Source organism: Rana temporaria, chromosome 4 (assembly GCF_905171775.1).
Source record: "Rana temporaria chromosome 4, aRanTem1.1, whole genome shotgun sequence".
NCBI lineage: Eukaryota > Metazoa > Chordata > Amphibia > Anura > Ranidae > Rana > Rana temporaria.
Window position 1 is genome coordinate 49,229,207 of NC_053492.1, and position 72,089 is coordinate 49,301,295.

Consider the following 72,089-nt stretch of genomic DNA (forward strand, 5'->3'; position numbering starts at 1 on the left):
AGTCTGAAAACATGACCTGTTGGTGTGCCTTGAGGACTGGAGTTGGGAAACACTACGCTAGACTAATTCGCCTCTCAGCCCAGTCTTCCCCATAAGACTGGTGCTACACTAAAAGTGTAGCGCAAGCTGGCGGAGACTCTTTCCATGCTGCCCCCCTTCAAAGTGCTGCCCTAGGCCTGGGCCTTGTTGGCCTAAGCCAGAATACAGCATTTGGCCCACCTCGCTAATTCAGTCTCCTACCTGGTACGTGAAAAGTATGTGCATTCGCAATAGCATTTAATGCCAAGTGCATATTCGGGCTTGCCTGCCATCAGCACTGGTACCAATAAGACTAATAATGACCAGTAATCATTCTTTTTGAATTGACCCAACCTGCCCCGTGCATGTAGATGATCTGCTGTTACTCACCTGTCTTTGGTCCTGACCTGCTCCTAAAACCTCCTATTCTGTTACTAAACTCCAATCTCGCCTTCCCAATACTGATCTGGCTTGACTCTTTGACTCTGATTCTGTCTCTGATTTGGTACCTCACTACCTGCCAACAGGGCCGGTGCAAGGATTTTTGCTAACTCAGGCGAAGGTGCATTTTGACGCACGCACGCACACGCGCACACACACCATACATCTGTTCCCCATTAAGCTTTAATGGTTATAATGCTTAAAGTGATCGTTTAACTTATTTATCTTTTACAGAGAAAGATAGCAAACAAACTATCAAACTATTTGTGGTTTTGTAAAGTACATTTTTTTTTTAAACAGGAAACTTTAAAAACCTGTTTCTGAACACCAATCTGTACACTGGGCGGCTCCCGTCCCGAGTCCCTCAACAGGTCATCGTAGTCTCCAGGATGACGCTGCAGGCTGCACTGCCTGCTGGTGCGGGTCCGGTCCATCCGTTGCTCTGCCTCCTGCAGCCCTTGCTCCTTCACATCATGCGGCTGAGTGACCAGGGGAACCAGGGGCGGGGCCGCTTACGTCACTCACTGACGTAGGACGTGAGCCGTGTAACCAAGGACAAGACAGTGAGACTGTCACACACTGAGACAGAGTGACTGCACAGGTCAGTGCCGCTGCAGGGACTCGTCATTCAGATGCTGCCTGCAGCGGCAGCCCACACCACACACACTCTATCTCCATGATCGGGCGACTGTCACAGACCGGTCAATTTTCCGCCCTGTTCCCTGGCGCCGTAAGGCAAGTGCCCATGTTGCCTTGCGCTAGCGTCGGCCCTGTCTGCCAATGAATGACTCATGCCTGCCCTTTAACCCTGCTGCTGTCTCCCACTTGGCATTGTTGGCCCCCTGACCACTTGGACATTCACAGTGACTCTGCTTCTGTCCTCTATGTGTTATCCAGCTGCCTGCTTGTTGGTGGTCCTGGTCTTCCCTTTCAAAAACATTTTGTTGATTCACTTTAACCTTGGCTGGTGACCTACTTTGTCTGTGGAATGGCTTTGCCAACCAATCCTAGACAAGTGCTCCACACAGGATGTTTATCTCTAAATGTTTTGCTGATTCTTCTCCACTTTCTTTACAGGTCTAGTTATAATGCAAGGGGTACAGTTTAAGGAAAGGAAACCATGAAGCGCCTTCTTCTCTGCATTGTTTTTCCTATAGAGTGTGCTTCCCTCTTCTGAAGTGCTGCTGTAGTGCATTAATCACATTTCAAGAGCCAGTCATGTACTGTTTGTTAAAGTCTCCTTGTTATCCAGAGCGCCCTCATCTCCACACTCCTTGAAAGGAAACCATGAGAATATGGCACCCACCCTCGACAATGTTGGGATATAAATAGTTAATATCACTATAGTGCTATAGTACTGGTGTTCCCTCTCCATTTTATCTTTTCATGTTTGGCTGTTGGCTGTTGCTGGGCCTATTTCAAACAAACTTGTGTCTTTATTGCTGAAGAGAATTTTGACAGCTGTCAAAGAAAATTGGTAACTGGTAAATTAGCAGTTAACGACACCCAATGAACTGCTTCTCTTACCTTTATATATTCATGCTTCTGGCTTTCTTCGGTAGAGTTGACCTTCAATCAGGTCTGGAAACCTCTCCCGCCCACCTTTCACTTTTGTCATTGCAACTTCAATAAAGGTATTGTTTGCCACCCTTGTGAGTAGATAGTGTATTGTCATGATCGATATGGTCTGGTAATTCACAATGCTTCAGTCTTTAAGTGTGGCATTGGCAATACGTTGCATTTCTGGTTGATTGGTTTGTTTAATTGAGCTATGGTTAAAGTTTTAAAGAACTGGTTGAAATTTAAAAGGAAAAAAAATATGTTTTTAAAGGACCATTGTCTGAACTGAATTGAGAGGTGCCCACGTGGTCTGGGGAGTTAAGCCCCCCCTCCCGATATGTAGATGGGGGACGGCTCTTTTAGACGGGTAGTTCACTTGAGACCTATGATGCGAGGAGGGGCTTGAGGCATTGCGGGGCAGTGGACTATTGTAGGACATCTAGAGGTGCTCTTAGGTTACAGTCCATGCTTTAGTTTAAGGGTGTACTATGCACAGTGTGCCTAATTCAGCTCTCTTTTACAGTCTTTCCACATGTCACTTCTACCTCTGCTCATCTCTGACATCTGAACTACTCTCCCGCATCCCACACCCCTGCACACATCTCCTTTCACAGCCCTTATAACCCTCCCCTTTCCAAAACTTCCATGCATCTTTTTTAAAACATACCCTGCCTGGCTCTAGTACCTTCCTACAGTGTAAGTGGCTTCACCTCTCTCTCTCACTTGCAGCAAGATAACTGGTCTGCATCTGTGCAGATGGAAATCACAGTGCAGCCTACAATGTAATGCCCCATCCAACCTAGGACCACACTGCACCTGCATCTGAATTTTTCTTGTCCTTGTTGTGAGTGAAGTGCAGGGCAGGGAGGGATCAGAGAGGAAAGCTGTCCTTGTAAAAGTGGGGATAAGAGGGTAAGAGCCAGAGGTGGCAGAATCTAGTTCCATGTTCTGGTTTAAAAAAGCCCTGGATGCAAAGGCCACATGAAATTGCCTTTTGTTTAACACATGTGCCCTATATTATGTCCTGCCTTATCCTTCTTGTTAAGCCTTTGGGAAATATTATGTGCATCCCATAATCGTAAATCACCACATAGTCCCCTGGCCCCTTTATTCAACAATCCGGCATTCACCCCTTCAACATTTACTTGGTGGACCAACAAATGTTTCTTATGGTTTGCGTACATGTGAAAAGATAGAGATATTTTACCCATACATTCTTTATGAGAGAAGTATCAATTACGGGACACAAAACATTATCGTTACACCCAGATAGCCATTTCCTAACCTCTCTGAAACATCAATTTAGTTTGTCTACTTTGGCTGCCTTAGAATACTTATGTAGGAATCTTGATAAAAGTTCTGGTCATATTCCAGAGACTTTTTTTATATTGACATTTAAATCTACCAAATTCCCATATATGGTAAAACAGGAATGTGACATGAATGTGAAAATGGAGTTTGGGGACTGGTACAAGATGGTAGGCGGTACTTCCAGGTCTTTTATCAATACCTCTGCAATTAAAGCCAACTGCCAACTACAAACTCTTGCTAAGATGTTGTATAGTTCCATCAAGGATAGCCTCTTATGGCCAGGGAGCCTCCTCACTCTGTTTCAGAGGTTGTGGTCAGCAAGCATGTTACGTATATGGTGGGCCTGTCCGAAAGTGAAAATATACTGGATTTGTATATATAATTTTATATACTTCCTGACCCAAACGTCCCTGTTGCAAGCCTTTTTGGTTCCAGGACATGCGGGGAGGCTGATCTCATTCCTATTTATAGCTGCACGCATTAATATTGCCAGGTCCTGGAAGTCTTCTACCATCCCGTTTGAAATGGTCAAACCCAAAAATTTCATGGGTAATGATCAGTGGAAACCTTCAATCTATGTTGAACAAAAAAATGAAATTATTTCAGAAAACTTCGGACCGTTGGATCACCTACATCTCAGGAAACACCTAATATCCCTTTGCATTACACCCTTGGAAGGGATTGGCTATTACTCTTGCTTCTCTTCCCCTATATTCCCTGCAGTGAGTTGTCCCCAGCTCATATGCAACGTCCCCCAGGGCATATAGTTAGATTTCAGGTTCTAATTTTGGATAGAGTGGGGAAGAATTAGAACCCTTGTTGGGTTTTAACTGCTATCTGGGGTTCCAATACAGAGATTTGCTCTTATTTCCTGTCCTGCTGACAATGTTTCACAATGTTTTACTAAAAAAGGAAATCAGGGGAACTCTTCATAAGCAAGACAGACAGAAAAAAATTGAGTCAGGAAAGGCTAGCACCTATGTAAAAATGTTTTTTCTGCGTCCCTGTTGCAGATTTTCACTCACTTTTTGTCTGTTAAAAGTGTGGGAAGAAATTAAGAAAAAAAATCTCTCTAGAAGAGTGACAGATAGCCGTAAAAAAATAGACAGTAGTTCTAATCCTTCCCCACCTTATCCAAAACTAGAAAAAAAAATTTGGCTTGACATACACTTTATCACTAAACCTATCCTCCCTTCACCACTCCGTATTTATTGTGTTAGTCGGTGTTCCACTTTAAGGAAAGGCTGAAACTTTGACAGGGGATCCTGTTGGGTTAGAGGACCAATCAGTATCTTAGCTTTTGGATGATCAGCTTTAGAATAACAATGTTCTAACAAATCACTAATTACTATCATTATTATTATACAGGATTTATATAGCGCCAACAGTTTGCGCAGCACTTTACAACATGAGGGCAGACTGTACAGATACAATTCAATACAGGAGGACTAATTAAATCTTCTTAGCCCAGTCTTTCAGACCTTCACAATATCAAACAATGGCCAAGAGGACCATGGCTGCTATGTTGCCTCTACGCAGTCCAGAGTATTGTTTTCCAGAGGCATGTTTGTATGTTTTTATCTTGTATACAACAGCCAGCTAGAATGATATATACTCCCTCTGACAAATATGATATAAATAGTGGCGTGGTGCTCAGAGATAAAATCCCTATTTCTACAATAAGCAAAAATTCATACAAATTCATAAAATCCTAAAACCATAAAAAGGCATAAACATCCACATTATCTAGTCAAAAATGTCCACTATTTTTTAAATGATCTGCAAGAATTGAGGACACTTCTGTCCCTCTCCTGTTGTCTCCGTGTCTGACTTCCCAGTTACCTGAGGACATAGGGGACTGCTCAGTGATTGGTACTTCTTTACGCATAGATAGATCCATTTTTCTTACAACCAACCTCTCCTAGTTGCTTTTGTCCAAGACATCGTTCATAGGTAACCCTGACTTCACACCCGGTTTTACAAATAAAGACCTCAGGAGTCTAGGTCAACAGGGGCAGTCATGTCCCATGTCCTCATGGAGAGTTTCCATCTGAGGCTGACATCATCCAGCTTTCCGACCCACCTCCGGATTGCTGGAGTACTATTCAAATGAGACACTACTTTTTAGATATCTCACTAATCTCCACACAATCACTCTGTAGGTAAAGGGGACCGTCCAGAAACACTCTTTCACTTTTACTTGTCTATTTGGCTGTGTCCTCTAATGACCCACTACTGGTGTTAGTGCACCAATATGAATTGGATTTGGTAACTCAATTTACTCCTCAACAAGACAAAAAGATCTTTCTCCTAGCATACAAATCATCCGTTGCAAACCAGTACCAGGAAGTGGGGTACAAAATACTTTCTAGATGGTACCGCATAGCTTATGTGTGCTACAAAATCAATGGCAGTGTCCCAGATATCTGCTGGCACTGCAACCAAACTTGGGGTACGATGTCCCATGTTTGGCATTGCCCCAGGCTTTGACCCTTTTGGGAGGATCTGATAACATTTGGCATTGGTCGACCAAAGTGTAAACCTGGCTGCATGCCTCCTCCACTTGACAGAAATACCTACCCTGAAATACAAGCAATCACTTACTATACATCTTATTTTTGTGGCAAAGGCCTGCATTCCATCGCTTTGGAGGCAGCCACAGCCCCCGACTAGGGTCCTGTGGTACTCCAAAATCAACAGCATCCTCCGTATGGAAGAATTCACTGCCACTTTTTAGAACACTGAGGAAAAATGTAGGGAGAGGTGGTGGCCCTTGAAATATTTCACTTGCACTGATGGCTATTTGCACTTGCAGGCCTTGTCCCACCTTGAGCTGGCTACAGGCCGAGCCACCTTATAGACACCCCTCTGCTCACAGACCTCAGACGTTGCCTGCTCAATGGAGAGTAACCCTCCAGCTTTCCCCTCATCCTTTCCTTTCCCCTGCACTTACCCGACCTTCCTTCCTCCCCTCTACCCTCAGCCATTCTTGATTTCACAATGGCTAACTCTTTCTTAAAGGAATCCTTAGTTCTACGCTCCTTCTTTGACAATAACGTGCTGTCAGTACAATAAGACACGATTTTTCTCTTTGTATCTGGATTTTATTTTCATCTCTATTTTCATTGTGTTATGTTTGACTATTCCGAGACAAGTTCTGTCTCCTTGATATATCCAGGGCATGGTACACACTAGACTTCAGACGTACCTAGTTAGCTTTGCAGTGCAGTATTATCAGTCAGGCTGCTGAAGTTAAGTGTCTTGGTTTCTTTTTTCTTTCTATAGACCTGCATTGATATTTGCAAGTTCTGTTCTCCAATATACTATGCATGATAACTTGTTGCAACTTTGTTTTTGACATATTGTTTATAATAAGCATTGTCATGAATAAATAAGTGAAGACATTAAAAAAAATGATCTGCAAGACTCAATTCAAATAATTGAAAGCATATTTTTTTGTCCTCTGATAGGTATGAGGCCGCGTACACACGATCAGTCCATCTGATGAGAACGGTCTGAAGGACCGTTCCCATCGGTTAACCGATGAAGCTGACTGATGGTCTGATGTGCCTACACACCATCAGTTAAAAAAATGTTCGAGTCCAACGCGGTGACGTAAAACACAATGTCGTGCTGAGAAAAATGAAGTTCAATGCTTCCAAGCATGCGTCGACTTGATTCTGAGCATGCGCAGGTTTTTAACCGATGCTTTTGCATACTAACCGTCGGTTAGGCGTCCATCGGTTCAATTTTAATGCAAGTTCTAAAATTTTGGACCGAAGGATAACTGACCGATGGGGCCCACCGTTTCCATCGGTTTTGACCGACCGTGTGCTACCCGGCCTGAGTGTGCCTTCAACCTTAACTGTTGACTTTATGAACCACATTGTCTCCACCCAAATTTAGGATTACACTGTGGGGCCTATCAACTTTTTTCACCTCACTTATTATAGGAGGTCTAATCACATTTAAACAGAACTATCCTGCTATATGCCACACAATCAAAATATAATGTATATTACATCTTTAGTGCTGTATCCTCTGCAGTGCATGCATAAATCACCACTCAGTGTGTATTCTGTGGCACTTCTAGTCTGATGTTCCTCCTTTCAGCTCCACCTTAGGCCTCGTACACACGACCGAACATGTCTGCTGAAACTGGCCTGCTGACCAGTTTCAGCAGACATGTTTGGTCGTGTGTACAGCCGACCGGACCGGATTCCCAGCCGAGCGGACTTTTTCCAGTGGACAAATGTTTCTTAGCATGCTAAGAAACATGTCCGCTGGAAGCCTGTCCGTCGGACGTGTTCGGTCATCTGTACAGACTCACCGGACATGTCCGATCGGCCGCCATCCCTCGCATGCGTCAAAGTGATTCGACGCATGCGTGGAAGCATTGAACTTCCAGGGCCGCGCACGTCGCCGCATCATCGTCGCGACGACGGCCCGGCCACGTCAGCGCGTATTGTGTACGCGCAGATTTTTGTCTGATGGTGTGTACAACGTTTTCAGCGGACTGTCCCCTCGTCTGTACAGGGCCTAACACTTTTCAACCAATAGATCATTGTCAGAAGCTGGGAAAGGTAAAGTCTAGATATCTTGTTATCCACTGCAAACGGGCCTCATATGAACAGGACAGGCAGGGAGAGATAGGAAAGGGATTTGTCACTCAGGTGATTCATATACATGCATGTTGAAATTCGAGATTGAGCTACTGAACTATATAAGCAGGATTTTTTGAAAATCAGCATGGAATAGACAGGTAAATATTTGAAAAGTGGCTGAGAGCTCCACCTGTTGGCTGGAATAAGAACTTTCATATGCAGTAATTTATATTTACCTGACTAACACAATCAAAGGTAGATGCGCATGAATTGACAATAGCCAATATAATAGACCAATCTTCAGGATTAGCAAAGACAAGTAAAAAGCAATCCAAACAATTTGCAGTAGCAAACCATTGCAGACAAAAGTCAGACTGAGACAGGCCTTTATCTAGGGCATGAGCATACATACTAACCTGTTGATCAGACACAGGCTAAAAAAGCCTGACTGCCCAGCAGTCTATTTTGTCTCTCATTTTTGGAAAACATGCACATTGCGTAGACCTGAACTGCAGTGTTGAGTAACAACCAGAAGAGGGTGAAGGCTTAATGCTGATAGTTACAAGTGTGTAGGCATGTGAAGTTAGTCATTTTGCCAGTAGGTGGCTTTGTACAAGAATAGGACCTTTTAGGTAGAGACCCCCTGCAGTGATGTCAGGGGTGAGTCAGAACCCTTATATAAGGCAGGAAGGGAGGAGCATACACTCTCTTGGAACATGGGAGCCCACCATCCCACACCTATGAGGATAAACCAGCACACGTAGGCCCTGGACAGGCTTGGAGGCCGGTTGGAGTGGACCTGTATGCAGAAGGAGCTGGCTGTAGTCTTTCTGTCTCTGATGGAGGTGGAGGCTATTGCAGATCACAAAAGGCCTTTTAGGCCAGGTTGGAGATTGCTGTGATAGCCAATCATTTGTGATAGTACAGCTCTTTAAATCCAGTTTAAGACTTTCCAGATTTGGATTTATTTATTTAAGGTACTTATATAGCGCCGTCAATTTATGCAGCGCATTACAAATATTTTGTACATTCATTTGTAACACCTCTAGTGCTAGAATAGGTGTGAGAAAATTGACCTGACTCATAGTAGATGCATGAATCTGTTAATCTGTTAATTGGGTCAGGGTTCAGATTCAGGACAGGCTGTAAGGCTCCAGAGACCAGTCCTCTATCACCTCTTGCTGGTTTTGGAGGTTTCATGGAAACTTCTATAAGCTAGTGGGCGGGGGTATAGAGGCAGTGATCTGGATATTGATGGGAATCTGGCCAATCCTCAGGCAAGAGGCCTGGTAGGGTGGCTAATCCAGCCCATAAATATTGAGCAGTCTGGCCAACAAGGGGAGTCAGGTGAAATGTGGATGGTTGAGCTGCTGCTGTGTAGCCTGGGAGGGGACCTCAGAGATTTCTGCCTTCGGGCTGGAGAATGGAAAAAGGAGGAAAGCTGACAGAGCGAGTGCCACTGCCCTGCAGTCCATTGGGAAAAAGGGCAGCCTGCATAGTCTGGAAAGGAAACAACTCAGCAGATAGCCTGAAAGCAGTTATTTACATAGCTGCAGGACAAGGACACTGTGAGTACCTCTACACCCCTAGGGCCTATGAGGGAGAAGTCTATTAGGTGCAAGTTCTTGGCAAGTCTTCAGGGGACCGTTTATTGCTTACCCAATCTCTTGCCCTGGAATACTGTAGCCAAGGGGACTGGTATCTTTCACTAGGGGGACCATGTGCTCCTACAAGTTGGGACTTTGCTAAAAATCCACTCTGGGGACACCAAATTCCTAGGAGGGGATTACTTTGCTAAAGACTTTTGCTGTTATGGCTGAAACACAGTCAACCATCTGTTGTTGCAGTGTGCCAGATAAGGAAATTGTCCTAATCTTTGTTGTTCTTCGAGTCAAATTTTGCATTCCATAACCACCTTTTACCCTATCCAAGTTGAAATCCCTAATAAATCCTAAAAACCAAGCCCATGGCCTGTTTCTTGTGCTTGTGGCAAGACTGGAAAATTGCTGTTCACAAATGCTCTCCATTTAATCTGACAGAGCTTGAGCTATTTTGCAAAGAAGAATGGGCAAAAAATGTCACTCTGTAGATGTACAAAGCTGGTAGAGACATCCCCAAAAAGACTTGCAGCTGTAATTGCAGCGAAAGGGGGTTCTACAAATTATTGACTTTGGGGCTGAATACAAATGCACGCCACACTTTTCACATATTTATGTGTTAAATTTTTTGAAAGCCATTGATCATTTTCCTTCGTGCTGGTCTATCACGTAAAATACCAATAAAATACATTTACGTTTTTGGTTGTGTAATGGTGGGTTGCTACTAGTTACTAACATCCGCCATATCACCCTGCTGCCAGACTTCCATCTATCACCTCAGAGACAATGAACAGTAATTTCCGTTGTTTTGTTTTTGTTTATTGGGGGATTTAACTTGGATATGGGATGCACATAGAACATGTTGCTTTGCCATCATATTTAGTGAACATTGATGAATTGGTTTAGTCTTGAACTGATGTACTTCTAATATTTACAGTCTCCTCCCCTGCATAACACCATGCAGACTTTTAGATCCCGTCCCATCATCTTCATTGTGACAAAAGTGGATCACTCAGAACAATCCCAGCTTGCTGGCTGTAATCAGGTGCTGTTACTAGGCCAGAGGTCTGCAGTACCTCTCCCCGGCAGCCTAGTAGTTTAGTAGCACATATTGGTTGGTGGACTACTGCTCCCAGCTAGTTGGGCCTGCAAATTCGGAGCCCGCACTCCCCACAGTCTATCCTCTGGCCTCACACCCAACTCCCCTGGCATGCCTCATCCAGAAATTCACCTCCTGCTGCTGCCTAGTACACCATTCTCCACGTCTCCCAGTCAACAACTTCTCCCCAGTGGCATGTGACCTCTGCTTATATGGGAGGCCTGCCCCCTGCCAATACCAAGTGGGGATTGGTCAGGGCTCCTCACATGAGCTGCCTGCCACTCCAGTCCTAGGCCCTGCCCCTCTTCCAGAACAATCTCCCTGGAAGCAGGGGAGGCGCCTCAGAACTAGAGCACAGGTGGTCACACCCACTGCTACACTAACCACTCCCTGCCCCCAGATCAAAACAAGCAGGCCTAGCCTAAAGCATAGGCCTGCGTAAATTGACCTGCACTGACAGAAACATCCTATTCTAGCACCTACCTATGGTAGAGGGTGCTACAGTTGTAACATGACAAAATGTGGAAAATGTTTCAAGGGGTATGAATACCTTTTCAAGGCACTGTATGTGAGCTGACTGATACTTAGGGTTCTCACTCTGTCTGCTGTCAGAACTTGCTGCTGGGTGATGAGAGAAGAGTATCCTGAGATGATGCCAACAGCTTCTGCAACAAGGAGCAGGAATTCAGCCTGGTGGTCCACGACCAAATGAGAGGCCTCCTAAATGGAGATTTTCTCTCCTTACTCCTTTGGAACCTCTCCTTGCTGCTATGCACTGTCCCTGGACCCACACAAAGCGTGCCAAACCTGGGAGACAGAATACTAAATAGACACTGCGAGGCCCTGCCACTGGGTAAAAGTAGGAAAAGTGACCCTGGGTTCACACAAATGCAGAGTACAGGGCTCCAGAATATTGATTTTGAAAGGAGGCATCTTGGTATTCTTGGATTGGGTTCTGGAGTGTGGAAACTTTGAAGAGTTTTGGGAGAGAAGAAGTCCCCACCCCAGTGTCCAGGTTTTGTAGGAGACCAGCAGGGTGTGTGTCCAGGTGCGCACAGCTTTTATAACCACAGCAGTGTTGCTAAATGAAGAAGCCAGGTTGCTTGGTATTGTTTGTAATTTTCTGTTTTGACAGTGAAAACCCCTGCATGCAGAGGTGTAGCTTGAAGCTTGTGGGCCCTGATGCAAAAATTGACCTCAGCATCCAGGGAAGAGGGGCTGGTCAGGAGTCTTGGGGGGGGGGGGTGCAACATAGATCTAGGGGGGGGGAGCCATGTGCCAAATCTGGAGCTCCTTATCCCTGAGGAAGTCACGTGACCAGTGACGCAATGCGTCAGGTGAAGTCTTGTGACGTCAGTTCTGGTGTTTTAACAGAAGTACGGTGAGGAGGCCTGTGTGTCACTACTCCCATTGCTTTTTACTGTGGTTTTTATCCTTACTTGATGGAAGCCATTTTTTTTACTAAATAAATTTACTTTTCATTTGCCAGTATTGCACTATGGCTGTTCTTTGTTTTCTTTGAGCGCCAGTTATACAAGAAGTACCATTCCTTGGAGCGAGCTGTTTCCTCTATATGTGGAATTACCCAAGATGTTTTGATGCCAAGTTTTGGACGTAGCTCTTTGTCTTCGCCTGGAACCTGAATGCCTTTACAGATCCATCAGCAGGATTCCTTATCTAACTATCTGATGAGCCTTGTTTGACCCTTGGGTCATTGTTTGAGGTGAGCCGCCAATTCATACATTTAACAGTCGATGTGTGGATAGATGTTTTATCTGTTTTTTCTTCTATCAAGTTATCCCAATGAGATTTTTGCCTTTATATGAACTAACTCCTACCATTGGGCTTTAGTTGGACTTTATTCACATTTATTTATTTATATGTTTGGCTACTCATCATATTTATTCTTTGAGTATATTACTTTATGGCACATTATTGAATAAGCTCACCATTCTCATCTTTTTCTTTTACATTTATTACGCAGTGTTTTTTGAGTACACTACTAAGTGGTTGCAGCTTATTCATGGTCACTATACTGTACATGTACTATATATATATATTTTTTTTTTCTAAGTTTATTTTCACTATATTCACTGGAGGCTGATGATTTATATTTACTTAAAAATTAGAACATAGTAGCATGCCAGTTTTTCCCTTATAACACATTGATGTACAGTGACCTCATTGTCATGTTCAAGAAACCAGTGGTGAGATTTTTTGAGCTTTGTGACCTGGTGCATTATCCTGCTGGAAGTAGCCATCAGTAGACGGGTACACTGTAGTCATAAAGGGTTGTCAGCAACAATACTCAGGTAGGCCGTGGCATTAAATCGATTTTAGTAAGCCTGTGTGAATTGTAGCCTCAGTTTCCTGTTCTTAGCTGGCAGGTGTGGCACCCGACATGGTCTTCTGCTGCTGTAGACCATCTGCTTCAAGGTATGATGTGTTGTGCATTCAGAGATGGTATTCTGCATACCTTGGTTGTAACAAGTGGTTATTTGAGTTGCCTTTCTATCATCGCAAACCAGTCTACCAATTCTCCTCTAACCTCTGACATCAACAAGGCATTTTCCGCCACACAACTGCCGCTCACTGGATATTTTCTGTTTTCGGACCACTCTCTGTAAACCTTAGAGATGCTTGTATGTGAAAATTCCAGTAGATCAGCAGTTTTTGAAATACTGGCACCAACAACCATGCCACATTCAAAGTCACTTAAAGCTGAGTTCCGAACACATTTTTTATTTTTATTTTATTTACCTGAGCATAACGCATCATTAAATTAAAAAACAATCATAAAAGGTTATTAGTGGATGTTGCTAAAATATATATTTTATACTCACCAGTTTGTCACTCCTGTTCTGGCCATCGTGATTGTGGGCATGTGAAGTCCAATCGATAACTCTACCGGGATATGTGTTGCAGAGGTGCATGCTGGGTAAACGGCATGCACCTCCCGATATCGCGCATGCGCGTTTCACTGGGGGCCGTAGCGCCGATTGTTTCTAAAGTTGCCATAACAACGGGTGGCGACAGAGGAAGGTCCCGCCCCATTGTTATTGCAACCGCCTTAAATCTTTTTGATCACAGTACTGCTCACAGACTGCTGGGAAATAACGACTCCCATTTCCCAAGAGCACAGGCGACGGAGGAAGTGACGAGGAGCACCGCGGACCAGGAAGTGGCAGATTAGGAGGACTACATAGCAAAAAGGCGTTTCTGGTAAGTATAAAAAAAGTGTTTCTTTATAGGTTTAACTGCTTCCTGCCCGTCGTATTGTCAAATGACAGCCGCAGGAGCCTTTCGTCCCTCCGGGCGGCCGTCATATGACGTTGTGGGATTCCCGTAGTGTGGAGCGTGTGCGCACTCGCCGCATCACTGGGGACCCCATGCGTGTGCCCGGCGGCCACGATTGCTCGTCACAGAGCCAGGGACGTGGATCTCTGTGTGTAAACACAGAGATCCACGTCCTGTCAGGGAGAGAGGAGACTGATGGTGTGTCCCTTGTACATAGGGACAGCAATCAGTCACCTCCCTTAGACAGTCCCCTCCCCCCACAGTAAGAATCCCCTTGATCGCCCCCTAGTGTTAATCCCTTCACTGCCAGTCACATTTATACAGTAATCAATGCACTGTTCGCTGTATAAATGTGAATAGTCCCAAAACAGTGTAAAAAGTGTACGATGTTTTTGCTGCAATATCGCAGTCCTAACAAAAATCACAGATAATCGCCATTACCAGTAAAAAAAATATATACAAATAAATGTCATAAAACGATCCCCTATTTTGTAGGCGCTATACATTTTGCGCAAACCAATCAATATACGCTTATTGCGTTTTTTTTTTACCAAAAGTATGTAGAAGAATACGGATCAGCCTAAACTGAGAAAAAAATTAGGATATTTATTATAGCAAAAAGTAAAAAATATTTTTTTTTTCAAAATTGTCGCTCTTTTTTTGTTTATAGTGCAAAAAATAAAAACTGCAGAGATGATCATATACCAACAAAAGAAAGCTCTATTTGTGGGAAAAAAAGGACGTCAATTTTGTTTGGGAGCCACGTCTCATGACCGCGCAATTGTCCTTCAAAGCCTGACAGTGCTGAAGGCTGAAAATTAGCCTGGGCAGGAAGAGGGTAAAAATGGCCGATATTGAAATGGTTAAAGTCTGATTATGGAAAAAAAAAAATCTGGGTGGAACTTCACTTTAAATCCCTTTTCTTCCTCATTCTGATGCTCGGTTTGAACTTCAGCAAGTTGTCTTCATGTCTAGATGCCTAAATGCATTGAGTGGCTGCTATGTCATTGGCTGATTAGCAATTTAGTTACCAAGCAATAGAACAGGTATACCTAATAAAGTGGTTGGTGAGTGTATATATATACAGTATGCATATGTATATACAGTAACACCTTGGTTTGAGAGTAACTTGGTTTGAGAGCGTTTTGCAAAACAAGCAAATTTTTTTTATACATTTTGCCTTGATATACAAGCAATTTCTTGATATAAGAGTAGCATCATGTCACAACTGAGTATAAAAAAGAAGAGAGGAGCCTCTAAGTGTAGCAATATGTTTACATTTAACCACTTGCTTACTGGGCACATATACCCCCTTCCTGCCCAGGCGAAATTTCAGCTTTCGGCACTGTCAAGCTTTAACCACTTGAGCCCCGCGCTATTGACAAAAGACGTCAACAGCGCGGTTCTCAGGTGCCAAGTGGACGTCTTTGGACGTCATTTGAAATGCATTACCCGCGCGCGCCACTGGGGGGCGCGGCGGGTAACCACTGTGCCGCTGCATCGCTGGGGACCCGATGCGTGTACCTGGCGGCCGCGATGTCCGCCGGGTACACGCGATCGTCGGTAACACAGCAGATACGTGGAGCTCTGTGTGTAAACACAGAGCTCCACGTGCTGTCAGAGGAGAGGAGACCGATCTGTGTCCCTTGTACATAGAGACACAGCATCGGTCACCTCCCCCAGTCACCCCCCTCCCCCCACACAGTTAGAACACACCCAGGCTACACAGTTAACCCCTTCCTCACCCTCTAGTGTTAACCCCTTCACTGCCAGTCACATTTATACAGTAATTAGTGCATTTTTATAGCTGTATAAATGTGAATGGTCCCAAATTTGTGTCGAAAGTGTCCGATACGTCCGTCGCAATATTGCAGTCCCAATAAAAATCGCAGATCGCCGCCATTACTAGTAAAAAAAAAATAATGAAAAAAAATCATAATTCTGTTCCCCATTTTGTAGGCGCTATAACTTTTGCGCAAACCAGTCGCTTATTGCGATTTTATTTTATTTTTACAAAAATACGTCGAAAAATACGTATCGGCCTTAAAGGGGAGTTCCAGCCATTTTTATGTTTATTAAAAGTCAGCAGCAACAAAAAGTGTAGCTGCTGGCTTTTAATAAACAGGCACTTACCTGCTCCAGCGACGCGCCGGCCGGGGCTCCGCTCCTCTCCCCCCCTCCCCGGCCGGCGTCTTCATCTTCAGTGTGGGCACCCGGCCGTGACAGCTTTCGGCTTCACGGCCGGGCACCCACTGCGCATGCGCGAGCGCGAGCGGCGCGGCACTGCGCATGCGCGAGCGGCGCGGCCCGGCGCCGCGCCGTGTAATTGGCCAGGAGATCGCCTAGGACCTGTGACGTGTCCTAGGCGATCGCCTACAGCAGCCACTTCCTGAAGGCGATTAAGCTTAGTCGCCTACAGGAAGGAGGAAGTGGGACAGGAAGTCCCACTCGTGCTGAAGCCCCCACTCCCCCCCCAAAAAATTACATGCCAAATGTGGCATGTAAGGGGGAGAGGAGTGGGTTAAGAGGAAGTTCCAAATTTGGGTGGAACTCCTCTTTAACTGAGAAAAAAAAATGTTTTTTTTAAAAAAAAATGGGAGATTTATTATAGCAACTAGTAAAAAATATATATATATTTTTTTAAATTGTCGCTCTTTTTTTGTTTATAGCGCAAAAAATAAAAACCGCAAAGGTGATTAAATACCACCAAAAGAAAGCTCTATTTGTGGGGAAAAAAGGACGTCAATTTTGTTTGGGAGCCACGTCGCACGACCGCGCAAATGTCAGTTAAAGCGACGCAGTGCCGGAAGCTGAAATTTCGCCTGGGAACGAAGGGGGTTTATGTGCCCAGTAAGCAAGTGGTAAAATTAAAATTGCGCGGTCGTGCGACGTGGCTCTCAAACAAAATTTACGTCCTTTTTTTTCACACAAATAGAGCTTTCTTTTGGTGGTATTTGATCACCTCTGCGTTTTTTTTTGCGCTATAAACAAAATAAAAGCGTCAATTAAAAAAAAAACTATTTTTTTTCTCAGTTTAGGCCGATACGTATTCTACATATTTTGGGGGGAGGGAAATACATTGCAATAAGCGTATATTGATTGGTTTGCGCAAATGTTATAGCGGCTACAAAATAGGGGATAGAATTTTAACATTTTTTTTTTACTGGTAATGGCGGCGATCTGCGATTTTTTTTGGGACTGCGACATTATGGCGGACACATCGGACACTTTTGACACATTTTTGGGACCATTCACATTTATACAGCGAACAGTGCTATAAATATTAACACTAGGGGTGAGGAAGGGGTTAAATGTGTAACCCCTTCCTCGCCCCCTAGTGTTAACCCCTTCCCTGCCAGTCACATTTATACAGTAATATACACACAGAGCTCCTTGTCCCTGCTCTGTCACTGCCGATCGTGGGTATCTGGCAGACATCGCGGCCACCAGGCACGCGCATCGGCATCTCAGTGACGCGCTCACTCCGCACGCCCCCCAGTGGCTGGAAAACCCGAGGCTGTAAAAAGATGGCCTCCCGGCATTGTAGAGCCACCTTGTGGCCGTCTTTTTACTATGGCCCGGGTCTGAAGAAGTTAATGAAGGTACAACATTTAGCAACTTATTGCTACAGTTATGCCGCGTACACACGACCGTTTTTCGGGTTCTAAAAAATTTAGTTTATTTTTAATGTCATTAAAAACTATCGTGCGTGGGCTCCAGAGCATTTTTCACGATGTAAAAAATGGGCATTAAAAATTTCGAACATGCTCAAATTTTTCACGTCGTTTTTAACGTTGTTTTTACGTCGTAAAAAATGGTCGTGTGTGGGCTTTAATGACGTGAAAAAAACGCGCATGCTCAGTAGCAAGTTATGTGACGGGAGCGCTCGTTCTGGTAAAAGTAGCGTTTGTAATGGAGTAAACACATTCATCACGCTGTAACAGACTGAAAAGCGCAAATCGTCTTTTACTAACACGAAATCAGCTAAAGCAGCCCCAAGGGTGGTGTCATCCGAATGGAACTTCCCCTTTATAGTGCCGTCGTACGTGTTGTACGTCACCGCGCTTTGCTAGATCGTGTGTAGGCAAGACCGTTTTAACGATCGGGTTGAAAAAAACGCTGTTTTTTCAAGACCCTTAAAAACTTAGGGCCAGATCCTCAGAGGGAGTACGCCGGCGTATCTACTGATCTACGTATCTACTTTCAAATTACCCGCGTCGTACGCCTTCGGATCGTAGATGCAATACTTTGGCGTCCGCTGGGTGGAGTTCTCGTCGTTTTCCGCGTCGGGTATGCAAATTAGCTATTTCCATCGATTCACGAACGTACGCGCGGCCGTCGCATTCTCTTACGTCGTCTCTAGTCGGCTTTTTCCGGCGTATAGTTAAAGCTGGTATTTTGCGGCGTATAGTTAGAATTGCCATGTTAAGTATGGCCGTCGTTCCCGCGTCGAAATTTGAATTATTATTTTTTTTGCGTAAGTCGTCCGTGAATCGGAATGTACGTAAGTCCCGTCTAAGTTAAAAAAAAATACGTCCTAGCGACGTCATTTAGCGCAATGCACGGCGGGAAATTTCGGGGCGGCGCATGCGCAGTTCATTCAGCGCGGGGACGCGCTTCATTTAAATGAAAAACACGCCCCCTACCCGTCCAATTTGAAATCCGCCGCCAGAAATACACTACGGCGGGAAATCGTTGAGGATTCGAAATTCCGCCAGGTAAGGTACAGCGGCGTAGCGTATCTCTGATACGCTGCACGGATTTAATTCTATGTGGATCTACCCCTTAATTTTTTACAACCCGAAAAAACGGTCGTGTGTATGCGGCATTAGAGGTGCCTCTCTTCTCTTTTATACCCTGTAAAAAAAAATGCTTTGATACACAAGTGCTTTGGATTACAAGCATGTTTCTGGAACGAATTATGCTCGCAAACCAAGGTTTTACTGTACAATGTATATGTGGAACAAGTGCTAACATACATAGTGCTAGCCCTCCCAAACACCATTTCTGTGCCAGTTTTTAAAAATGCAGCGCTAATGTTTTATTAAACGGAGTCCTATTACGGTTTGAGGAATGTTTCTGGCATATTATATTATATATCACCCAACCTATTTCAGGAACCCTCTAACAATTATTTACACTCCATGTCTAACCATACTTAGAAGCACATGTATATCTAATTACATTTGCACCCAAAAAGATCCAGTTGAATATTTTCTTAATTCAGAGGCTTTTCAGCGCGGCACTGAGGTCTGCGCTTGTGGGATCTTTGGTTTTGTGACTCTTCTTTCATCTCCAGCTAAGTGTTCCCAAGGATTTCCCCAAGGACCCGACTCCTGTCTGAAAGAGGCACAATATCGCTGGCTCTCAAACCAACCAACTGTGTTTTCCCCGAACACAAGCCTCATCCCAGTCTCCCAGCATCACCTCCAAGCCTCCTCTTGCCTGGGGCAATGAAAGCCTGTGCTGTGATTGAGATTCCTTTCTCCTAGAAGTCTATATAGAGCACTACCACTGGGTCAGCAAATCAGCCCAGCTATTTCTCTTTATTACAATAGAGACTCTCATTTTTTTTTTTTTTTTAAACATTTGCATCTCTCCCGGAGCAAAAAAAATGCTTATTATCAGCAAAAAATAGCTGAGAAGTTACAAGACAGCAAACCGTTGTTTTGCAAAAAAAAAAAAAAATGAACTTGTATTTCATTACATTAGTTATATTTATCTCTGCACATGACTAATAAGAATAAGATTATGGGAGAACCCTACCAGCGGGAGATTAGAGAACCTTGAGTACATTAGATATTCACCCGCTACATACCCATGACCTATTTTTTCTATTAACATACTTAAAGCAGGCCCATCATTGACATTCTGTGTGAATCGATAAGACATATATATGCATAATCAAGTCACATTATTTTTTCAACCGCTTCAGCCCCGGAAGATTTTACCCCCCTTCCTGACCAGAGCACTTTTTACAATTCGGCACTGTGTCACTTTAACCCCTTAACCTCCCTGGCGGTATGATTCTTTCAGAAAAAAGGTTCTGAAAGCGGTACCATTATTTGCAAGGAAATTTGGCGTTTTATACTGTAGGCCTGTAATTTTTAGGAATAACTCACTTAAATCTGACCAAACAAGAGTATTGTAGGGATTCCGGGTATGAATTTTTTTTTAAAAACAAAATTATAAATTATAATATAATAAATAATTATAAATAATTATAACAAATAATAATAATATAATTCAAATAAAAATTATTCAATAATGTAATCAACTCAAAATCACTGAAATTTGCTCAGTTGCAGAATTGTCGCTGTCATTATTTATTTATTTTATGATGAATTTCCCCACAAATCGCTATCGCACAATTCTGCAAGTGATTATAATTTATTATCGCTGTTTTCTAGCTGCTCTAAAACCATTTTTGACATAAAGGGACACTTTTGGTTGCTATGGACAATCTACAGTTTGCAGGGAGAAAGAACAGTTTTTATTATATAAAAGAACATGTAGGGCACTGGGCAGACCACTAGGGACAAAGGGGGGTGTGTATTTTTTACATACAGTACTGTAATCTATAAGATTACAGTATACTGTATGTAATGTGTTTGTTTACGTTTTTGAATTTGGTGCCGTTCTCCGCTCCCGTGCGTCGTAACGTCGCAGGGAACGGAGATCGACGGCACAGGAGGACGCTGTGTGAATCGAACGAGGTCCCGCTCGTTCACACAGTGCGGTGGCATCGCTGGATCCAGGAACAAGGTAAGAAAACACTGCCTGTGGATCCAGCGAGGCGAGCCCGAGTCAGACTCGGGAATATCGCCAGGGGGGTTAAAGCCGAGGTTCACCCTAAAACAATTATATACCATTACATCCAGCATACTTCCGACATCTACAGTATGCTGTTTTTTTTGCCGTACATACCGTTTTATTTTATTTCCCCCCCTGGCTTCCGGGTTCTGATTCCCGCGGGAGTGGGCGTTCCTATTCAGAGGTTAGATGATTGACGTCTGGTGAAAAACTTCTCCTGGCACATAGGGCGCGTCACCAGTTTTCCATAACTAGCCGACCTACGAGTCGACTCTATATGGCGCCTGCGCAGTCAGCTCTACACGGCGGGCGCAGGCGCTGTATAGAGCCGACTCGCTGGTCGGCTAGTTACGGAAAACTGGTGACGCGCCTTATGTGCCAGGGGAAGTTTTTCACCAGACGTCAATCGTCTAACCTCTGAATAGGAACACCCAGTCAGAACCCGGAAGCCGGGGGGGAAATAACAATAAAACGGTATGTACGGCAAAAAAAAACCCAAAAAAACAGCCTACTGTAGATGTCGAAGTATACTGGATGTAATGGTATATAGATGTTTTTTAGGGTGAACCTCCGCTTTAAGGACCGCCTTTACATCGGCAGAATGACACGGCTGGGCACAATCACGTATGGGTACATCCTCTTCAAGTGCCCAGCCGTGGGTCGGGCGCGCGTGACCCGGTCCGAAGCTCCGTGGCCGCGCCCGCGGGACCCGATCGCCGCCGGTGTTCCGCGAACGGTCACATGAGCTGAAGAACTGGGGAGAGGTGAGTGTAAACACATTTTCCCCGTTCTTCACTGTGGCAATGTCAGTGATCGTCTGTTCCTTGATATAGGGAAAGACGATCACTGACATCACACGTCCAGCCCCACCCCCCTACTGTTAGAAACACATATGAGGTCACACTTAACCCATATAGCGCCCCTAGTGGTTAACTCCCAAACTGCAATTGTCATTTTCACAGTAATCAGTGCATTTTTATAGCACTTTTCACTGTGAAAATGACAATGGTCCCAAAAATGTGTCAAAATTGTCCGATGTGTCCGCCATAATGTCGCAGTCACGAAAAAAACCGCTGATTGCTGCCATTACTAGTAAAAAAAAAATCATTAATAAAAATGCCATAAAACTTACCAAAAATAGGTAGAAGAATACGTATCGGCCTAAACTGAGGGGAAAAAAATGTATATCTTTTTTGGGGGATTTTTTTTATAGAAAAAAGTAAAAAATATAGCATTTTTTCAAAATTGAATCTCTATTTTTGTTTACAGCGCAAAAAATAAAAACCGCAGAGGTGATCAAAAACCACCAAAAGAAAGCTCTATTTGTGGGAAAAAAAGGACGCCGATTTTGTTTAGAAGCCACGTCGGACGACTGCACAATTGTCAGTTAAAGCGACGCAGTGCGGAATCGCAAAAAGGGGCAAGGTCCTTAACCTGCATAATGGTCCAGGTCTTAAAGAGGGGGTTCACCCTATAAATTTGTTTTTTCTAGCATTAAATTAAGCATAGTAGCGCGAGCTACAGTATGCCTGTATTTTTTTTTTGCCCCGTACTCACTGTGCAATCCTATAGTGAAGATTCCGACTCCCCGCGGGGAATGGGCGTTCCTATCCAGAGGGAAGATGATTGACGGCCAGCTCTGGCGCGTCATGCTTCTCCGGAAATAGCCGAAATAGGACTTGGCTCTTCACAGCGCCTGCGCATAGTCGCCGTATAGCGCCGTGAAGAGCCGAGACCTACTCCGGCTATCTTCGGGGATCGTGATGTGCCATAGCCGGCCGTCAATCATCTTCCCTCTGGATAGGAACGCCCATTCCCCGCAGGGAGTCGGAATCTTCACTATAGGATTGCACAGTGAGTACGGGGGAAAAAATAAATAAATACAGGCATACTGTAGCTCGCGCTAGTATGCTTAATTTAATGCTAAAATGTTGTTATTGTGGGTGAACCACCGCTTTAAGTGGTTAACTGACAATTGCGCGGTCATGCAACACTGTACCCAAACAAAACTGTACATAATTTTTTCCCCACAAATAGAGATTTCTTTTGGTGGTATTTGATCACCTCTGCGTTTTTTATTTTTTTGCACTATAAACAAAAGAAGAGCAACAATTTTGAAAAAAAAATCACAATGGGGTTTATTTGCTAAAAGCAAATCCACTTTGCACTACAAAGTGCAGTTGGAAGTGCAGTTGCTTTAGATCTGAGGGGGACATGCAAGGAAAATGAAAAACAGCTTGTACATGATTGGATGATAAAATCAGCAGAGCTTCCCCTCATTTCAGATCAACCCCTCAGATTTAAAGCGACTGAACTTCCAAGTGCACTTGTAGAGCAAAGTAGATTTGCCTTTAGTAAATAAACCCCAATATCTTTTATGCCCTGACCCTGTACACACGACCGGTTTTCCCATCGGAAAAAAACTATAATGCCGCGTACACACTGACATAGAGGAGGAGGGGGGGCGGCTGACATAGAGGAGGAAGGGGGCGGCTGACATTGAGAAGGAGGGGGGCGGCTGACATTGAGAAGGAGGGGGGCGGCTGACATAGAGGAGGAGGGGGGGAGCGGCTGACATAGAGGAGGATGGGGGCAGCTGACATTGAGAAGGGGGGGCGGCTGATATAGAGGAGGAGGGGGGGCGGCTGAAATAGAGGAGGAGGGGGGGCAGCTGACATAGAGGAGGAGGGGGGTGGCTGACATTGAGGAGGAGGGGGGGCGGCTGACATTGAGGAGGAGGGGGGGCAGCTGACATGGAGAAGGAGGGGGGGCGGCTGACATTGAGGAGGAGGGGGGGCGGCTGACATAGAGGAGGAGGGGGGTCGGCTGACATTGAGGAGGAGGGGGGGCGGCTGACATTGAGGAGGAGGGGGGCGGCGGCGGCTGACAGAGAGGATGAGAGAGACAGATCTCAGTAGATAGTGACACACACCCAGAGTTAGGAGCATGCAGGACAGGCGCGATTGCCCACAGAAAACAGTTCAGCCCTGCATCCACATGTGTCACTGTCCAGCTCCTCCAGGCGAATCACAGAGCCTCATGTCCTGCATATGACCTGCTCAGCCAATCACAGGACACCCGCCGCTACCAATTGCTGAGCTGAGCTTAGCTCAAACACAGAGCGCGTTTTTAGGCAGTAGTAGTGTGAACATAACAGGAATTCAGCTGCCACAGAACAGGTACGTGTGCCCGGGTTTCCGGTGGGTGGAAACCCAGGCACATGTGCAGCGATGCGGGCTGGCAGGCGGCAATTTGCCACCCCTTGAAAGTGCCGCCTGGGACCGAGGTACCCTATAGTAGGGCCAGCCCTGAGCTCTGAGAGGGACATGCCAGGATTGGATGTGAAGCCAGAGGGAGAGGCTGTGGTGTTGTTGAAGTCAAGTTGCTGCAGCCAGGAGGGTTGGCAGGACTTGCATTAGACTTTCTGGGATCAGTGGTCCACCAAGTTTTAAGTAGCACAACTGTCCTTTTTCATCGCTATTGGTTGCTACACCAAAGGGGACTGCAGACCCCTGATAGCAAATGGCTATTAGTGAATTGTTGGGACTTATTCAGAGTGAGGCCTAACCATGTGCTGATGGTGACAGGAATCTAGGATTGTGCAGTAGAAAAAGCAAAGTAATCTCAAGTAGTGTTCTGGAGGACTGTGGAGCTTTAGTTTAAATTCAACCATCTTTGTTCCGAATAAGCAAGATTCATTATCTGGGCATCCCATGCCCCTTTTCCCCATCCAATTTTAATCCCCTAAATAAAAAAAAAACAACACAAACAAGCTAAAGGACTGTTCATTGACTGGCAAAGTGTGTCTGGAGTGAATGCCTGGCCAGGCAGAGTGACATGTGGAACTACTAAATGCAGCAACCCCATGGGCGCACCAATACACATGAATTTACTGATACAGATGCAAAACCTTTACAAAGCAGTCAATTTTGTTACTCAGTTTTGTTGCTGAACTAGCTGCCAGCAGTAGAAAATGTATAACAATATGCCATTAATCAGTCATATGCCCATTTACTAAAAAATGACTAGCGGTAAAATAAAGTGTAGCGCCCCCTTACTTTCAGTATGGGCACTACGCTAAAGTTAGTGGGGAATGGGAGAGTTATTTTGCTCCCATTCACAATTTGCTAAATTGTGGGCTGCTGTCATTCCTAAACTGTCCTGTAGGTCAGTCTGCGCTCCAGGGGTGTTGTTTCCACCCCTGGGCGACAGGTGGCACTAGAGGGGTTCTGGCAGAGCCACTTTTCCCCAGCAGCCAATTGGAGGAGTTTTTCCCTCGTGGGGCATGCTGGGGAGGGGTATATCTGTGGCAGACGCCATTTTTGTTGGTTCCAGGTGCGGCATCCACCTTTAGGGTGTGCGCATCCAACGGACCCCCGGCGATGGCCTTCCAGGCCGGGGTCGCATGCTACGCAGAGCTCCATGTTGCAGAGAGGGGCCCCAGTGACTTACTGGGTCCCCCGCTTTACTGGGAAGATCCCAGGCTGGGTGCTGCTCGATTGGGGGGTCGGCTTGAGGAGAACCCGGGAGGCAGGTTGCCTGACCTACCCACCTTCTTACCTTTAAAAAAAAAAAAAAAAAAGAGAAGTTCTGGACAAGGATTCTCGCCCCCACTCACATTGTTTTTTTTTCAATTTTTTTCCCCTTCCCCCCTGCTCCTCCAGATCCACATTGACATTTTGTGAAGAACTCTTGGGAGGGGTTGGGTTCAGTCAGTAAGGCCCTGTATACACGACCGGTTCATCCGATGAGAATGGTCCGACGGACCGTTTTCATCGGTCCGCCGCTGAAGTGGCCTGATGGTCTGATGTGTGTACACACCATCAGTTCAAAAACCGATCGGGTCAGAACGCGGTGACGTAAAACAAACAACGTGCTGAAAAAAACGAAGTTCAATGCTTCCAAGCATGCGTTGACTTGATTCTGAGCATGCGCGGGTTTTGAACCGATGCTTTTGTGTACTAACCATCAGTTTGGCCCGATCGGTCAGCGGTCCATCAGTTCGATTTTAAAGCAAGTTTTAACATTTTGGTCCGAAGGACAAAAGACCGATGGGCCGTACACACGGTCAGTTTGGACCGATGAAACTGAACCTCGGTCCATTCTCATCGGTTTTGACCGTTCGTGTGTATGCGGCCTTAGAGGGGGGGCCTTGCCAACTTCTCCATAGCAGTCCAGGAAGATACAGCAAGAAAAATAACTATTTCACCTTTTTCACTTCCCTTTTGTTGCTACTTCTTTGCACTTGAACTGGACTGCCGCTTTACCAGCGCACTGACCGCTAGGGGCAGTGTCCTGCAACATTTATATTGCAGGACAGAAATGCTATTTCTTTTATGGTTTATATTCTTGCAAACAGAATAATATGCTCAAGCACTTACATTTAAGAATTCTTCGGGAGGAAGGGAAATTTTGCATTCAGACGTGAGCGTGCAGTTTCAATTCTGACCTTGGAGGTTGTATATAGAAAATTATATTGATACATCAGGATGTATATTGTATATTTTTGTATACTCTTTTATATCTTTCCTATACAGGTTTTTCTGGACCCACCTACTATCAACACTGCGGAGAATGGGTAGCTAGATAGATAGGGTTGTGTTTGTTTGTATGTCTCCTGTTATTTAACCACTTAAGCCCCGGACCATATTGCTGCCTAAAGACCCAAGGGGTTTTTACAGTTCGGGACTGCGTCGCTTTAACAGACAATTGCGCGGTCGTTTGACGTGGCTCCCAAACAAAATTGGCGTCCTTTTTCCCCCACAAATAGAGCTTTCTTTTGGTGGTATTTGATCACCTCTGCGGTTTTAATTTTTTGCGCTATAAACAAAAATAGAGCGACAATTTTGAAAAAAATGCTATATTTTTTACTTTTTGCTGTAATAAATATCCCCCAAAAACATATATAAATTTTCTTTTTCCTCAGTTTAGGCCGATACGTATTCTTCTACCTTTTTTTGGTAAAAAAAAACGCAATAATCGTTTATCGGTTGGTTTGCGCAAAATTTATAGCGTTTACAAAATAGGGGATAGTTTTTTTGCATTTTTATTTTTTTTATTTTTTTTTACTACTAATGGCGGCGATCAGCGATTTTTTTCATGACTGCGACATTATGGCGGACACTTCGGACAATTTTGACACATTTTTGGGACCATTGTCATTTTCACAGCAAAAAATGCATTTAAATTGCATTCTTTATTGTGAAAATGACAGTTGCAGTTTGGGAGTTAAACACAGGGGGCGCTGTAACATTTAGGGATCACTGTGTGTGTGTTTACTAGTGTAGGGGGGTGTGGCTGTAGGAATGACATCATCGATCGGATCTCCCCTATAAAGGGGATCACCCGATTGATGCGCCGCCACAGTGAAGCACGGGGAAGCCGTGTTTACACACGGCTCTCCCCGCTCTTCAGCTCCGGGGAGCGATCGCGACGGAGCGGCTAAAAACAAATAGCCGCGCCGTCGTCCCGGATCGCTCCCCGAGCGGACCCGACCTCCGCATGTACCGGGGGGGGTCCCGATCGGACCCCCCACCCACGTCTAGCAGAGGACGTACAGGTACGTACATGTGCCTGTCCGTGCCATTCTGCTGACGTATATGTACATGAGGAGGTCGGGAAGTGGTTAACTAATGTCAATATTGTAATGCAATGTTTTGCATTCTGTCCTCTCTTCTTTTCCTCCTTTCCCTGTACTGTTTAGCAGGTATCAGGCTGGCATTCAGGCTTGAATGCCTTAGGACACTGGGGACAGTGTAATTTCAAGTGGGGGGAGTATGTAGCGCCCCCTTACTTTCAGTATGGGCACCACGCTAAAGTTAGTGGGGAATGGGAGAGTTATTTTGCTCCCATTCACAATTTGCTAAATTGTGGGCTGCTGTCATTCCTGAACTGTCCTGTAGGTCAGACTGCACTCCAGGGGTGTTGTTTCCACCCCTGGGCGACAGGTGGCGCTAGAGGGGTTCTGGCAGAGCCACTTTTCCCCAGCAGCCAATTGGAGGAGTTTTTCCCTCGTGGGGCATGCTGGGGAGGGGTATATCTGTGGCAGACGCCATTTTTGTTGGTTCTTCCCGCGGGTCCCAGGTGCGGCATCCACCTTTAGGGTGTGCGCATCCAACAGACCCCGGTGATGGCCTTCCAGGCCGGGGTCGCATGCTACGCGGAGCTCCATGTTGCAGAGAGGGGCCCCAGTGACTTACTGGGTCCCCCGCTTTACTGAGAAGATCCCAGGCTGGGTGCAGCTCGATTGGGGGGTCGGCTTGAGGAGAACCCTGAGGCAGGTTGTCCAACAGGGCTTGAACGAACCATCGGGGATCTGGTGACCGGGACATTGACAGGTACATTTCAACTGTCACCCGGTGACCCTACCTAAATCTACTGGGAGGATCAGCTCAATTCATTCAGCTTATCTACTTACTAGGCCTGTGGCAGAGGCCTGTTCCTCCCAGCAACACTAAGTGACACTTCGGCTGCCAGGCAGAAGTCTGTCCGGGGGCACTTCACCCACTCTGGCTAGAGTGGCGACGAACTGTGACTATTATTACTGTGCTATTGAGAGCAGGATTGCTCTTTTTCTACATCCAGGCCTGATACCGCAAGGTTCTTTGTCGCTTCATCAACCTTTTCTTTCCTACTACATGTTGATGTTGGGCCTGAAATAAAGCATTTGAAAACCTTCCTTCATGTACTGGACATTCGCTCACTACTTTATTCATCAGCTACACATCTAGACAACATTGAGGTAACTTAATATGCCGATCCCAATAACAAACCAGCGGCTCCTGCGGGGGTAGTGCTACAAAAGTTAAGTTATTAGGTCTGATAAGTCAATATTAGCAGTAATAAAATAAATTGTATTTTTTAACAAAGCAGTGCTAAGTATTATGCCATTGATAGCAATAAGGTGCATTGATTGTATGTGTGTGCGCAGATGAAAAATGTTACCAGGCAACGTTTACTAAGTGTTTTTGTGTCAAAGCTAGAGGACTTTCACTCACCGACCACTTAGGTACACCTGTTAAGTAGATTGGTAATAAAAATTGCTAATCAGCCAATCACATGCAGGGCCGGTGCTAGGCAATTTGACGCCCTAGGCAAGACCAGCTATGTGCGCCCCCCCCAAAAAAATGACCCTCTTCGGTGTCACTGAAATAAAAAAGTCACTTAATTTGTGGTTTCACTGGAAGGATGAACGTCCTTCTGTCTGTGTTGTCAAGAGAAAAATTATCCCTGCGAGCATCATATGTTTTCTGCACCAGTAAATTTAATGGGGTGGGGTGGTAGGAAGCTGGCAGGGGGGATGAAGATGACAGGGGGTATGTTGGTAGGAAGCTGACAGGGAGGATGAAGATTACAGGGGTGGGTGGTATGTAGATGACCGGATAGATGGAGATGACAGGAGTGGGTGGTAGGAAGCTGATGGGTGGGTGGTAGGGAGATGACAGGGGTGGGTGGTAGGGAGATGACAGGGAGGATGGAGAATATAGGGGTGAGTGGTAGGAAGCTGACAGGGGTGGGTGGAAGGAAGCTGACAGGGGTGGGTGGTAGGAAGCTGACAGGTGGGTGGTAGGGAGAAGACAGGGGTGGGTGGTAGGGAGGTGACAGGGAGGATGGAGATGTCAGGGGTGGGTGGTAGGAAGCTGACAGTGGTGGGTGATAGGGAGATGACAGGGGTGGGTGGTAGGGAGATGACAGGGGTGGGTGGTAGGAAGCTGACAGGGGTGGGTGGTAGGGAGATGACAGTGGTGGGTGGTAGGAAGCTGACAGGGGTAGGTGGTAGGGAGATGACAGGGAGGATGAAGATGACAGGGGTGGGTGGTAGGGAGGTGACAGGGAGGATGGAGATGACAGGGATGGGAGGTAGGGAGATGACATGGAGGATGGAGATGACAGGGGTGGGTGGTAGGGTAATGACAGGGAGGATGGAGGTGACAGGGGTGGGTGGTAGAATACTGACAGGGGTGGGTGACAGGGAGGATGAAGATGACAGGGGTGGGTGGTAGGGATATGACGTGGAGGATGAAGATATCAGGGGTGGGTGGTAGGGAGATGACAGGAAGGATGAAGATGACAGGGGTGGGTGGTAGGGAGATGACATTGAGGATGGAAATGACAGGGTGGGTGGTAGGGAGATGACAGGGAGGATGAAGATGACAGGGGTGGGTGGTAGAAAGTTGACAGGGGTGGGTGGTAGGGAGATGACAGGGAGGATGGAGATGACAGGGGTGGGTGGTAGGGAGATGACAGGGAGGATGAAGATGACAGGGGTGAGTGGTAGGAAGCTGACAGGGGTGGGTGGTAGGGAGGTGACAGGGAGGATGAAGATGACAGGGGTGGGTGCTAGGAAGCTGACTTGGGTGGGTGGTAGGGAGATGACAGGGAGGATGGAGATGACAGGGGTGGGTGGTAGGAAGGTGACAGGGAGGATGGATATGACAGGGGTGGGTGGTAGGAAGCTGACAGGGGTGGGTGGTAGGGAGATGACAGGGAGGATGGAGATGACAGGGGTGGGTGTTAGGGAAGATGATACAGAGGATGAAGATGACAGGGGTGGGTGGTAGGGAGATGACAGGGAGAATGGAGATGACAGGGGGGTGATAAAATGTATGACAGGCCTTGGAGGTAGGGTGGTGGGATGCCAGGAACAGGGGGATGACAAGGAGCATGATGATGACAGGGGATAGTAGGTGGCATCATAGCATTAGGTCTGTGTGTGAGGTCAGCAGGGATGTTCGGGGCACCCTCGATTAGGCAGTGACATCACAGGATGCTGTCAGTGTCGGGCAGCGGACTGTCATTCACAGTACCTCTACGATGATCGCTGCTCTGGCACATCTTCCACACTACGGCCGTCCATCCAGGAGAGGAGGTCAAGGGGCTGCTCAGCGGCTGTGGCAGTCATTATCCGCGCTCTGCACATGGTAGGAGATCCGCAGAGCGCAGGAGAAGCCGGGGGAGCACATGGATCCACCCACTGACTGGATGATCGAGGTTGTGACAAGCTCCCAGCGCCTCCTCTCCCTCCACAGGACTGTGCAGCGGTAAGGACTACTACTGTCACACATTGAGGGAACCAGCAGCCATGGCGGCGCTCTAGGCGGCAGTGTGCTCTAGGCGGCTGCCTAATTCGCCTAGTGGTAGTGTCGGCCCTGATCACATGGCAACTCAATGCATTTAGGCATTTAAACGCGGTGAAGACGGCTTGCTGAAGTTTAAACCAAGTGTCAAAATGGGGAAGAAAGTGGATGTCTTTTCTCTGCTCTCACCTATGGGGGGATCGGATGAACCCGGACCGTCTGTCCGTGTTCACCCGATCCGATCCGCCAGACAGATTAAAAAGTAGGTTTTTCCTCCGTCACACGGATCGGAGCGGGTCGGATGTCAGCAGGCATGTCACCGCTGACATCCGCGGCTCCATAGAGGAGCACGGAGCGCACGTTCAGGTTCGCCTAAAAAACTGGCAGGCGGACCTGAACGGGCCGCTCGTGTGAAAGAGCCCAAAAGGGGAGTATATACTGTAAGCTGGTGCAGTAATGCTATGGCTTCACCCCCTGAAGAGGTCAACACCATGACGACTCGCGTCTACGGGGTAGGACTCAAACACTGATGTCACACCGCGGCCATCTCGAAAATCAGATGTTTGCCAAGCCTTGTTGATTGTGCTTCACTTGTAAGTGTACCTACTTACCTTCATATTATTACATTTTTGGGAAACAGAGCACTAGATGTTACCTTTCTTTTACATATAATATCCTATCGGGCAAGACGAGCTGGGTTCTTGGAACCCTATTAAGGAGTCACTTATCCAAGGAGGTCTGTGATCCATAGTATGCCAGGTGTTATCATTTCCCCAGAGGGGATAACTGCTGATTTTTCTCTGATATGAAGTGAGCGGCCTGTGAAACTGGTGGTGGAGAGCAGTTCATTCATTTTTTTTTTTTTTTTTTTCAAATAGTTTTTATTAAGGTTTCAAAATATATCGTTACAAGTACAATAATAGAGTCTTACAATCTGTCATATAGACGGCAACGTACCGATAATAAACAGTATACAGGTGATGAGTACGCACCAAGGTGCGCCAGGAGTGGTTCGGTGAAAGAACAGTAACAACTGAAGAACATAATCCAAACCACAAAAGCAACAAAGGAATTCTCTGTGTGAACACAGTGTTGATGTGTCAAGATTGTAACATAGGCATAGGGAAAGCAGGGGGATTAGGGATTGGGGTAGAATAGGGCCGAGGGGGGGGGGGGAAGGGGGCAGTGGGGGGGGGGGGAAGAGCACCAGTATAGGTCCTGTTATATAGTCAGTGGTATCATTTGGAATATGTATTGGAGTACCAGAGGGTCCAGGGGTTCCAGAGGGCAAGGAGTTTGGGGAAGTTGGGTTTCCTCCGGGCTAGGATTGTCTCATACGTGTGGTGTGTTTGTACAAGGTTAATCACTTCTGTGAGTGTGGGGGTGTCTTTTGTTTTCCATTTCCTGGCAATCAGGAGTTTCGTCGCTAATAGAATATGCATGGTCACCAGACGGTGGTTCGGTGGGAGGTCATCAATGGTCAGGTGTAAAATGGCTAGGTGGCATGGTAAGTGTAGGGGGAAGTGCGGTCCAAAGTTGTCGTACGTGTGGGCATGTCCAAAAGATGTGGAGAAGTGTGCCTGGTAAATTGCATTCTCTCCAGCACAAGTCAAAGGTGTGCGGGTAAAATTTGCCTATCATGTGGGGTGTCATGTACCATCTCATCAGTAGTTTTTGAGTCAGCTCCCACAGGGAGGTACAGGAGGTATATTTGTAAACAGATTTGATAGCCGTTTGCCATTGTTCATCAGTGAAGTGGGTCTGAATGTCAGATTCCCACTCGTCCAGGGGTTTGGTTCTGTGGAATAGGGTCTTGTCTTGGAAAGTAGAGTACAATATGGAGGTGCCTCTGGGCGTACTAAGGTCGCCCAGGAAGTAGTTCCATATCCGAATGGGTAGTGCGCCTTCCAGAGAGGGGTTTGCTGCCAGGCACTTCTGCAATCCATAGTAGTTGAAGTAGTCCTTGGCAGGCGCTAGGAACTTTTGTTGGAGTTGTAAAAGGGAGGTAGTGGCCACCAGGGTTGGCATTTCAGAGGTGGAATGTATGTGGCCAGTGAGCCAGGTCGGGATGTGCAGGTCGGGCGATAGTAGCTCTAGTGTCTCTAGGGGGATAGGAATAGGTTTGGTTAATTGGTTTGTCCATCGGGTGTTGTGGAGGATCCTCCATGCCTTGACAGAGGCCTGGATGGTCGGTGAAAGGAGTGACAATTGTGTGTTCTGTGTCGTTGTGCTAAACAGCCACCTGGATAGGGTAGATCCTGGTGTCATGGTATTTTCTATGTCTCCCCAGAGCGTGGACGGTGTGATGGAGAACCAGTCTCTCATTTGAGAGAGGATGGAAGACCAATAGTAATCCCTTATGTCAACGTGTCCCATCCCGCCCACTGATCTGTGTTTGATGAGTTTGGAATGGCCACAACAAGATTTTTTACCTTGCCAGACAAATTGCGTTAAGATGGATTGAAGGGATTTGAGGTAGGAGTGGGAGAGAGGTATGGGCAACGTACGGAAGATGTATAACAGCTTGGGTAGTAGCATCATTTTGAATGCCGCTAGGCGGCCTGCCCAGGAGAACTCGTGTTTAGAAAGGTTATTGGTTTCTTTTATCAGTACTTGCTTAATATTGGTGTAGTTGTGTTTTGAAGTATCGCTTAGTGATTTATATAGAGTTACTCCCAGATATGTTATTCCTTCTTCTGCCCAGGAATATGGGTAAGTATGTCTGAGTATGTTGCTAGTAATGGCATCTAAGCCCAGGTCCAGAATGTGTGATTTTTGTTCATTTACCTTATAATAAGAAACAGCACTAAATCTCTGTAATAACAGTTGTACCGAAGCCAGGGAAGATATTGGGTTTGTGAGTAAAAGTATTACGTCGTCTGCGAATAAATTAATTTTGTGGTCTATCTTGCCTAATCGGAATCCCGCTATGGCGGGGTGACTTCTGACATGTTCCGCAAGGGGTTCCATAACCAGGTTGAATATGAGCGGGGACAAAGGACATCCCTGGCGGGTGCCGTTGGTTATGGGGAAGGGTCGTGATAGCATCTCTGAGGTATATACTTGGGCCGAGGGGGAGGAATATAGCGCTAGTATGGCCGATAGTATGGGGCCTTGGAAGCCAAATTTTTCAAGGGTCGCCCTCATGTAGTCCCAATGGACTCTATCAAACGCCTTCTCTGCGTCCAAGGATAGGAGCAGAGAAGGCGTTCGTGTGGACCCAGCGTTGTGTATGATGTTAAGGATTCTGCGGGTAGCGTTGTACGTTTGTCTTCCTTTCGTAAACCCAGATTGGTCTGTATGGATGAGCAAGGGCATCAAGTCGATCAACCGGTTAGCTATAAGTTTGGCATAAATCTTGGTATCTATGTTGAGCAAAGATATAGGGCGGAGTTCATTCATTTTTTGACCAGTCCATCTTTTAATACAGGTAAATGTTGCTCTCATTTTAGTCTGTCATCTGGGTCTCAGCTACAGTAACTTGGGATTAAAACATTAAATTTGTATTTCTTTCATAACTTTTGTATTCTTTGTATTGTTTTGTAAATTTATGTATTGTTTTTTCTCTATTTTCAGTAGATAGTGAATGATAAATTTAATTCTCCTGAGGAAGCTACTAACCGTGGCAAAACGTAGAGAAAATTTTCCAGCTTGCACATTCTTGAAACTGTATTGTATCATCGGATGGATTTTTCTTATTCTGTCATTTTAACTTTTATAAATAAATATTTATTCATATATTATCTTGTTGTAATTTTGCACCTAAAATCACAAACCCTTACTCCTTTCAAATTGTTACTAATCAAGGGGACGTGGTGCCGACATTATTTATAGAGGATGAGTAGATAACTTATCAACTTTGCTTCGTTTCCCCCTTCTCAAATTTATACTAAACATATCTCAGCAGTTTGTAACAAATAGCTAGATTCACAGAGAGTTACGGCGGCGTATCAGTAGATACGCCGTCGTAACTCTGAATCTACGCCGTCGTAAATTTAAGCGTATTCTGGAAACCAGATACGCTTAAATTAGGCTAAGATACAAGCGGCGTAAGTCTCCTACACCGTTGTATCTTAGGGTGTATATTTACGCTGGCCGCTAGGTGGCGCTTCCGTTGTTTGCAGCGTTGAATATGCAAATGAGCAAGATACGCCGATTCACAAACGTACGTGCGCCCGTCGCAATTAGTTACGCAGTTTACGTTAGAGATACGCCGGCGTAAAGATAAAGCTGCTCCCTAGGTGGCGCAGCCCATGCAAGGTATGGACGTCGGAAGAGGCCTATCTTTTTACGTCGTTTGCATAAGTCGTACGCGAATAGGGCTGTGTGTAAGTTACGTCACGTCGTAGGCAGTGTTCGGCGTATCTTAGGCATTCTATCCGACGCATGCGCACTGGGATTCTTTCACGAACGGCGCATGCGCTGTTTGTAAAAAACTTCAAATACGTGGGGTCACACTAAATTTATATAAAACACACCCACATCATCCACATTTGAATTAGGCGGGCTTACGTCGGACCACATACGCTACACCGCCGTAACTTAGGGCGCAAGTTCTTTCTGAATACGGAACTTGCGCCCTAATTTACTGCGGCGTAACGTATATGAGATACGTTACGCCCGCCGACAGATACACTCTTGTATCTGAATCTGGCTAAAAGGCTACAAATCACATTTCCTGGTAGATAGATAGAGGGAGCTCTTCCAATAATGTTAATGGAATATCATAATCAAAATATGGAACATCATACATGTAAAAGGTAACATTCAACTATATGTTACAATAATAATACAAAAAATGTTTCCCTTTTACTACTAGCAACCCCAGAAATGTTGTCCACAAGGGGGCTTCCTAAGCTAAGCTGGAAATGTTCTGCTACTTTTATAATATTAAGAGAATATGTGAATTTTCGTACCTCTGAGCCAGTAAAAGAGACCTGTGAGACATGTCAATGTATTTTTTTAATCTTTAAATAATGATATGCACACAGATACACTTTAAATAATTAAAGTGGTATTTACAATCATTCCTAAAAATTAATTAACTCACTTGACATGTGTTGCTTTCTGAATAGGAATAATAAGTAAATCTCCATCATCTATTAATTTTCATCGCCATTGACGGAATTCTCCCAATTGGCAGCCGATCTAGGAAGATATGCTTCCATTTCATTAATTGGTCCTTGGAGGAGAAGAGTTTTGTACCTTCATTGTGACATTCTGTGAATGCTTCCCAGCAGCCTGCAACACGCAGCCCTTTCATATTTCACAAGACACTTGCTGAACTTTCTCCTATTTTAACTCATCATTAAATTTTTACAGATGGATAAAACTTAATTAGGCTCAGATTGTTGTTAATCACCATCCTTCCAAATCCAAGAGAAATGGTGAATTTATCAGCTAACATATCTCATATCTGGCCAAAGCAAACCTATAATTTGATGTAAAATAAAAATATCCACATGATGCTCTGGATAATAAATTGCATGTATAAAATGCATTGGGTAAAAACACAAATGGCTTTCCTCCATTCTTCCTTCCTTCTCTCCATCCTTTAGTTTCTCCATCTCCATCCTTCCCTTTTCCTTTTTTAACTTACTCCTCCTTTTTTCTTTCTTTATTTCTTCCTCTCTTGATTCCTCTGACTCTTCCTTCTTTCTTCCCTTATCTTTTCCTTCCTTCATTCCTTCCCTGTATATATACTGTATACCTTCCTTCCTTCTATCCTTTCCACCCTTCAGTCCTTTCTTCCCTCCCTCCCTTGTTTCTGTCTCTCTTTCCTTCCATCCTTCCCTCCTCCATCTCCCTCTCTTCTTTCCCTGTCTCTTCCTTCTGCCCTTTTCCCTTTCCTTCCTCTCTATCCCTCTCTTCCTTCCTTCTTTCCTTTCTTTCCTCCATTCCAACCTCCCAACCTTCCTTCCTTCACTATTTCCTTTCATCCTTCTTTCTCATTGCTTCCTCTGCCTCTTCCTTCTTTCTTCCCTTTCCTTCCTTCCTCTCTCTACCCTTCTCGTTCTTCCTCTGCCCCTTCCTTACTTCCTTCAGAGGTGGACTTGGCCAGGAGGCTCTGATGCCCCATAAAAAGGCCACGCCGCTTCCGCTGCAGACAAATAAAAGGCTTCCTGGTCAAGAGGAGTAAAAAGTCCCTGCCGGTATCTTACTGAGTGTGGGATAAGGACGAGGACAGATTGCAGGTCACCCCTCCCCCCAGCATAGAGGAGGCAGGAAAGAGGGAGAGCAGGAGAGGGGCCCCGTCTCTGCCCCATGGGCCATTGTGTTGTACTTGCTCCTGGATCTAAAAGTTGCCAGTAAGCCCTTGCCTTCCTTCTCTTCCTTTCTGCTCCACCCCCCCTTTCTTCTCCATCCCTTCCACGCCTTTCCCCCCTCTATTTATACCTACCTTCCTTCCTTTCTTCCTTTACATAATTCTCATGCTATCAGGCCTACCTCTTAGCTGGCACATGCTACAGTGATATATGCACTACATACACTAAGATGAGGGTAAAGCCACACGAAAGATGCAAGAGTATAATAGTAAATGAGTAAAGAGTATGGGAAAGTTCTGATATAGTGACAAGGCAACTTCATAAAATGTTTCCTTCAACTCTAATCTTATATCTGTATAACATTTTAATTGTCCATGTAGAGCTATGCTGTCAATCTTTTAGGTGTATGATATTCCTCTGCCTCAAACAGCCATGTCTTTGTCACCTCTCCAGCTGCTGATTTTTTTAGACGTGGCAGATGCAGACAGTACTGCTAATGACCCCCTATTTATAATTACAGTATATAGGATTAACTTTATATGCTGAACTTTGTGTAAAAAGAACACGAAAGTGAAAAAACATTTTATATTATATTGCTCGGATATATGGCGAAACCTTTTGAAGAACATTTAGTTCAGTTACTAACTTGCAGCTTCGTTTTCGATAGAGTTGGAATCGTTAGAACTTCTGTGAGGTTTTTGTTGCACCTCTCTTGGTGACAACTGTCAGGTGGAATTTCCCGTCACTTTAAGAGGTCAAAATTTCCTCTTACTTTCTGTCATATCTGTGGAACGGAAATTGAGGAGAAACCTCTCCAATAAAGACACGGACAATCCAGGATGTAGATCAGGGCTCAAGTCCTGCGGGAATGCGTGGGAACGGAGTTCCTGCACTTTTTTCACAGCAGAAACTCAGTTCCCTTTGCAGGACTAGAGCAGCCGAGAGCAGCCGAGCCGCCCGAGCCAATCCTTCACTAAGCGGCGATGCCCAGCTCGAGTCACTGTCAGGGGCAGGCGAACCTTAGTAATCCTTTATGTTACTGGCCGCTTCCTGTATATGGATTTATCGGGTAGTGTGCGGGTATTCCATCACTTCCTCGATGCCGCAATGTCTCCTGGGAGCTTTTGTCATTGTTCCCAAGAGACATTTCGGAGGTCTGACACAAGTTATTGCGGGATTTAGAAAGAAAATGCAGTTTAGTAATTATGCATATGAGCGTATCATTTTTATTTTTTTTGGTGGGGGAGTGGATCTTGGGTGGGAGTTCCCACACTTTTTTCCACAGGACTTGACCCCTGATGTAGATATTAACCCTGAATGGGGACTGAACAAAGATGGGTCTCTTCTTCTGGAAATAAATGAAGATGAAGGCCTTATGAGGGACCAACACCACTGTGAGCGGTAATAATTACCTATATGTGTTACAACGGTAAAGGTGTTGATGGCTGGGGAGGACAGGTTCAGGTTGTTTGCTGCTGCCTACCTCCTGTGATGGGTGATGCCGGTCAATTCTGATCCCTGGTGCTTACTCTGTACATACAAGAGGCCCTCTGTTGGTCAGGGGACTGGCTTGAAAACTCAGATGCTAGGTGGTTCTCCAGCAAAATTGGTGCAGCTGCTAGGGTAGGCTTCTGTGGAGAAGGAGGTGTGGAGGACTGAAGAGAATCACTGTTGGAGGCTGGAAGCTGTGCAGAAGGTGGAATATTAAAGACTAAGGTCCTGGGACCAGCATGGTGAGATGCCACGATGGAGCAGACATCTCGTGTAGGACTTGCGTTAATTCTGGCCTGTGGGTTTGGTCTGTGCAGCCTTTGTTGTCCATGCCTGGACAGACCAAAGCTATTGCTGTTGACTGTAGTTGGGAGCTGTAATCTAGTCTCTGCAGAAGCTTCCACCAAAGAGCCAGAAGTCATCAGACTACCATTTTCCTGACATTGTTTGCACTTTGGGTCGGAGATTATTGTGGAAACGTCCAGACACAGACACAGACTGCATTTTTGAATCACGTCAAAAGGACCTTATGTTAGAATATCACTGAATCGTGCTGTATCACATGTCTAAATTAGTGAGACGGTGCTAGGCCCTGCCACTGTGCAGGTATGAATATACAGAAGACACACAGGGTTCTCATAGATACATCTTAAGGGGCTCCAGAAAGTTGTGTCTGATTGGAGAAAACTGGATTTTCAGTTTTCTCCTGGTTTCTCCTGGTTTTGTAGTCCCAGGCTTGGATGGGATGAAGCCTTCAGTCCTGTGTCCTCTATTTATTGGAGACCTGCAGTCTGTGTGAGTGTGACCTGACCATAGTGCAAGGCTTCCGTCAGGACACAGGTGTGTGCTCCATTCAGGAGACAGGCGTACTACCATTAGGAGAGGTGCTCTACTCAAGAGGCAGCACCCTGTTGGAGGGGAGATTTCTTACCCAGAGGACTAAGCAAGTCAGGACAGAAAGGCGAGTCTTGAGGACTGGGAAAGCTGAGGTGACGAGGCACGTCTAGGTGACTAAAGTAATCTGTAAGTCTCAGAGGAGTGAGAGAACCTGGGGTGCCAGGAGATCGCTTATTGAGAGGCCAGGAAGTGGGCCTGTGCAGCAGGGTGCTGTAAATAAGAGCACGGGTGAGCCAGGGCAGCTAGGTGAGATGGTCTGAGGGACCAGTGAAAGAGCAGCAGTGCCATCGGAGAGAGAGCCAGGGGGGCTTGGTACTTTCATTATCTGTTTTATTGGTAAAAATCCCCTATGTGGGCAACTGTTGTGTTGACTGTACTTTTATTTGCTTAATAAAAGTGGGCTGGCAAACCCTGAACAACAGTTCGGACTGGAGCGGACTCACTAAAAAATGCTTCTACCACTAAGCTGAGTTCCCCAATATCACACTAGGTTATACATGATTGATGTAAGTTCATGTCACATGATTGTGTGCCTACAGCCTCATAGCTGTATATCTGCAGTGAAAATCTAAGGTACAATTGCATCTGACTACTGGTTTTACCAGATTTGGAGTGAGATTTGTTAATGTCATAAATATGATGCTCACTTTTCTGCTTGCTGAAGAGGAAGCTGCAGTGCAAGGATCTCCCTGCTTCTGTATCACAAATTCTGTAAATCTGCTACTTTTTGATCTTTTTTACCCCACCAGCAATCATGGGACCAACTCTGGGATGTCAAAGTAAAGCCTGGCCCCTACAAAGATGTCTGTCTCCACTCAGAAACACAGTGTAGAACAATACATGGCAAATTAGTGTAGATGAGGCTTCCAGCAGCCTTTTTAAGTTGCCCAGCAGATCAATTCTACTTGGATGCACAGAGAGTATTTTTTCTTCTTCTCCAATGGATGTGAAGCAGGAAGAAAGAGGATGGACTAGGATTAGCTGCAGCTGCAGCTGAAGAGAACCTGTCCCTAGCAATGGAAAAAAAGAAAAAGAGAATGCCATTGGCAAGGAGGACTGGTTATTGGGCCATGAGTGGGAGCTAGGCCCTGCCCACTACCCAAAAAAACTCAGAGTTGGAGGACACATTTGCTGTGACCGAAGAATGTGTGAGTGAACAGGGATCCGTGGACCGAGTGGGGTGCTGGTTAGTGCAGCCTGCCCAGGAAAGATGCAGGGACCCCAGAGCAGGGCTAAGGATGGAGTGCCCTTGCTGCATGGAAGCCCAGGGAATATTTGGAGTAGTGCCCCCCCTTGTGTTGCCAGGGACAAGAGCCAAAGAGAGACCCATAGGGCTACTGGGTGCTGCTGCCAGAGATGAGAGCCCAAGAGAGACTGTCTTCTGTCATTGTGCTAGGAAAGATGCTAGACTTAGAACTGCGGGGAGAATCATATGGCTGCTGATCTGTGCTGCATGAGGAAAGCTACTGAGACACATTGCAGCAGAGAGAGAACACATTGCAGTTCTGTTACTGTTCCTGAGTTATGCTGAAGTGTGCCTATCGTGATTACAAGGAACTGTATGCTGCATCGCTATTCTGGTACAGAGAGACACACATACTGTCAGGGACCATGCTAATGGGTCAAAGACTGGTAAATTCAAATATTCACTGTTATGCCTTGTACACACAGTCGGACTTTCCGAGAAAAAAAGTCTGGCCGTGTGTAGCCTCCATCTGACTTTTTTGTTCGGAAGTCTGACCGACCTTAGATAGAGAACCTGTTCTCCATCTTTCCATCGGACTTCCGACGGACTAACAGCAGACTTTTGCATGGTCAAAAGTCCGACCATGTGTACGAGGCATTACAGAGATTTGCTGTTCTGGAGGTTGACCATTTCAGAAGCTTTCTTTTGTAGATTTTCCACGCTCGAGTTGCTACTGTACTGGTGGATAGATGAGGATCTGTATAGGTGGTGAGAGCAGCTTGAAGTGTCTGTTGCTATTGTAGTGGTCCACAAATGAGTTCTGTTTAGAGGGGACTGTGCTCATTTAACTTGGAATACTGCTGGGGAGTTAACAATCTTTAAAGTAATCCAAGGGCACCAACGAGGACTGAGCTAACATTCCACTGGCCAGTGACTTAGATAGGGCCTCTTGCATCCTAGGCAGGTCTTCTAGCTGCTGTTATATAACTCAATGTGATCACACTATAATCTTTGAAGTACCTTGTCTTTGCATTGCATTTGCTAACATTACCCTCCCTACAGGGCTTGTACTTTATAAATAAAACCTAATAAAACTGTTCAAGCGTGTTGTTGTTCTTGGGTTTAGATAAACGGCAGATCACCACTGGAAGGCGGGCAGGCAGAGGGATCCTACAATCCAGCAGGTAGCACTGTATGTGGGGGTCATCATCTGGGATAGTCTCCAGCACAAAGTGATGACCACATCAGCAAGCCAAGACAAGATGGATCCAGTCACAGCCACCAGTGTGAAGAACAGGAACTGTCTTTTGGGGTTGGACTGATGAGTGCAACTGATATAAGCTGATGGCAACTCTAAAGACACAAGTGGCTCAGATGATGCAAATAGTGACTGTGCTAGTAGTGAGAATTACAGAGCCACTTGGGAAGAAATCTCAAGCTATTAAGAAGAGCCTGGGCACAGTGCTCTGTTAAAATTGTGGAGGTATAGGCCACTACAAATATGTTTTTCCAAGTCAAGTATTAGAGAACTTGCAGAAGCCACAGAAGACCCAGTTGGGTGTCTGGCAGCCTCAGCCCATCTCCACTCAAGACAGTACGAGAAAGAAGAGCGGGGAGCCTGACATTCTACTGACCAGTGTGTAGGCAGGCAGTGGTTACTGCTGCCCCAGTGGGAAGTTAGGGGATAACTTTAATTTCCAGATTTTTCTTAGCGTGTTTTTCTGAGCCCAACCCCTGGTTCTGTGCGATATAAAAGGGATGGAGGTCCGGACCCAGAGAGGAGAGATGGTGCCAAGTGAAGAAAAGGGATGAGAGGAAGGATTTTAGGTTTAAGCCTGGTCCACTTTGCCAGGCCCACCTGATGCCATTAATGGAGTCTGAATGGCCAGTATCATGCCGAAGTCAGAGCTAGATTCCAGTTATAGACTCAACCAGTATTGAACTGGTAAGCTGTAAGCTGCTGTTGAATTGTACTTGCCCACATTTCCTTCCTTTAAATACAATTTGTGGGTCATCACAGGAAGGCAGATAGAGGGCCCCAAAAATCTGTTGGCTCTTCTGGGATAGCGCTACATCAGTAATGGGGGAATCTGATGCTGATAGACCACAGGAAATACTGGTGTCCTGAACATGAGGGTCAATGACTTGATAGGAGAAGCAAAGCAACACAAACACGCTTCCCTCAATGATGTCATCTCGCATCCAAATTCCGCTTGTAGCCATAGACTAAATGTTTTTCATTTGTTTATTTATATTTTGGTGGGTAAATAACAAAAGCTGCACTATTGTCATGTTCTTTCTGTACATCATAGTCAAGTTTCTGCGCAAATAATACCAGCACGGCCATTTACAGCATTAGATGTTTAAATGCTGAGATCCTACACTTCTTGTGGCTGTCGCATTCAATAGGCCCACTGCAGCAACTTGCACTAAAATAAAAATAAATAATCCAGAATGGAAGCTTTGCTTGCACAATGTATTTATAGCACAGCAGCTACATGTAAAATTTAACAAGACATTTCCTGCCCTGCTAACCTCTCTTTCTGCTGATTATTTTCTCCCTATTCTGGCTTGAATGGCTTACAACATCATTGAATTACAGCAGGACAAATTTTACGAATGCGCTTATTGTTTTCTAGAGTGGCCTTTATTTAATGTGTAAAAAAAAAAAACAATGGGTTTCATTTCAAAATATGTGTACATGCTCAACTCTAGTCAGTCCTTGAATGCTAGCCAAGAAACTGAAAAAACTGAATGTTAAGCAGCCTAGGGCAGATGTGCAGGTTCACTCTCAAGCCAGGCTGTGTGCATTTATAGACACACAGTGTGGCCTGGCCCCACCCCTGGCTCTCTGCTCACAGGATTTGACTGACAGCAACCGGAGCCAATGACTGCCGCTGCCTTAGCAAAGCCTGTGGGAGCGGAAGAGAGGAAAGAATAGATGCAGATGGACACAGCACTGGATCGATAATACAGGACTCAGGTAAGTGCAGGGAGAGGCTTAAAATAGTTTTTGCTTATATGTACAAAATGCTATAAGGTAAAAAAATGATTTAACTAAAGAAATACTTTAAGCTGTTCATAGATGGAAACAAACTTAGCACCGTTTGACTCCTCTCAAATGGATCTGTTGCTATATTTTTTTGCTCTGTTTTTAATGCACACAGTTAGACAGTTGAATTTGGTTTGCTGTTTGGGTGGTAAGTGTGAGCCTGGTTATTACGTATACAACTTTATTTATACTTACTTTTGCTTAAAAACGCATTTCATTTAAAGTCCCAAAAATTCCCCCTTCTGTTATATTTTTTTTGATCAACGCTGATCAGTGTCATCTAACAGGGGGAAGGCCTGCTGTTAAAATACAATAGCCCAGGGGGAGGGTTTTCCCATTCAACTCGCTTGTGTGGATCAGTAAATCTACTCTTTTTTTTTTTTCGATCAGCCCTCTAACGTATAAAAAAAGTGAGTTATCTATGGCCAGCTTTAATATGGGCATGCAACCTAAATGGCCAGAAAAAGAGGGGTAGGAGGAAAAGCATGCCAGGCCACATGCCCTTAAAATGGGGGGGGGGTACTTTGCCAGGGGAGACTTCCTCCCTACCAAAGTACCTTGTCCCCACTGACCAGTGGTTGTGGTTGTCTGCAGGCAGAGGGCTTATCAGAATCTGGAATCCCACTTTAATTATAAGGGGTCCCCTAGATACTGCTACTCCTATGTAGAACCCCTACTCATGTCCAAAGAAAAACAACGTCTATATATAAAGACACCAAACAATTGACATCAATTAAAATCATAAAAAAGTCCCTTATTGTTAATCCTTCATTATGCCTGCGCCTGTCAACCCACCAAAAAAATTATAATAATCTGACGACCCAGTGCACACGACAATCCGATGGTATGCCAGGTCATTAGTTAAGTCACAGCTAACTGAATACTATGCTGATTCCTACTACTGAACTGGCTGGGTGATGTTATAAATGCCACCTGGCTCAAAAAAGTAGATTTAAAAACTGTTGAAGCTGGTGGAAAATCATCAGTCATGCAGAAGCTGCAGCCTATCAGCTGCATTCACTGTTCGTGAGTGATGAGATGCTTGAAAATAATAGCCCAGATAGCATAAGTTATGTAACATGCAATAGGGAAATCTGAAGAACATAGGGAAAAGACAGTACAGGACACAGGGTCTTTATTCTTAGCCCATAGGGCACCCAAAAGCAGTCCATCTGTGGGGTGAGCAACACAACAAAAAATGCCAACAGATCAATGTAACAATGGGTCAAGAAGACTTGAAATACTCAGAGAGCAGCTTGCAACACCTTATACCTGAAATTGACATTGGATCAGACTGGAACATCAACCTGGTTGAATATAACAGGCAACTGTGAACAGAAGACCAGATGACAGCCTTGCAACTCTGAGAAACACATACCTGATGCTGAAAAGTCCTAAAGGCACTAACAAATCTTACAGGGTGCACCTTAACAGTGAAGGCAGTGGTGTTGGGAGGGGAGGTTGGAGCCTCGAATGGGTTCCCAGAAAAGCCCAGAGTCTTGGCCATTTATAAATCAATTATTAGCCCAGAGTTCCCGGTCACGTGGGCGGTGGTCCCACCCGTGATCCTGGCATTGAGACGTCCATCATAGGCACTGCCATGTCCAGGAGGCGCCGCCTCCTGGACCCGGCAGCACCTATGATGGACAATACACTGGTTCAATGAATGCCGGGACCATGGGACTTGTGAGTTATGAGAAATGGCCCTACTCAAACAGGATTGCAGAACCTGTAGATAAACATGGGAAGCAGAGCTTTCATTAAAGTGGAGGTTCACCCAAAAAACAAGTATATAACATTACATTCTGTATACCTCAAACATATACAGTATGCTGTTTTTTTTTTGGGGTGTACATACAGTATTATTGCTATTTTTCACCTGGCTTCCGGGTACTAGCTACCGCGGGAGTAGGCGTTCCTATACAGTGGCGCAATGTCCTCTGGGACTTCGCCCAGATGATTGACGTGCCTGACAAAAACTTCCCCCGGTGGATAAGGCGCGTCACGAGTTTCCGTAACTAGCCGAACTGCGAGTCGGCTCTATACGGCGCCTGCTCAGTCAGCTCTACACAGCTCCTAGTCGGTGCGCAGGTGCCGTATAGCGCTGTATAGAGCTGACTCGCAGTTCGGCTAGTTTTGGAAACTCGTGACGCGCCTTATCCGCCTGGGGGAAGTTTTTGTCAGGCACGTCAATCATCTGGGCGAAGTCCCAGAGGACATTGCGCCACTGCATAGGAACGCCTACTCCCGCGGGAGCTAGTACCCGGAAGAAAGGTGAAAAATAGCGATAATACCGTATGTACACCCCCATACTGTACATGTTTGAGGTATATAGAATGTAATGTTATATACTTGTTTTTTGGGTGAATCTCCGCTTAAAGTGGAAAAGTGAGATTAATAATAACATTGTCATTGCCTCCACGGTAGAACTTCTGTGAACAGAGGGAATTCCCTTTTTGGGAAGTGAACCAGTAATCTAATCAAAATAATTGGAAGCAGAAGAACTACTGCAACCAGCATATAACAATAACCATAAGCATATATATGCACACCAGTATATAAATAATTCAAGCTTTATGTAAGAAAAGATTAATAACAGTACATACATTTAATGTACAAACAAATATTATCAGCAAAGGGCCAGATAGGAGTCATGTGCATGTATACCTTGGTATATATAGTAATTTTTGAGATACCTCCAGGTGAAGTCCTGTGGAAAGGTCCCAGAGGATGACGTTGCATCTGTTTTTGTGTCGGAGACCTGAAGGACAAAATATGCTGTGATGAGGACATCCTCTAGTTGCTACCCAACCAGCCTGGAATGCAGTCAGACATATGTGGTGGCCCAAAAACTGAGTATGTTTGTCCCACACTGCCAGAATGTTGAGTTGCAATAGACTGGATAGAACCTGGGGCTACCATCAAGCCCAAGATCAGTGGGACAAAAGTTTTTCCCTGGGCAGGAAGACACAGCCGTATTCACTGTGAGGCCCAGGTGGGTCAGTTCCAACAACAACTTTTGCAGGTCAAGGATCCAGCTAAGGTCTTCATTGTCCACTGGACATTGGCTGAGGGTAGCCTGATAACATAGCAGGAGCTATTCCAGATTATTCTCAATGTGTATCCCCTGGAAACCAGAGCAGAACTAAGAATGGTGGAAACCTTGGAGAAAACCCGAGGGTCTGTGGGCAGGCCAAGGGGAAGGGTGACAAGCTGATAACACTGATCACCTAAAATTACATTGTGTTGCACCATATAGGTCTCCTGATGCCAGAAAATCCATTGGCAGGAGGGAGGTAATGACCAGCCTGGCCAATTGAATGTGGTGTCTACTATAGTGATATTCAGCTTCCACAGGGACCATCCAAGTATGGCACATGCATACTTATACTATAGCTATGCAAAAATATCCATATCTATACTTCAGTTTTAAGCTTGGGTGATATTTTAGTCAAAGTCGTCTCATCCTGATCCGATTCTTCAGAATCTATAGGAATTTTTGGAGACTGGGAACATACCTCAGGAGGCACTCATTGACTGGAGACATATTACATAAGACTGCTAGAAGTCACTGCTATTACGGGACAATAGGGAAAAAAGATTAATGTCTGAAGGGGTCCCGAGGGCCACACAGAAATTGCGTGGCCCCAAAGGGCCACGCAGGTTGGGCACCAGGGTTTTAACCTGTCAATATCTGCCCAAATCCAGAATAACATTTTTGGAGAACTGACCCTTTAAGCAATGATTCTTATGTAGACCGCCAGCTCTTTGCTGGAAGACTTCAGCGTCAATCTTCATTCATGGTGCGTAACATCGCGGAATAGTTCTGCTCTAAATAAACAATAAGATTTATGTTATGCTTGTATTGCGCTGATCCACATAACTGTCCTTTTTTATATGGGAAAGGGAGAGAGAAAAGCAAGTCTGAAACAAAATGGATATTGCTTCAGACTTTTAAATCATGGACACCCTGTCCAATGTGAAGACCAAAGATGGAAACTCAATTAGCAATAAAACATGATATGGTGTATGTGTCGTATTGGATTCAAATGAATAAATCCTCTCTATCGAATCATCATTACTGATTTTATACTCACAAGTGTCGCACGCGACTTTCTCAGTCCATTTATCTCCTTTTTACGAGAGACATATATTATCCTAACAGAAAAAAAAAAAAAAAACAACCCGCATAGCGCATGTCATTAATCTTTATGCTGTGTGGTTGGTAAAGCTCGATCCGAGTTTTGAAAACCCTTCGCTTAATAAGATGAAAAAAAATGGGTTTCTATTTTAGCCTTGCCAAATATGAAAAGTGTTTGTATTTTTAAAAAGGAGGTTCCATCCAGGATAAGCATCTTAAAGCTGACCTCCAGCCTTCCCTTAAGTCTTGCACAGTTGTACAGGCTCCTCTCCTGGGCTGAAATGGCTTACTCTGATTTCACTGCACACTGTGAGCTTCTCATAATGAGCATTAGAAGCTGTAGCATTAATTGGACTTCAGTTCTTTCAAACATGGAGGTTCAACATGACATATGACATATGGGTGTTACCTATCTGCATGCAAATACAACCTGCCTAGAGATACCCACACCTCCAGACTGGCATCCACCTATCAAGGCATTTTAATATTTCCATAACCCCTCCCCAGGGGCCAGTCCACTGCTTTTATCAGGGCTGTGGGCTATTGAGTGGAATATTGAGGCAGGGAGTTTATTTATTTATTTGTTTAGTTTAAGACAACAGTGAAAAGTTTTCTGGTGTCTGAGCAGCAAATCCTTTGAGAGAAATCCAAAATGTATCTATAGAGAAATAAAGGGGATTTTAAAGGTGCCAACACAATTAATATAAAAATCTCCAAAATTGGATTATAAATATAGGTTTAAAAATAGCAAGTTCATCACCGAGAATCCATGTGGCTATATACATATGCAGTAGCTTCAGCTCAACGTGTTTCGCTAATCATTGGCTTCTTCAGGAGACTGTAGAAATACTGCATGCACAAATCAACTGAAATCTCTCTCACAGAATATCCTGTTTGGTGCATGATCCATTTCTTTGATCTATTAGAACAGTGGTTCTCAACCTTTCTAGTGCCGTGACCCCTTGATAAAATTTCCCAAGTTGTGGGGACCCCCAACAGTAGAATTTTTGTAGCGTGGGTTTTCAGCAACTAAGGCCAGACAAGTAATTTGCGCCCCTAGCCCACGGACATTTAGGGATCCCTGAGTCCGTTCCACTCGTACAGTAAAACCCCTTCTGGTACATTTTAGGATGCACCACTCTCTATGTTCTCTCTATTCTTTCACCTCTCTATCTTAATTTCTTGTCTCTCCCCCGCCCCCAATCCCTCTCTCTAGTCATCTTTGCTGTTCTTTCTCTTATTCTTTCACTCCCTTTTTTCTTTGTTCCTCCCCCTCTTTTCCTTTCCCTTCCATGTATTCTCTACTTTTACTTTCCTTCTCTTACTCCTTGGGGGGGGGAGTGCTGGCGGGGAGTTCTGATCAGCCAGCTTAGGTGCTCTTGATCAAGATCATCTGCTGATCTGAGAACTGTAGTGGGGACTTTAAATGGCACCTTTAATCACAGGTAGTGTTACTCAATGTGTCTCCAGCTCTGTGGTGTCTCGCAGCAGTGACACCTATGCCGAAATCAGGAGATAAGGTCTCCTCCAGCCCTTCCCACTTCACATTTCTCACCAGTCAGCTGACCTCTAGTCTCTGCCCCACAGCCATGCCGTGAACTGGATGGGCGGGCAAGGGCTCCAGGAGCAGCCCAGCTGGATGGCTGTGAAAAGGCTGAGAGTGCTGCAGGCTTCAGGAACAGCTCAGGATTTGGTGACCCCTGGCAAATTGTCATTTGACCCCCGAGGGGGTCCCGACCCCCAGGTTGAGAACCACTGTATTAGAATAATGAATGAATACCTTAGGTGAGAGAGCCTCCCAAGTGATCTATAGGCATTTGTACATATGTGATTTGTATGATTCAATAAAGTAAACATTTATTTGTAAAATATTTATATATGTCCAGATTTAGCGTAATTGCCCTCCTGATGTATGTATTGTTTTCTAATTTTAGTGAGTGTGCATGCAGGATTTCTAAAGTCTCTTGAAGAAGCCAATGATTGTCGAAACATGTTGAGCTGAAGCTACTGCATACGTATTGTAGCCGCATGGATTTTCTGTGATGCTTTTATATTAATTTTCTATTTTAAGCATATATTTAACATAACATTTTAAATATATATGTACTTTTTAATTTTAATTTATTACAGGTACTTACTGTATTTAGCGCTGTCAATTTACTCAACGCTTTACACATACATATTGTACATTCACATCAGTCCCTGCCCTCAAGGAGCTTACAATCTAAGGTTCCTTACTTACATCCATACATAAACTAGGGCCAATTTAGACAGGAGCCAATTAGCCTACAGGCATGTCCTTGGAATGTGGGAGGAAACTGAAGAACATGGAGGAAACCCATGCAGACACAGGAAGAACATACAAACTCCAGGCAGGTAGTGGCTGAGATTCGAACCGGCGATCGAGTTGTGATGTTTTCATGAAGCACACTGCCAGCCCATCTCATCAGCCATGATGACGTCACTGAGTTGAAAGTAGAAAAAAAATAATAATAATTAATTGGCATGTTGAGAAAGGGGGAGTAAGAACAAGGTAAGGCAAAATATCAGAGAATTTAAATTTCATTTTAACATTTTTTTTTTTTTTCCTTTTTCAAAGGCTCGTAGTGTATGAACCTGGCGGAGATGTAAAGAAAGGAGCAGAACAAGGAGCACAATGAGCATGAGCTTGCGGATGAAGTCTGGCTGCACCTGAGCATGTGGGATAACACCTTACTGAAGGCTCCTCAATGTCGAGACTGCCGTCATGGGAAGAATCAAACATTAAGGCAGCCCCGACTCAAAGATGAGCCACTTGTGTGCAGTGAATGTGCGGAGTTCCTCTTTATGATGTTCTTCCCCATATCACCACACACTTGTACCGATGTATGTGTTGCATTCAGAGGTATATGCAGAGTCTTAACCCGCTCCACCAGTCCAGAGCACCTCTGTTTCCTCACTCCCAGTAACAGAAAGGAGTCCCACCTAGCACATAGCAGGCCCCATGCATGCCCACTAACCCTTTCCTTCTCATACCTAGTGACCAGGCCATAGATCTATGTAGCGCTAATCTGCTCCCGGTGACCAGAGGAGTCAGACAGCTAGGGAGGAAGTCAGGGCACTGACCCCCTTGCTACCAGAGGACCTGTCATGTACCCAGGCACCATGCCAAATGACTGGTTGCTGTAGCTGTTCTCCTTTGCGGTTACCCGTGCCGTTACAGACCTGGGTTCTTTAGGAATATGCCAAGACCTAACATGAATAACTTCAGACCAGGCTTAATGTAGTTGAAACAACTTCACTGAAAGTTCAGTAGAACATGTATAACATGCAACAACATTCTTAGCCTAACTACACCTGGCTGCTCCAGGTTACCTGAACAGGTGAAGGAATATCGGAAATAGTCCATCCTTGGAAAGACTCAAATGGAGAAGTCCATGTCTTTGGGAAGTCCCGCGGAATCAGTGGGTAGTGTTGCACCATACATCCCAAATTGGCAGACATGATGGACTATATGGTCTTTTTCTGCTGTCACTTTTCTATGTTTTGTCACATTAACCACTTCAATAATTTCAGCGCTGTCAAATTTAAATAACAATTGTGTGGTCATGCAAAGCTGTACCCAAACAAGATCGAGCTTTCTTTTGGTGCTATTTTATCACCACTGGATTTAAATTTTTTTGCTAAACAAAAAAAAAAAAAAAAAAAAAAATTTAAAAAAAATTTTTTTTTTTCCTGTTTAAAATTTTGTAAATAAGTGGGTAAGGGGTTGATATTTGAGCTATTGATCTTGACAGAGAAGTCAGGGGAAGGGGCACGTGGGGGAGGAAATATTATGAGCTTGGTTTTAGACAGGTTGAGTTTGAGGAAGTGGTGAGGCATCCAGATTATGTCGGTCAGTAAATTAGAGATACACAAGGATACTGATGGAGTGAGCTAAGGGGTAGAGAGATAAATTTGGGTGTCATCCGCATTGAAATGGTATTGGAAGCCATGGTTGGCAATCAACTGACCCAGGCAGACCCGGACTGGCCATAGGGCACACCGGGCAAATGCCCAGGGGGCCGGGCCGACAGGCTGAACTTCAGGGCCACGGTCCAATGCCTGTTGATGACCGGGACGCACAGCGGGAGGTAAGCGGCAACCGCGGCCTGGAGAGGGTTAACACAGGCCGTGGTCGCGGCTCACCTTCCGCTGTGCGGCCGTGCCTGTGTCTCCTCTCCAGGCACTCCTGCCCTGCCGACAATGTCATCTATCAACAGAGCAGGGGCGGGAGGAGCCGAAGATCTGTACACTGACCTAATGCAGGGATCCATGGTTGCTATGCAGCAGATCGGATCCAATCAGAGCAAAGATTGCTGTCCGCGCACGCGTTCTACTGCTGTAGCTAGGCAATGGGGACGCTGCCAGGGCTTAGGGCCGCTGTTGTCATGGCAACGTATGACGTGTGGAGACCCCGCCCACCAAGGGAAATTATGTCCATTCAAAAAACCAAGGGGAGTGAAGGAGACATGTGAAATATAAGTGCATAGAGACTGAGAAGTGAAGACATCACATCGGGAGACAAGGGAAGAGACACAGAAGGAAAACGGGTAATCAAGAAACGCCAGACCATGGAGTAATGGAGGACACAGGGAAGTGTAAATAGATAAAGCTGAATGGTGGCAAAAAGGAGATAAGAAAGGGGGAAGAAGAGGGGAAGGAGGGAAGAAGAACAGATAGAAAAAAAGGGGGATATATAAAGAGAAAAAAGGAAAAAAGAAACAGAAAAAGGAGAGGAGAGAAAAATAAGAGAAAATAAAAAAGGATAAAGATGGTAGAGAAATGAAAATAGGAAAAAAGGAAGAAATTAGTGGGAAAAGGAGACAAATTAAGAGGATAAGGTGCAACTGAAAAAAATGTATGAAAGTAAACTTAAAAAAACAAGTAAAGAAAATTACCTAAGTAAGAAATAAATAAAGTGTGAAAAATTAATATAAAAATAATAAAACAAATATAAATATAAAAAAGAAAAAAAAAAAGAAATAAAAGATAAAAGAAAAAGAACACCAAGAATAAAAAAACGGCTGTGATTGGTAGGGACACTGTGATATAAAGGGTACTGCACTGTAAAGGGGAACTATGATCATTACAGTTTCCTTTACAGTGAAGTCCCCTTTATATCACAGTGCCCCTACCAATCACAGCCCCCCATTACACTACAGTGCGGAGGACCGACTCTGTGATTATCCCGTCACCACCCGTCCTCGCGAACCGGCGGTTGCTGGAAAAATTGGCTGTTCAGTCTAAATCGCCCGGGCCTATTTTTTGTCCCAGTCCGGGCCTGGACCCAGGGAAGAGGTATAGATCCTGAATAGGAGACTGGGTTCTAATTCCAAATAAGAGCAAGTCTCAGTTGTATGTATTTGTAATATTAATGCCAAGGTATTATTGTACTGTGTTGGGTGGTATTGAGCCAAGCTATAACTGTATCGATGCTGGAATATAAATGATAATAAATTAAGAAGAGACATGTGGTCTACCCCAGTCCAACAAGGGCAGGTCAGCCTGGTCTACAGCAGCAGTTCTCTCTTGGCAGATGCTGAATCAATTCAAAACTATGAATGGTGCAAATAGGAAGGCATTTGTTATATGCACAATAGATAGAACAAATTTATTCAGCCCTGTTAGCTAGTGGAGGGGACCAGTTTCTAATATATAAAAGGTATCAGTGGCGTACATTTACAAATATATGTGGGAGCTGCAAACTGTGTTCTGGCACTATTGCGTCATGCAGTGAGTGCTGGAGATTATTGTACTGCATACTATTTATCACTTTCTTCCAGTAGGTGGCGAGCTTCAAGCAGCAACAGAGGCTCTATTCAGTTCATCCTGCAATTGTTCCGTTAAATAGACCCCAACAGCAGGGAGATCAGATTATACAGAGTGAGTTACACAAGAGCCACCCTATTCTTCCTTGTCACTTAGCAGACACTAGGAGACTAGATCAGCTGAATCACTCATTCGTTCAGTTGGTACGTCTATGCATGCAGACAATGCTGGAACTTCTCAGTAAAAGAGCCCAGTGTGCTTTGCAAGCTGAGTCACATGATTGGCTCCTGAAATGGAGTAAAATGAGGTTTCTTTTACAAATAATTAAAGTGTTACTAAACCCAGGAGCCTGCATTTACTATATCTGGTCTCCCACAGTACACAGAACATGGAAATGCAATAGTTTTAGTAAATATAAACTGCTAAATACCTTTTTTCATTAGCAGTAAATACAGTAGCAGTCTTGTGAGTTGTATTAGTGCCTGATTAGAGCTTGTAGAACGAGTTTCCATTCTCCCCTGATTGTCCTATGAGGCTGCAGACCCCTGACCCTCTGTCTGGACAGTACTGATTGGCCCTGTGCTGATCAAATGCACCCTCCCAAGAAAAAAAAAAACTCTCTAACAATACACACCAAACTGAGCATGTGCAGAGTGCCTCCAAGGCTCTGTCTTATCAGGAGATGGTTTGGGGACAGTGGGAGAAGGGGAGGATCAGAGAGGATGGGAGCAAGCAGACTTTTTACACAATGCAGAGGATTAACCCCTTAGGTTCCACAGTGAGTATAACAAGCATGTTTTTCTGCATATACACACTGGGGTAGATTCACGAACGATTTACGACGGCGTATCCATAGATACGCCACGTAAATTCAAAGCTACGTCGGCGTATCTACTTTCTGTATTCAGAAAGCTAGATACGCCGACATTAGCCTAAGATACGACTGGCATAATTCTCTTACGCCGTCGTATCTTAGGGTGCATTCTCACGCGGGCCGCTAGGTGGCGCTCCCGTAGTTGTCAGCGTAGAGTATGCAAATTGCATACTTACGCCGATTCACAAACGTACGTGTGCCCGGCGGTCGTTTTTTACGTCGTTTGCGTACGTCGGTTTCGTCATAAGGCTGCTCCTGCTATTAGGAGGCGCAGCCAATGGTAAGTATGGACGTCGTTCCCGCGTCGCGATTTTCAAAATTTACGTTGTTTGCGTAAGTCGTTCGTGAATGGTGCTGGACGACATTTACATTCACGTTGAAGCCAATGACGTCCTTGCGACGTCATTTGCCGCAATGCACGTCGGGAATTTTAGGGACGGCGCATGCGCAGTACGTTCGGCGCGGGAACGCGCCTAATTTAAATGATTCACGCCCCCTACAGGTTTTTTTTGAATTATGCTCGCTTACGCCGGCCCCTTTTACGCTACGCCGTCGCAACTTTACAGGCAAGTGCTTTGTGAATCAAGCACTTCCCCGTAAAACTTGCGGCCGCGTAACGTAAATGTCATACGTTACGCCGCCGCAGTTTTGCGCGCCCCTACCTGAATTCACCCCACTGATTTTACTGTTGTGGGTTTAGTAACACTTTAAAGGAGATCTATAGTCACAGCATACACTTTTATTTTATAACAATTTAATTTTAATAACAATACAAACAATAGTTATATTTGACAATCCAATATAAGCTTACTTAAAGTGGTTGTAAATGCCCAAGGTTTTTTACCTTCATGCATGCATACACCTTTAGTGTGCAGCTCTTCAGCCCCCCTAATACTTACCTGAGCCTGGTCTCGATCCAGTGATGTGCATGAGAGCAGTGGCTCTCCCGGGTCTCTCGCTCCTCATTAGCTGAGACATTGAGTCTTGCTGCTGTCAATCACAGCCAGTAAAGAGGGACGGGGGCGGAGCTGAGCTCCCTGTGTCTTATGGACACAGTGTAGGGTTCGGGAGCGAGCACACACAAGTGCCCCCATAGCAAGAGGCTTGCTATGGGGGCACTAAGCAAAGGGGAGGGGCACGGAGGGCCATCAGGGGACCAGAGGAGTGGAGGATCAGTTCTGCTCTGTGCAAAACAATTGCATAGGCCAGGTAAGTATAACATGTTTGTTGACTAAAAAAAAATTGTCTTTTTACCCTTACAAATTCTCCTTTCATACTGTGAGTTATGCCTGGTGGCTGGCTGTTTCTTTCCACAACTTCCTGGATTCCCTGCATGCTTTGCAGCTTCTCCTCCATTTCTAAGGACTACATATCCCATGTATAGGGGATAGGGGACAGGGCAGTGACTACTCACAGGGTACATAGCTTCCAACTGTCCCTGATTTGGAGCAATGTCCCTCTTTCCTCCTCATTTGTCCCTCATTTTGGTCTAATCCATATAGTTGTATAAAAATTCACTTTTTATCTTTCAAAAAGTGTTTCCCAGTGCTAAACCTTTCAGCCATTTTCTAAATTGCTGCATTTGTAAATTTTAAAAGCCAATATAAAGGAATAGTAGTGGTAAAAAAAAGGCCTTGTGGATTTAATAAAAAAAATTCCCAGTTAAGTCACCTTTAACCACTTACGGACCCCTTCACGCCGATATACGTCAGCAGAATGGCACGGCTGGGCACATCAACGTATAGGTACGTTGCTCTTTAAGCCCAGCTGTGGGGTCGCCGGCGCGTGCCCGCGGCGCGCTCCCACAACGCGCTCCCGCGACGCGCTCCCGCGACCCGGTCCAAAGCTCCATGACCGTGGGACTCGCGGACCCGATCGCCGCTGGAGTCCCGCGATCAGTCCCCGGAGCTGAAGAACGGGGAGAGCCGTGTGTAAACATGGCTTCCCCGTTCTTCACTGTAGCGGCAGCATCGATCGTGTCATACCTTTTATAGGGGGACACAATCAATGACGTCACACATACAGCAACACCGCCCTACAGTTCTAAACACACTTCAGGTCACACATAACCCCATCAGCGCCCCCTGTGGTTAACTCCCAAACTGCAACTGTCATTTTCACAATAAACAATGCTTTTTTTGCTGTGGAAATGACAATGGTCCCAAAAATGTGTCAAAACTCTCCGAAGTATCTGCCATAATGTTGCAGTCACGAAAAAAATTGCTGATCGCCGCCATTAGTAGTAAAAAAAAAAAAAAATGAATAAAAATGCAATAAAACTATCCCCTATTTTGAAAAACACTATTTTTTTGCGCAAACCAACCGATAAATGCTTATTGCGATTTTTTTTTACCAAAAATAGGTAGAAGAATACGTATCGGCCTAAACTGAGGAAAAAAATTTTTTTCATATATGTTTTTGGGGGATTTTTTTTATAGCAAAAAGTAAAAAATATGGGGTGTACTGGGGTGTACTGGGAGTGTGCAGTCTGAGATGGATGTAGAGCCAGCAGGAAAGGCTGTGATGTCATGGGCAGTGGAGTCGGTAGTTGCAGTCAGGGGAGCTGGCAGGGACTGAAGAGGACTGACTGACATCTAGCTGTGCCTGGAACCAAGTATTGTACATGAGAGAGAAACGGTCTACAAATAAGCGTTGTGCTGGAGGAGGCTGGAGCCCTGGAAGAGTAAATAGAGGTTCCAACTGATCACCCAATTCATTCTATTATTTATTCTGGGCATCCCATAATTTCCCTTACCCTATCCATGTTCAAAATCCCTCAATAAAATACAAAACAAACATACGGACTGTTCATTGTCTCTAAGGTGAATGGGAAATGAATGCCGGGCTGGGGACAGGTGGGACCACAGTATCCAGCAGACCCTAAGGGGGTACCGCTACAGATAGACAGATAGATAGATAGATAGATAGATAGATAGATAGATAGATAGATAGATAGATAGATAGATAGATAGACTATAGTACTAAAAGTATTGGGACGCCTACCTATACACGCACATGATTAATGGCTATCCAGTCTTAGTCCGTAGGGTTCTATAATGAGTTGGCCCACCCTTTTCAGGAGGAGTGGGTGCGCTCTCTCATCCTCCCGTCTTTTTCTGCGGCCTGTCAGGTTGCATCCTCGGATAAGGGTCTGGTATGGATTTTTAGGGGGACCCCTATGCCATTTTTTTTCTTTTTGTGCAGGGTTCCCCTCAAAATCCATACCAGACCAGGTTCAGGAGGGGGGGCACTCTCACGTCCCCCCTATTTTCCTGCGCTCCTGTCAGGTTGCGTGCTCAGATAAGGGTCTGGTATGGATTTTTGGGGGGATCCCTACGCCATTTAAAAAAAAAATTGTTGCAGGGTTCCCGTTAATATCCATACCAGATCTGAAGGGCCTGGTATGGAATTTGGGGGGACCCCCACGCAATTTTTTTTTTTTCATTTTGGTTCGGGGTTCACTTTAATATTCATACCAGACCCAAAGGGCATGGTAATGGACTGGGGGGGGACCCATGCTGTTTTTTTCAATGAGTTTTATCTGTATTGCCGGGACCTGACAATTGATTATAGCCGCGATCAGTTTTCAATTACTTTTTTCCTTTAGAAATGTCATTTTGCTGCAGGGACTGTTCTAAACACGGGAAAAATGTGCCACCTCACAGGCATACTATAGACACTCCCAGGTACGATATTTAAAGGACCCAGGTCCCCAAACAATTTTTATGACAATACCATGCATATAAGCCTTTAAAATTAGCACTTTTGACTTATCATGTTCGTGTCCCATAGACTTTAACGGTGTTCGCGTGTTCGAACAAATTTTTTGCCTGTTCGCAAGTTCTGGTGCGAACCGAACCGAGGGGTGTTCGGCTCATCCTTAGTGGATAATACATGGAGAGATAAATAGAGAGATAATTGTAGATAGTATATGGTTAAATAGAGAGAGAGAGAGAGAGAGAGAGAGAGAGAATCATGAATATTATATGGGCAGGTAATATAGACCCAGATTCACAGCGGAGATACGACGGAGTATCTCAGATACTCCGTCGTATCTCTCAGAGTATCTATGCGACTGATTCATAGAATCAGTTACGCATAGATAGCCCTTAGATCCGACAGGTGTAATTGTTTTACACTGTTGGATCTTAGGATGCAATACCGCGGCCGCCGCTGGGTGGAGTTTGCGTCGTATTCCAGCGTCGGGTATGCAAATTAGCAGTTACGGCGATCCACGACGGATTTTCGCGTTCGGTACGTCGTCGCTAGTCAAGTTTCCCGTCGCAATTTTAGGCGTCGTTTGACCTGCCCTAACATTAGACAGCACACGTACAGTATGTGCTGTTTAAAGTATGGCCGTCGTTCCCGCGTCAAAATTTAAAAAAAAAATTGTCTTGCGTAAAACGTCCGGGAATACGAAAGTACGCTACGCACGTTGCACGTCGTCGCCGTTCGAAAAAATTACGTCACTTCGCGCAAAACACGGCGGGAATTTCAAAACGGAGCATGCGCAGTAGGTCCGGCGCGGGAGCGCGCCTAATTTAAATGGCACACGCCCCTTTGAATTACTCAAGGCTTACGCCGGAGGCTGCCAGCGTAAGTTTTCACGCAAGTGCTTGGTGAATCAGGCACTTGCGATGAAAACTTGCGGCGGTGTAACGTATCTACGATACGTTACGCCGCCGCAATTCTACGTGAATCTGGCCCATAGTATTTTAGGTATTAAATTAATAGATAGATAGATAGATAGATAGATAGATAGATAGATAGATAGATAGATAGATAGATAGATATTAAATAAGATTAAGTGAATAAACAGAGACATAAACAAACAAACAAACAAACAAACAAACATCATCTCTCTATATAGAGTGTAATAAGTGTTTTGGGTTTCTCTTCCATTCATCCTCATATGAAAGGTTTAGTAATTGCAATGTCATATTGATAATTGTATACTTTTATTAAATTATTCCTATTTCAAAGGTCATTAATGATATAAGCTCAGACCACACAATTTTTTACACTTGTGTAAAATATAAACCTATCCTATAAATGTGCCCTGGCTATATGATGACATTAAAAACAAAGACATAAATAGACAATAATCTACAAAATAAATAAATAAAAGTAGATATTCCCTCCCCGGAACATGCTGTGTATAGAAGATCTGATAGAGACCTTTATTTCATGTGATAAGTCCACTCACTCATCCATCACCCTTCAACTACTAATTCCTGATTCACAATCAATACCCGGAATGTTTTTATGTTTAGAGAGCTTATAAGAAACTTTTATGTGTAAACAGTTTACAAATAACTTTTGTGTAAACTAAGCTTGGAAAAAAAATATATATATATATTTTCCAGAAGCTCATTAAATTATGGGATTGTCAAAATATCACATTATGCAATGCGGTGGAAGTGAACTTATTGCTAAATACCCATTAAGATCTCCGGAGACGCCTGGCATTAATTGTTTAGTGGAAGCCCCCTCAGGCTATCGCTGGGGAGGAACATTTAATGCAGAAAAAAGGAACCTGACAGGGATCCCTGTAGAACAAGGAGCAATGTACCGTCTTCTAAATCCTCCCGCATGTCACCACTCACAACGGTCAGCTTTGTGTTTACTCCACAAACAAGAACAAAATGAAAAAAACAACAAAATAGCACAAAGTGTACTAATAACCGCTCTAGTCTGTGCCTGAAAAATCTACTGACGGATCATTTGTATCACTACAAACATTCTGTCCTTCATTACATGGAAAAAGTACAGAAAATAGCAACAAACAATCAGGGAAAATAGAAGAATGAAATCTACACAATCAGAAAATAAACTTACTGAGAAGGTGATTTCTTTCTTTATAATATGTTTATGGATCTGAAATAAACATAGATAATAATAAGTATCTATAATATTTATCTAAACATATAATAATACTATTATGTTATATTCATCTAAAATATTCATCAACTCTTGTGACACACAGGAATAAAGAAAATGGCTTCATCTTTCTACCTGCCCTATATCTATCTATCTATCTATCTATCTATCTATCTATCTATCTATCTATCTATCTATCTATCTATCTATCTATCTATCTATCTCTCTAGCTATCTCTCTCTCTCTCTCTCTATTTATCTATCTCTCTATTTATCTATACTTCTTTCTTTCCTCCGCTTTTTCCCTATTTATTTTGTCCATCTTTCTTTCTTTCTTTCTTTCTTTCTTTCTTTCTTTCTTTCTTTCTTTCTCTCTTTCTTTCTTTCTTTCTTTCTTTCTTTCTTTCTTTCTTTCTTTCTTTCTTTCTTTCTTTCTTTCTTTCTTTCCTTCTTCCTTTCTTTCTTTCTTTCCCTCTACCTATCTATATATCTCTGTATCTATCTAGGCTTCTTTCTTTTCTCCCCTCCTTCCTTCTTTCTTTTATCTATCTATCTTTCTTTTCTTATCTATCTATCTATCTATCTATCTATCTATCTATCTATCTATCTTTATTTCTTTCCTTTCCTCCTTCCTTCTTTCATCTATCTATCTATCTATCTATCTATCTATCTATCTATCTATCTATCTATCTATCTATCTATCTATCTATCTCTTTCTTTCTTTCTTTCTTTCTTTCTTTCTTTCTTTCTTTCTTTCTTTCTTTCTTTCTTTCTTTCATCTATCTATTTCTTTCTTTCTTTCTTTCTTTCTTTCTTTCTTTCTTTCTTTCTTTCTTTCTTTCTTTCTTTCTTTCTTTCTTTCTTTCTTTCTTTCTTTCTTTCTTTCTTTCTTCCTTTCCCTCTGTCTATCTACCTATATATCCCTCTGTCTATCTATTCTTCTTTCTTTCATCCCCTCCTTCCTTCTTTCTTTTATCTATCTATCTTTCCTTTCTCATCTATCTATATTTATATCTAACTATCTATCCCTTTTTCTTTCCTCCCTTCATTCCCTCTTTTTTTTGTCCATCTTTCTTTCTTTCTTTCTTTCTTTCTTTCTTTCTTTCTTTCTTTCTTTCTTTCTTTCTTTCTTTCTTTCTTTCTTTCTTTCTTTCTTTCTTTCTTTCCCTCTGTCTGTCTATCTATCTATCTATCTATCTATCTATCTATCTATCTATCTATCTATCTATCTATCTATCTATCTATCTATCTATCTATCTATCTGTCTATCTATCTATCTATCTATCTATCTACATATCTATGTATCTAGCTTTCCTTTCTTATTAATCTGTGTATCGTTCTTTCTTTCCTCCTCTGAGAGGAAGAAAGAAAGAACGATAGACAGATAGATAAGAAAGGAAAGCTAGATACATAGATATGTAGATAGATAGATAGATAGATAGATAGATAGATAGATAGATAGATAGATAGATAGATAGATAGACAGACAGACATCAATGCGTCGACTTGATTCTGAGCATGCGTGGATTTTTGACCAATGGATTTCCCCACAGACAATTGTTTTTTTTTATCGTTTTTTTTAACCATCGGATCATTTTAAAACAGGTTCTACGTTTTTTCACCGATGGGATCCACACACGATCGGTTCGTCCCTGATGTCAGAATACAATAGCACACATTGCTTAAGTGGATGTGGAAATCTGTGAGATTTTTTTAGATCAGCTTGCTGGTTGAACGAAAAAACACACATCTTTAGTATCTTAATCTGTCTTGATATTAGCCTTCTTTATTCCCTGTGCATAGCAGAACTCTGTCTGGAAGAGGGAAAGCCAGTAATAATAAAAAAAATCCTCTTTTCTGCAGTGCAAACAGACAGCATGCTGACAGGAGAAGAGAGCAGAAGAATGATTTTGTAGGTGTTCTGCTGCTTCTACAGTGTTCAATCAGCAAGCTGGAGGTATGGTCTTGATCAGGCTATGGAGGATCTACTTACACTGTGCTTGGATCACAAAACTGGCTGCACAGAATTTCTATTTCTTTGGCAGGTTTAACAAAGACCATATATATATATATATATATATATATATATATATATATATATATATATATATATATATATATATATATATATATATATATATATATATATATATATATATATATATATATATATATGTACTGTGAATTTAAAGTTTGGCTTCAAGTGATGTAAAAACTTTACCAAATCATCCCTCCTATTATCCAGCAAAGAGCAGAAATAACTGACACCTGGGAATTTAAGATAATAAATATAAATTTCCTTTTTTTCTTTTTCTTTTTCTATTGTTATGAACTAAGATTGGAAAACTGCCCAGCATGAACTAAAATGAAAAAATAAATATATTATTTAAATTTTTTTTTTTTTTTTAAATCTAACTATATATGACCAAGTCAATCGCTATAATATCATGGTAAACACAATCGCCAAACTGCTTTCAAGTAATATAAAACTGACATTCATTAAGTATTTAAGAATAAGTATTTATAGAATACTCATACTAGTAATACTTATTTTTTTTAAATGTGTTTTCCTGCAAATAAAATAAAAACAAAACATAAAACTATAGAAAATGACAATTACATTTGTAACCTAATCCACCACTGTATCCAATGACATCTATATGCCTCTAATGCTCTTTCGATCCAAAGTAGAATTCTTACACTTACCTCTGTTTATTATACTTATTACCTTTAAGTGATAGAAGGATATAATTTCTAGAAAAATACACAGGGGCGACTGTCATTTTCTCCTTAGCCACTAGGGGGAGCAAATGTTTAGCAATAAGTAAATGTGCTCATGCCAATTCTTTTTTTTTTTTTTTTTGCACAGAATGCACAGATACAGCGCTGAAACCACAAAACAGAATTCATTTATCATACAGTGTGGACGCGGAATAAATCCATACATATTATTTTGAGAACTGACCTTATTCAAGGAAAAAACAAACAACAATTCCAGAACAACTCGCTGTCTTTTAAAAAATAATAATGAAATATCTTACCAATTCTGGATGTATAAAATTGAACAGACTCCTCTGGGTTGATTTACTAAAAGTGTAGAGACTGTTCACTTAGCAAAGTCAATGTTAAGAATTCAACCGGCCTTGAGAAAGGTAAAATCATATATTTATTTTGTTTTTAAAGAATATCTAAACCAAAAAACTAAACAGTAATATATTGCAGCTTACAATGTGGTGGCTGCATTCCATTATTTTCTTCAAGGCCAATTTAGATCTATATGTGTGTGTAGAGGTTATTTTCCTATGTAGTATTAGGCAAGTTGTAAGAGGGCCCCCTAGAAATTGGGGATGCTTAACCACTTAAGACCCGGACCAAAATGCAGCTAAAGGACCTTGCCCCTTTTTGCTATTCGGCACTGTGTAGCTTTAACTGACAATTGCGTGGTCCTGCCACGTGGCTCCCAAACAAAATTGGCGTCCTTTTTTTCCCACAAATAGAGCTTTCTTTTGGTGGTATTTGATCACCTCTGCGGTTTTTATTTTTTGCGCTATAAACAAAAATAGAGCGACAATTTTGAAAAAAATTCAATATTTTTTACTTTTTGCTATAATAAATATCCCCCAAAAATATATAAAAAAATAGTTTTTTTCCTCAGTTTAGGCCGATACGTATTCTTCTACCTATTTTTGGTAAAAAAAATCGCAATAAGCGTTTATCGGTTGGTTTGCGCAAAATGTATAGCGTTTCCAAAATAGGGGATAGTTTTATTGCATTTTTATTAGGGTTGTCCCGATACCACTTTTTTAGGACTGAGTACAAGTACCGATACTTTTTTTCAAGTAGTCGCCGATACCGAATACCGATACTTTTTTTAAAATGTGTCCCCAAATGCAGCCATGTCCCCCCACAGATGCAGCCATGTATCCCCCCATCCAGCCATTGTCTCCCCCCCATCCAGCCATTGTCTCCCCCCCATCCAGCCATTGTCTCCCCCCCATCCAGCCATTGTCTCCCCCCCATCCAGCCATGAAAATTGTGTCAAGGCCCGGGGGGGTTTGGGTTGGGGGCGTGCACGGGGGTAAGCGATTTTTCATGGGCAATTTATCGGAGCAACAGCTGGTGTTGACACTTCTAGGTTTTGTGAGGCCTTAGGCAAAAATTATAGACATGAGGCCCTACTCAAATGTCACATCCTTTGCAGGGGTTAAGGAAGAACCCCAGGGTGGAACATCTTATTACTACTGCTGCTGCTTGTGTGGGTGGGATGTGTATTGCACCAATCACATGGGATGAATAGGAGAGGAGGGTCAGCAAGGATTGGCACAGTACACATCACACCCACACAAGCAGCAGTAGTAAGATGCTCTGCCTCAGGGTCCTTCCTGAACAAATGGGGGTGGGGATGGGACTGGGAACAATGGGTTAGGGGAGAAGGAGGGGGTAAAAAGGGGGAGTGAATATGAGATGAGTGATGGGTAGAGGAGAACTGGAGTGAAACTGGGGGATCCTGGTCTGTATAGGGATAAAAAAGGAGGAGGATTTGTGCTGGCATGGGGGGAGGGGAATAGATGGATGTCAATGGGACTGGTGCGGGATGGGGAATACTGTTGGTTGGTGAGAAATAGCCATAGTATAATACAAGCAAATAGGCTGGCAGGGAGGGGGAAAGAAAGAGAGTATGGCGGTGGGTGGTATGTACAGGAGGGGGCACAGATTGTATGGCAGTGGGCGGTACGTGCAGGAGGGGGGCACGGAGTGAATGGGGGTGGGTGATATGTGCAGAAGGGGGGCACAGAGTGAATGGGGGTGGGTGGTATGTGCAGAAGGGGGGCACAGAGTGAATGGGGGTGGGTGGTATGTTCAGAAGGGGGGCACGGAGTGAATGGGGGTGGGTGGTATGTGCAGGAGAGGGGTGCAGATGGGTTGAAAGTATATAGTGTGAACAAGCCCTAATGCATTGCTCCAGCACTGCAGAGACCACTACTATGCACTGAGAAAGTGAAACACACACACACACAGCACCAGAACTGGCCTCGCACCTCCCTGCAGACATTTCTCTCACCCCCGGCATCTCAACACTCTTCCTCAAGTTGCTGCACACTAATAGCTCCCGGAAACTTGCAAAACCCTGCCAACTTACCACAATGCACATACCCTGCAGAATGGACTTGCGCTGCTTGTATCCCTCCCCGTGGGATAGCCGATCTCGGCCAATGAGCTCTCAGCGTCTCATTCATTCCCAGTGCTTTGAGGGTGGAAGAGCTGTTATGCGGTGTGGACGCAGAGAGATGATGTCATCCCTTTGCCTCTGATACCAGCGCTGTAAGGACGAAAGAGCTGTGATGTGGGGCGGGCGCAGAGAAGCGGGTGGCTTCTCTCATCCACATGCCTCTGATCCCCCAGGCTCTCTCACCTGCCCACTCTTGTGAAGCACCGGGCTCCCTCACCCGCGGCCCGGCTGCAGAGACGCAACGGCCCCGTAGTGGGCCACGGCCCGGGGGTTGGAGACCACTGGGTAAAGTACTACGGCCGGCCAGGAACATTACAGCTTTGAATAGCTTTGTAATGATTGGCCCCACGCTGCGTGTATAGACACTCCCCCTCGCTCGGGATTGGACAGTTCACCCAAGCAAGGGGGAGTGTCTATGCGTGGCGCAAATCATTACAGCTATTCAAAGCTGTAATGTTCCCGCCCGTATTACACAGTCAGCGGCGTAACGGCGGCGGATTGCAGCGGCGAATTGCGGCTCCGGTGGCGGCGGTCGGCGGCGGCGCGGCGCGGGGGGGGGGGTTAAGTATTCTATTTGTGTATCGGGGCGGGGTATCGGCGTCTGACTACCGCCGAAAAAACTCGGAATCGGTCCCGATACCGATACTAGTATCGGTATCGGGACAACCCTAATTTTTATAAAAAAAAATGTTTTACTACTAATGGCGGCGATCAGCGATTTTTTTCGTGACTGCGACAATATGGCGGACACTTCGGACAATTTTGACACATTTTTGGGACCATTGTCATTTTCACAGCAAAAAATGCATTTAAAATGCATTGTTTATTGTGAAAATGACAGTTGCAGTTTGGGAGTTAACCACTAGGGGGCGCTGTTGGGGTTATGTGTTCCCTGAAGTGTGTTTACAACTGTAGGGGGGTGTGGCTGTAGGAGTGACGTCATCGATTGTGCCCCCCTATAAAAGGGATGACACGATCGATGCAGCCGCCACAGTGAAGAACTGGGAAGCCGTGTTTACACACAGCTCTCCCCGTTCTTCAGCTCCGGGGACCGATCGCGGGACTCCAGCGGCGATCGGGTCTGTGGGTCCCGCGGTCCCGGAGCTTTGGACCGGGTCACCCGCGTGCCCGCGACCCACAGCTGGGTACTAGTACAGGACGTACCTGTACGTACATGTGCCCAGCCGTGCCATTCTGCCGACGTAAATGTGCAGGAGGAGGTCCTTAAGTGGTTAACCACTTGCTGACCGCCTCACACACATATATGTCGACACAATGGCACGGGCAGGCAAATGGGCGTACCTGTACGTCCCTTAAAATTTGTCACCCAGCGCGCGCGCGGGCGCTGCCACGTGCCTCGTGACTGTGTTCGAGGGTCCCAGGAACTCAATGTTCCTGGCGACATTCTCCTGCTCTGCCTAGTGACATGACACTGATCTACTGTCCCCCGTGATCGGGACCAGTGATCAGTGACATGTCACTAGTAGCTCCTTCCCTAACAGTTAGAATCACTCCCTAGGACACACTTAACCCCTTCAGCACCACCTAGTGGTTAACCCCTGTGACGGATCTCGCATACCCCAGGTGGGCACATCCGCCAGACCTGTGTCTCCTGTCCTCCAAATGCACCCGCAGCCTGCAGATTCGCCATAACCAGCCCTTAACCCCCCAATCACGAGACAATCCACACAGGTGTTGAGGGTTAAACATGCAGAGCATGGGGGACAGGAGCCACACTGGGGCAGAGGTTCTGTCTGCTCTGCAGGGGCAGGCTCAGAGGTGGTTGACGCCACGCCAGCTTAAGCAAGGAATGGTGGTTTGCGACAATGGCACCAACCTCCTCTCCGCCCTGCGACAGGGACAACTGACCCATGTGCCCTGTTTTGCTCATGTCCTTAATTTGGTGGTGCAGCGGTTCTTGGGCAGGTACCCGGGCTTACAGGATGTCCTGAAGAAGGCCAAGAAAGTCTGTGTGCATTTCCGACGGTCATATAATGCCAGTGCTCGGCTGGCAGACCTCCAAAGGGAATACAACCTGCCCAAGAACCGCCTAAACTGTGACATGCCCACCAGGTGGAACTCTACATTGGCCATGCTGCAGCGGCTGCACACGCAGCAGAGGGCCATCAATGAGTATCTGTGCCAATATGGCAGCAGAACTGGGTCAGGGGAGCTTGGTTTTTTTCCCCACGCCAGTGGGCCTTGATCAGGGATGCATGCACTGTCCTGTCACCATTTGAGGAGGTCACGAGGATGGTGAGCAGTGACAGTGCATGCATCAGTGAGACTGTCCCTCTTATTCACATGTTGGTGCACACGCTGCGTGGAATAATAGACAAGGCCCTTGAGGCAGAACACAGGGAGGAAGAGGAGGACTTCCTTACCTCTCAAGGCCCCCTTTATCCAGACAGTGTTCCTCTGACCGATGCGTTCAGACAGTTTTTTAGTCCGCAGCCCCGAGGTATGACCGGTTCCAGCAACCATCGCCAGCATCTGTTTTACATGGTGCGGGAATACCTAGGGGCAAGATCAGACTTGGACACCTTTCCCACCGAAAATCCTCTGGCTTACTGGGTCTTGAGGATGGATCACTGGCCAGAGCTTGCACAGTACGCAATTGAGCTATTGGCTTGTCCTGCATCCAGCGTTCTTTCAGAACGCACATTCAGTGCTGTTGGAGGCTTTGTAACCGATCACAGGGTGCGTCTCTCCACCGACTCGGTCGATCGACTGACCTTCATAAAAATGAATCAGGCTTGGATCACTACCAGCTACCAAGCACCTGATGCTGATGTAACTGAATATTTTTTTTTGAAATATCAGATCCCTTCAAGACTGCCTATGCTGATGCTGAGTGACTATCCTGTTATGCTGAGTGAATATCCTTTTCCTCCTCAATGATCTTGCTGATATCTTGTAAGAACATTGGGGTAGATTCAGGTAGGGAGTGCGTATTTGTGTGCGGGCGTAACGTATCCTATTTACGCTACGCCTCCGCAACTTTGACAGGCAAGTGCATTATTCACAAAGCAAAGTCGCGGCGGCGTAGCGTAAATAGGCCGGCGTAAGCCCGCCTAATTCAAATGTGGAAGATGTGGGCGTGTTTTATGTTAATTTATTGTGACCCCACGTAAATGACGCTTTTTCGTAAAAACGGTAAAGTATCCCAATGCGCATGCTCCAAATTAACCCGCAAAAAGCCAATGCTTTCGACGTGAACGTAAATGACACACAGCCCTATTCGCGAACGACTTACGCAAACGACGTAATCGACGGAAAATTTGACGCGGCCCCGACGTCCATACTTAACATTGGCTGCGCCTCATATAGCAGGGGTAACTTTACGCCGGAAAAAGCCTTACGTAAACGGTGTATCTGTACTGCGACGGCCGGGCGTACGTTCGTGAATAGGCGTATCTTGCTGATTTACATATTCTTATTCTAGGCGTAAATCAGCGTACACGCCCCTAGCGGCCAGCGTAAATATGCAGTTAAGATACGACGGCGTAGGAGACTTACGCTGGTTGGATCTTAGACAAATTCTGGCGTATCTGATTCTTTGAATCAGGCGCCAGGATACGACGCCTCACACTCAGAGATACGACGGCGTATCTGGAGATACGCCGTCGTATCTCCTACCTGAATCTGGCCCATTGTTGGTTCTGGGCACCGCCACCAGTGGCTAAGGCCCAATTTTTCTGCCCGTTTAACAGGGGCGTGTAATTACAATTTTTGATGCAATACTTTGCAGCGGGCTCATTCCTTCACTCCAACTAGAGCATCTGTGAGGCCTTGTGCACACGATCAGTCCAAACTGATGAAAACGGACTGATGGTCTAATGGTCTGATGGACTGATGCGCGTACACACCATCAGTTCAAAATCCGATAGAGTCCAACGCGGTGACGTAAAACACACGACGTGCTGAAAAAAACGAAGTTCAATGCTTCCAAGCATGAGTTGACTTGATTCTGAGCATGCGCGGGTTTTGAACCGATGCTTTTGCGTACTAACCATCGGTTTTGACCGATCGGTCATCAGTCCATCAGTCCGATTTTAAAGCAAGTTTTAAAACCTTGGCCTGAAGGACAAAAGTCCGATGGGGCATACACACGGTAGGTTTGGACTGATGAAACTGAACTTCAGCCGTTTTCATCAGTTTGGACTGATCGTGTGTACAAGGCCTTAGAGTGTTCTCTCCCTCTGTCCTCTAGTTGCTCTCTCAGGTGAATCTCTTTCCAGAATCTCTTCACTCCTCCTGGATGCACCCAAGCCCTTGCCCAGGGTCAACCCCCCCTCCTTCCAGCACATTCTAGATGTAAGAGGGAACAAACAGGCCTAGAAACCAGCTAGGCCTGCCTAAATTCAATGCAAGAGAAAAACCTAACTCTAGCACCTTACTACCTAGAGGGTGCTACATTGGAAAAGTTTAATTTAACAAATTAGCATATTTATCAGAGGGGGAGACATAATTTTAGCTATACATATAAAAGATAAGCTGGATGTTAACAATTTATGTGTGCTAACCTGTTAAAAACTTTGTTTCTATATATAGTTTCAGTTAAAAGTGGTAAACGTGGAGCAATTATCAAGGGGGACACCTGGGACTCTGGGAATGTGGGGGGACTCTGATGACCAGAGATGACCTTCCGCAGAAAGAATACACTAAGGTAAGGGGGATGGGTTACTGATATAAGGGGGAAACCTTTATATCAGTGCCCCCTTAATTATTGTATTCACTCCCCCCTTACATCAGTGATCCCCCCTCAGACTGGCCTGGCGGTGCTGTCACTAACCTCCTCTCAGGTGCACCTTGCAGGGCTTAATCAGTCGGCTCCTGCTTAGTGGCTCTGGTTTTCCTATAGTCTCCTCTCCACAGTTCACACAAGTCTGACTTCTCCCATGACCCCAATCCCAGAGGCACTCGCACTCTTGATTCCTCTCCAGACTCCCTCAGAGACTACAGACATGATATAAGACAAGAGATGGTCAGAGGTTGCGGACATGATACAAGAGATGGTTAGAGGCTGTGGGCATAGTACAGGAGATGGTCAGAGGTTGCAGACATGATACAGGAGATGTCAGAGGCTGCGGGCATGGTACAGGAGATTTTAGAGGCTGCGGTCTTGGCACAGGAGATCAATGCAGCCTCACCAGTGCCCATCAAATGCAGCCTCACTGTGCCCATCATTGCAGCCTCACTGTGCCCATCACTGCAGCCTCCCTGCAAGCCCATGCAGCCTCACTGTGCCCTCCATGCATGCTCTCGGTGCCCATTGCAGCAGCCTCACTGCCCATCAATCCAGTCTCATTGTGCCCATCATTGCAGCCTCACTGTACCCATCAATGTAGCCTCACTGTACCCATAATTTCAGCCTCATTGTACCCATCATTGCAGCCTCACTGTACCCATCAATGCAGCCTCACTGCCCATCAATGCAGCCTCACTGTAACCATCAATGCAGCCTCACTGCCCATCAATACAGCCTCACTGTACCCAACTTAGCAGCCTCACCGTGCCCACCATTGCAGCCTTACTGTGCCCATCATTGTAGCCTCACTGTACCTATCAATGCAGCCTCACAGTGCCATTCATTGCAGCCTCACCGTGCCCATCATTGCAGCCTTACCATGCCCATTTCAGCCTTACCGTGCCCACAATTGCAGCCTTAACATGCCCACAATTGCAGCCTCACCGTGCCCATAATTGCATCCTTACCGTGCCCACAATTGCAGCCTTACTGTGCCCACAATTGCAGCCTTACTGTGCCCATAATTGCAGCCTTACCATGCCCATTGCAGCCTTATCGTGCCCACAATTGCAGCTTCACCGCGCCCATAATTGCAGCCTCACCGTGCCCAAAATTGCAGCCTTACCATGCCCATTACAGCCTTACCATACCCACAATTGCAGCCTCACCGTGCCCATAATTGCAGCCTTACCGTGCCCATTGCAGCCTTACCATGCCCATTGCAGCCTTACCATGCCCATTGCAGCCTTACCATGCCCATTGCAGCCTTACCATGACCATTGCAGCTTTACCGTGCTCATCATTGCAGCCTTACCATGCCCATTTCAGCCTTACCATGCCGATTGCAGCCTTACCATGCTCATCATTCCAGACTCACTACATTCAGTGCCTGGCTGGATTACACAATGCAGTCATCCATCTCCCGCTGTGTCATGGAGTTCAGTGTGAAATGTTTGGCCGCGCTGCCTGTGACAAAGGTCCCGTCCTCCTCCTAGACCAGCTTGTGTGATAGACAGAACACTGCATCTATCACATGAGCTGGCCTAGGAGGAGGGCGAGACCTTTGTCACAGGCAGCGCGGCCAAACATTTCACACTGAACTCCGTGCCTGCTGTGTGTGACATGAGGAGGGAGAGGAGGAGGGAGAGGAGCACTGCCGCCAGTCAAAGTGGCCCCAGGGCAGGCAGCCTACTGGGAAATGTCCCGGTATCCCAG